The 72,089-nt window shown below is 33.2% G+C and overlaps 4 protein-coding genes across 7 annotated transcripts in view; 1 reads left to right on the forward strand and 3 right to left on the reverse strand.

Moving 5' to 3' along the window:
- The first annotated feature begins 2,228 nt into the window (after positions 1 to 2,228).
- LOC113732460 (ubiquitin carboxyl-terminal hydrolase 24-like) lies at positions 2,229 to 8,618 on the forward strand. Of its 2 annotated transcripts, none has more exons than XM_072080435.1 (7): positions 2,229 to 2,568; positions 4,008 to 4,679; positions 4,791 to 4,978; positions 5,657 to 5,901; positions 6,455 to 6,597; positions 7,336 to 7,512; positions 7,898 to 8,618. In XM_072080435.1, exons 1-7 carry the CDS (start codon positions 2,548 to 2,550, stop codon positions 8,090 to 8,092), a joined length of 1,641 nt encoding a protein of 546 aa, XP_071936536.1. In that variant the 5' UTR covers positions 2,229 to 2,547; the 3' UTR covers positions 8,093 to 8,618. The 2 variants fall into 2 exon arrangements, with proteins under 2 accessions (XP_071936536.1, XP_071936537.1); XM_072080436.1 differs by lacking the exon at positions 7,898 to 8,618 and adding an exon at positions 7,593 to 7,700.
- Positions 8,619 to 21,186: 12,568 nt separating this feature from the next.
- LOC113732461 (protein JINGUBANG-like) lies at positions 21,187 to 22,868 on the reverse strand. The gene has a single exon (XM_027258225.2). The coding sequence runs from the start codon at positions 22,795 to 22,797 to the stop codon at positions 21,544 to 21,546; it is 1,254 nt and encodes a 417-aa protein (XP_027114026.2). The 5' UTR covers positions 22,798 to 22,868; the 3' UTR covers positions 21,187 to 21,543.
- A 14,885-nt stretch (positions 22,869 to 37,753) lies between these two features.
- On the reverse strand, positions 37,754 to 50,069 carry LOC113732462 (uncharacterized). 3 transcript variants are annotated; one of them, XM_027258227.2, is made up of 17 exons: positions 49,613 to 50,069; positions 49,452 to 49,494; positions 48,378 to 48,499; positions 47,574 to 47,681; positions 45,712 to 45,856; positions 45,537 to 45,628; positions 44,831 to 44,924; positions 44,208 to 44,685; positions 43,088 to 43,230; positions 42,629 to 42,939; positions 41,840 to 42,007; positions 41,177 to 41,467; positions 40,611 to 41,015; positions 40,479 to 40,523; positions 40,308 to 40,393; positions 38,551 to 38,641; positions 37,754 to 38,347 (listed from the first exon to the last, which is right to left on the reverse strand). In XM_027258227.2, exons 1-17 carry the CDS (start codon positions 49,787 to 49,789, stop codon positions 38,270 to 38,272), a joined length of 2,877 nt encoding a protein of 958 aa, XP_027114028.1. In that variant the 5' UTR covers positions 49,790 to 50,069; the 3' UTR covers positions 37,754 to 38,269. The 3 variants fall into 3 exon arrangements, with proteins under 3 accessions (XP_027114028.1, XP_027114030.1, XP_027114029.1); XM_027258229.2 differs by lacking the exon at positions 48,378 to 48,499 and having other exon boundaries at positions 49,613 to 49,698; XM_027258228.2 differs by lacking the exons at positions 44,831 to 44,924; positions 45,537 to 45,628; positions 45,712 to 45,856 and having other exon boundaries at positions 44,208 to 44,653; positions 49,613 to 50,068.
- Positions 50,070 to 71,350: 21,281 nt separating this feature from the next.
- The window catches only part of LOC140036238 (uncharacterized), a 3,503-nt gene continuing 2,764 nt past the window's right edge, over positions 71,351 to 72,089 (reverse strand). The window contains exon 6 of the mRNA XM_072077575.1: positions 71,351 to 71,992. Within this exon, the coding sequence (XP_071933676.1) occupies positions 71,351 to 71,992 (642 nt within the window). The remainder of the gene's footprint in view (positions 71,993 to 72,089) is intronic.

Genomic DNA, 72,089 nt, shown 5'->3' on the forward strand with positions numbered 1-72,089 from the left:
TTTATCTTAACAAAATCTAGAGAAAATTTATTAGGGTTTTGAGAGGAGAAGTGGAAGAATATTTATTTGGAAAGTGAGATTTGAGAGGTTTTGTTTTGTTGCTAAATTGTGCATATAACTTTTGGCGTATACTGTTAATTAAACTTTTTTTTCATATTATAATTATTAAAATTTCATATGTTAACTTTATCCCCGCTGAATTTCCTTTCTAGCTTTGCCCTGCTTAGAAGAATCAATATTTCACTAATAATGAAATGAAGTGATTTTAAGTTAAGTTTTTTATAAGCTAGGTGATGGAGTGGAGAAATTTTTCTTTCTACCTATCACAAATTATCAAACTGAAGATTAAATCAAATTGTTAAATTGTTAAGTTTCACTAAGAGCCTAAGAGCCTGTGTATAAAGGGAGCTAGGTGATGGAGTTAAATTGTTAATTTTCATTGAGAGCCTAAGGGGCCAAAGAGACTGTGTATAAGGGGCAAGTATAAGAACTTGACTAGATCAAAGAGGTGTTCCGACACCTCCTTTGCATTTTTTTCATTGCAGGTGGGGTTCAAACCCGGGATCTACAACCCAAAGAGGGACTTAGTCTCTTTTTGGTGACCACTGAGCCAAAGTTTCACTAATTCTGATTGGGTTAACTTTGCTCATAGGTCATATAATATGATGGCAACATAATACATAGTCGGAGAACTTAATAAATGCAAGTTGGGAAACAACTATGCTTTACTTATTGCACTCTAATTTTTTTCAACAAATATTTCAAAATCTCACTCGATGTTTAGTTTACTTTCAAATCCTGATCAACATTTATGTTTGGTTCTAAAAAAGAAGAAATTTTGTATTTTTTTTACTAAAAGAAAAATCCCATTACTCCAAATTAACGTGTTCCCAATTATCACAAAATTTAATGAGTAAAAAGTCATTAATAAGTGGCCAAATTGCCCTTCTTTGTATGAATATCAACAGTTGCTTTCTTTTCTTCACACAATCTCAAAATTTCTCTCTCTCTCTCTCTCTCTCTCTCTCTCTCATAGGTGGAATTTTGTTTTGGTTTTGGGGTGGAGGGGGGCTGGTTGAAAAATTAATTTTTTTTGCTCTTAAAACGTTGAAATTTAAAAAAAAATAACTTTTGTATAAATTTAAACTTTTGCCTTCACCAAAAAAAAAATTAAAAATATTTCAAGTTATATACATAAATTTTAATTAAATTAGAGTTCGTCACCCCAAAATTTGTTTTTAATTCCGTCTATGCTCTCTCAACAAGTGTAATAAGAACAAAATGCCCAAATACATGCATGTACAACTTAGTTGTTGAAGTAAAGGAGGACATTTTGACCATTTAACTAGATTAAGTAATATGAACGACTTTTGACTCATTAAATTCCCTACCTGCGGATTGATAGGAATACATTACAAAAAAAAAGTTGTGTAGTTTGAGGATGTATGGTGCTAAAATTGTCTGTTTGGATTAATTACTTTTAGAAGTGTTTTGAAAATATTTTACTGTAGTAATATATATAAAAAACTTTTACTATAGATATTTTTGGAAGGATTATTGGAATATACTTTGGAGTATCTTTTAAAATTAAAATACTTTTTAAAAATTAATACTACCACCCATAACCCCACTCCCTCTTTCTCCTCCCTTTCCCTTCTCCTCCACCCCCAGTCTTCCCTTCTCCCCCTCGATTTGGTTGCGGCTGAATTGCAACCAAAAAGTACCAAATCTTCTAGTCGCGATCTGCCTACGAGAGGGGGAGGGAAGGGCCGGAGGGTCGCGGGGAAGGGAGGCGATAAGAGGAAGGGTAGGAGGGGAAGGAGAAAGAAGAAGACAGGGGGTGGTGACGGTGGTGGATGGTGGTGAGGGAAGGGTGGCAGCAGTAATGGGTAAGGATAGTGGCAGTGGTGGTGGGTGGTGGGTGGTCGTGATAGGTGAAAATTGTTGTAAAATTTATTTTTAAAATTTTTTTTGTGTGTATTTGTGAGTTATTTTTGATATATTATATGAATGAGATATTTTTTAAGTTATTTTTATTTATATATTACTGTAATATTATATTTAAAATACTTGTTTTTAAAAAATAGGAGAATCCAAACGGAGCGGATAATTTTTAGCACTTTGCAACCCAAAGATAGTCCAAGGGGGTATTTAGAAATTCTCCAGAACTACAGGAAATTCTTACTTCCCTAAAACCTAGATTAGACCCCAAAAGAGCAAAATCCCCCGCCCCACTTGAACATTCCTCTCTAAAAAAGACGTTTTCCTTTGCAGATTACGATTGATAGTCGATGCTTGTTGATGAGAATCCCAATCGGATCTTCAATTAAGCTTCAAAGGGCCAAAAGGGTTCTTCCTAAATGCTCTGTTTCTCTCTTTCCAACCCCTGTTATTTCATGTCTTCAATCCTATGTCCCCTCTTCTCCAAAAAAACTGGGCCTAATCACCAGATTTTAGCTTTCCATAAATTCTCTATACACTTGTTTTGTTCTAATTCTCATACCAAGAACCCTCTTCCTAGTTGAATACCTCTGTTTTCTGCACAAGATGAGTGACTCCAAGTCCAAGGTTTGTGTCGTCTTTTGTAATTTTTGCCATTTTTAAAGTTGTTTGATTTTTATATTATATTATTTATCGTATTGGAAAGATTTACCCTTTACCTTTGTGATGGTTTTGTACGTTAGTGAGAATTATTAGGTTTTTCAGTTCTTTGTTTCTGCTATATTTGTGAAAGTACTGAGAAGAAGCTCAGATTTTTGTGTGTTTGAAGTTGTGTATGAGTCTTATTTCTGGAATTTAGTATACTTGCTTGAAATATTTGGTGAATATAAGTTGAATTTGCAAAAAATTTAGTCCTTTGACTGAAGAATCAACAAAAAATTTAAACTTTGAATGTGATTATGGAGCATTGTTTTTAATTGTGCTATGCGTATGATTATAAGAAGTTGTTCTTTCACCCCATTTTACTTGTTTTTAGTAGTACGGGATTGTTTCTGTAATGTTGGGTTGCTATTCCAGAGAATAAGATAAGTATTGCAATTAGTAAGTATTTTTTTTTAGTAGTATTTTTTTTTTGGGTGTTAAGTATGTATCAATTGCTTTCCAGTTGAAAATTGTTTATTTTGATTGGTCAATGTGAAATTAGTCCAAAAGAAAGGCATGTTGGAGGATGTGTAAATATTTAGTTGGTGCATCTCTAATTAGTTGCTGTCAGTATTCGTTCTCAAATTACTGGGTGCTAATGTTGCAATGCTTTTCTGGGTGACTTTATGATGTTGCTGCCTCGTTACAAGTCATTGATTAATGAGTGGCCATCCAGTGATTACTGTTAATTTTTTGGTGAGTTTGTGATTTTGCTGACTCGCTATGAGTCATTGACTGATTTATTGCCACCCATTGATCAATGTTACCAGTTCAAGGAAGTCTTTAGGTGGACTTGCCTGTCTTGCATTTTGAACTTACTTTTGTGAAGCTGTTTTTTGAAAAAACTAGATGGTTTTCGCCTTCTGTTTAGTTTTGTGGTTGCAACTTAGCAGTTAACTGGAGAATTTTTTAGTCATTGGAGACCATAGTCTCTTCCAATTGGGGGATTGCTTAAAGTAATATTTTTTTGAAATAACAGTACTGGGAGTGTTTGGATACCAAAATTATTCCAAATAATATTTCGCTTGCATCACAAACACATTTTTTAACCTACCTTTTTATATTCCCAATCACCTTTTTATCTCACATACATCATATCACAAAAAGTGCTACAGTAATTATTCCAAATAATATTTCAAATAATACACTATCCAAACAAACCCTAGTTTCTTTCAAACAAATAAGAATCCAATGCAATAGAAAAATATTTTTTTAATGATTTTTCTTCTCCCTTGGTGGTGTTTGGGGAGAGGAGAGGGGGGAAGTTGGTTTTTCTATTGATATCCTCATATGGTGAGTACTTTGATGCTTTTGCTTTTCTTACCTATGGTTTGCTCAATGTTGCTTTTCTTTTCGTATTGCAGGTGTTGCTTTTTGGTTCATTTACGCAGGATGAAACACAAACTATGCTCAACCAATCATTTAGCAACAGTACCAGGATTAGTAAAAAGAAAGAGTTGCAAGTTGATTCTGCTAGCCCTGTTCAGGAGTTATCTTTTGGTAGTTTTGGCAATGACCCTGGAATACAATTTGGTTCAGTGAAAGCACCTGTAGATTCAATTTTGTCTGACTTGCAAAGGGGCAATGAAGGGCATGGTGTAAATTCAGTTCATAAGCCCATGGGAGGTGATCTGAAAGAAAATGGAAGTGTTGACCAATCTATTCACTTCTATAGCAATGGGAATAATGAGTCCAATAAAATTGATGTTTTGGACTTGTCTGTATCATGTGTATCTGGAAATGAAGATGAAGCTTTTAATAAATCCCCTACCTTGAAAGCACAAGTTCTTGATGGCGTGGATTCAAAGGGAGCATTTTCAAATGGAACAATTAGCGATTCCTTGGATATGAAGCAATTCAGAGAAGCCCATCAGAGGTTACCTGATGGTCCTTTTGTTGCTTCTGCTGACCTTCTGCCTCGAGGTCTGATCAACTCAGGGAACCTGTGCTTCCTTAACGCAACATTACAGGCTCTCTTGTCATGTTCCCCATTTGTTCAGCTTTTTCAGGAGTTAAGAATATGTGATGTTACTAAGGTGTTCACGTCAAGCCCTTAATTCGATCTTTCTCTGTAGCCTCTACTGTTATATTATCTTTTAATCTGTTATGTGTAGACCATTATTCTTAATTTTTTTTCCAATGTTTAGGTTGGCTTTCCAACACTGGCATCATTTGGTTTGTTCATTAATGAGTTTAGCTTGCCAAGTGGTGTGAATGCAAAGAGAAAAGATGTTTCTGTTATTGAAACTGGTCGGGCTTTTCGTCCTGCCATGTTTGAAGTGGTTCTGAAAAATTTCACTCCTGATGTGCCCACTAGCACAGTTGTTAGGCCAAGGTATGTCTGCATTGCACCGTGTATCTCCTTCCAACTTATCCTGATACTTGCTGTCATAATGATCTTTTTCCCTCTCTGGTTTAGATGATCATTTTTTTAGGTTAGTCTGTTAAGGCTGATAAATTAAGCGTTGCTTTAGAGGCCTTTTTTTCTATAGCTTTGATGATTGAGTGAAAATTTTTGTCTTTTTGTTGAAGGGATTGCATTAACTACTTGAGTAAATCATGTACTAGAAATTCTCAATGCATAAATGTTAATATAGGTAAACTTCTGTAGTTCTTGAGTAGCTTGAGGTTAACAGACAAGCTGAAGACTACTATCTTGAAGTTGATGATTAGTACAGGAGTTAGATGGAAATGACATTGTTGATGGTGTAATTGAGTTCATTGTGCAGAATGTGTTGTTAAGGCATTAGATTTTATTATTCGCTTTTGGTGTTGTAGCATGTGAAAAATTAGGTTCTGCTAGAGAAAAAGTTACCGCATAAGTCCATTTTATAGTTCCTTTATTCCCCCCTCATCTCGTTCAACATCATTATACATGCGTATCTGAAAGCTACACCTGTGTGTATGTTGTACTTTGAGGGCAGATGTCCTGAAAAGTTTGCTCTTTTGTATATTTAGTAAATTGTATTATGATTGACTACATCATTTAGGAAGCCACTATTATCCTTTACAGGCAAGAAGATGCTCAGGAGTTCCTTAGTTTTGTCATGCACCAACTGCATGAAGAATTACTCAAGCTTGAAGGTCAGTCAAGCTTGAATGGAGGAAAATCATATGTTGTTTCTTCAGCTGAAGACGAGGAGTGGGAGACTGTGGGCCGAAAGAATAAGTCTGCTGTCACAAGAACACAGAACTTTGTTCCTTCAAAGCTAAGTTCAATATTCGGGGGACAATTGCAAAGTGTTGTGAGGGCAAGAGGTAATTGTATTTTGGATGGTTCTTTGTTGCAGTTGAAAATATGGTGGCTTAATGTGGTGCAGTTAAGTGGAAATATATTATGATACAAAATTTTGTTTAAGTTATTCTACCTTTTATGTATCTATTCAACATGAAACAAGTCCTTGGTGGTACATGATATGACAAACATAAACGCATTGATGATTGGTTCATTAATTGTTCACCTAGATCTGGTACCTCTTTGGCCTGTATATTTTGGTTTTACTACTTTACATATTTTTGGTGCAATTCATTTCTGAAAAAAGGGTGGGAGAGTGGAGTTGGTTCAAATATGATAGTGATTCAATACTGTGGTTGCTTAGCATTGATATTTTCTGTTTCCTGCTTTTATGCCTTGTGTGCAGTTGACACCTTTTCTTGATTGTGTGATCAGTTAGTTTTGGATCTTTCTTTACATATGTCCTTTACGTTTCTATCTTTGCAATGTGAATAAGTTCTCTATGTAGCATAATACCTGAATTATTTTATTTTTAAAGGTTTATGATTTTTTTTATCCTATTCTTATGTGAAATAGGAAATAAAGCTTCTGCTACTGTTCAGCCTTTTCTTCTGCTCCATCTTGATATCTCTCATGAAGTTGTCACGATTGAAGATGCTCTTCATTTATTTTCTGCAACTGAGACACTCGAGGAGTATCGAACATCAGCAAGTGGAAAGGTAATCTGTCTTTATTACATAATGTTGTATTTTTAGTGTATTTGAAGATCAGTAAGCATGAAAAACTTGGAAAAGGAGGTTGGATCGAAGGTTGTCTTTTGCTTTTCAGAGAGCTTGAGTAGATAGGTGGGAGTTTATAGTTCTCAATAATTGTCAGGCTCCAGTCTGCTTCTTATTTATGATTGCCCTTTTGTGTTGTTCAGATTAGATGAAATATGGTAATTTTAGACCTTTAGGCCTCTTTATTGTCCACCATGAAAACATTTGATTGCATGATAATTGCTTTGCTTATTAGACCTGACATTATGCAGTGTGGTTTTTTCTTCTTAAAATACTGTTTTTCAGTTGCTGGACTTCTTTCTGCTTGAAACAGACATGCAAGTGTTGAATGGATGGTTTGGACACGTTTTTATTTCTGTTTTTAATTTTTTGCCCTTGTTTATTTATTCTTTTGGTAGTTAGATACTTGGTGGCTTACATAATCATAGTTGGATCGAAGTAAAAACTTTCTCTATAGATAATGAAAATGGATGAGTGAATTAGGACCAATTCCTTTAGCTGGGGTTTGTGGGAGGAAGGGGAGCAAAATATGTCTCAATGTGTGCTTTCTGGTAACCATGGAAGATTTATGTATTGTCTCTTGTGTGTGCTTTTATATTGGAATTGCGAGTATAATTGAAGAATCTTGGAATAGCATAATGGGCTTTAGTTTTGATTTAAATGTTCATGATCTGTCAGGCTGGATTTGCTACTGCAAGGAAATCTGTTAGCATACTGACACTTCCCAAGATAATGATTTTACATCTGAAGCGGTTTGGATATGGAACCCGTGGAAGTACCAAACTACGTAAACCAGTGCGATTCCCTTTGGAACTGGTCCTTAGTCGTGATTTGCTCGTTTCTCCAACTACTGAGGTAGGGATCTTCCAGTGCATAATATTTTCTTATGTAACTACAAGTTTTTGCATAATAAAATAAATACTTTCATGTTTCAGAGTGTTTATTGTTGAATCAGATGCTTCCTGTAGGATGGAATCTCTATTCCTAATTCTCAGAACAACAACAAACAGGTTCTTTTTTCCCATGATGTCAGTCAGCAATGACAAATTGGGAAAGCAGAAGTGTACTGAGAACCTAGGTGGTTGCTTTTGAGTTTTGTGTAATTGGGAAAGGTTTTAGAAACATGGAGAATTTGTGGCAATGTGTAGCTAGCACCTAGCAGTACTTTCAGCCACTTTGGCAATTTTTTGAAAATTGTAAATGAGATTTAGTTCAATTCTTTTGTCTTGCAATTGTGCAGGGACGAAGATACCAACTTGTTTCAACAATAACCCACCATGGAAGAGAAGCATCAAAGGGGCATTATACCGCTGATGCATGGTATCCCAATGGTCAGTGGTTGCGGTTTGATGATGAATCTGTCACTGCCATTGATACTGGCAAGGTACTCCATGATCAGGCCTATATTCTCTTTTATAAACAAGTGCCACGGTGAGAAATAATCTGTCAGTTAAAAGGCCTTTTCTCTGGGGAAGATGAACCTCTTGGTACTTGCAGAACTGCTGAAGCAACTGTGGAAGCAAATCTTGAACACCCAGATGACGGTTGAGGATAACAAGAAATTTTGTAATTCCTGTATTTTTTTAGAGCTTAACCGGATTATATTGGTCCATTCATTTTTATCATAACTTCATTGTGAGGGGCAGAGAGAGCGACGACAAAATAAAAAGGATTAAAGGCTTTAATGTGTTGAAAGAGGGTTGGTAAAGCTGCAAGTACTAGTAACCAATGTTCTGGACATCAGAGGCTCGTTTTAAGGGATCAGCAGTATGCAGAATTAGCACTTATGTTGCCTATTCTTCTATGCCTTTTTTCCCTAATATTGGAAATGGGTTTGCGGATTTCATGATTCATGTTTCTGTAATCATCCATTCGTAGCCTAATTTGTATTGAACAATTACCTATGGTTGCTATTAGTTTTAGTTTATCATGAGTAATGTATATGTTAATTAGTATTGTCATCAGTAAAGTGTAAGTTAATTACAAAATAACAATTTTTAGAAAAAAAAAACAAATAGCTTAGTTGACCTGTATAGTGTTGAGTGCAGGGCATGCACATAAAATTGAGCTCAATCCACAATTAAATTTTATATTTCTAAATTTCTAAATATTCTATGGGTTATTTTTTGCAAGTATATAGGTCGTAATTGAATATAGGATATTAAGAGTCAAATTCACAGAAAAGAATTAAGGGTTGAATTCACATAGAAGAATAGACAATCACCGGTACTATTAAAATTTCTCTATTATTTAAACAATCAACAAATTGAAGAAAATAAAAGTATACTAAAATGTACAAGAAAATAGTAAATAAAAGCTTCTTAGATTACGATATTCCTAATTACTCATGTAAATGCAAATTTTTAAATCATTAGCACTGCTATCTTAGTTAATTATGTTGAAATTTCATTATGTTTTTGAGAGCCCTAGTGGTGAATCATCACTGTTTATTATCAATCTATATCTACTCTTATGGTTATTAAATTAGTTACAAATTTATTACTTCTATGAAATTACACGAAACAAATCACTAAAACCATAAAAGTGCACATTTACTCTCATGAGTTCACTTCTAAATTTAGCACTTCGTTGAACTAGTGTTAAATTTCAATTCTCATTGCAAATCTAACACCTTAAGGTTATCACAATTGATGGGCACTTAATCATGATTAGATAAGCAAAAATGCTAAATAACTTACTCAAAATAATAGCATCAAATAGCCAAGGAATCAAAACAATACAATCATAGGAAGTTCAACCAAAATCCAAGGCATAAACTTTAAAAATACATAATAAACATAAATCCAAAACTTGTATTTTAACTAAACTTAAGAATCCAATACAAAAGATAATGAGTTGGAGAAGAGAGAACCCTTGTCACATAAGTTTGATCCCTTCCTTCTTCATCTCTATTTTCATTCTAGTCTAGCCAATATACAAGAGTTGATGACACACTCTACTGCCTAAACGATACTATGATATCCTAAAATTATATACATATATATATATATCTATAAGAGTTACATTTTTGTAGTGTGCTCTTGCACTCTTCAAACTCTCCTCTAAATAAGAAGACACAAGCTTCTATTTATGGAGAAATATTCAAGCCTTTTTGTATCTTCTTTCAAGTGCAAACATTGGCTTCAAATGTCAATTTTTGTGCCTTCAAAGCTAAAGCACATCATTATTGAAAAATAAGGTAAAGAATTGTTGTTAGAATCTCCACTTTATAGCTACAAATCTTTCATAAAATGTTCCTCAAAGATGTGAAATAATAGAGTTGAAATCAAGTTACGCAAATTGTAGCCACAATGTTTGACCAAAATCCCTCCTGCAATTCATCCGGATTTTTGGTTGGATTCTTGGAGGGATTACTCCATTGTTTCACCAAAATTTTCTCCATTGAATTCCTCCAGCAATCCCTATAAGGATTCTCAGAGGGATTCGAATCGACTTTCCTTTTCAACAAATTTCATCATTTTCTTGCTTTTGTGACTTGAACCCCTCGCCATCCTTGTGAACTTTAGGATTTCAATCAATATAATACAAAACTATTTCTTATCCAAAATAAAGTCCATTTTCACCTCTTACAAAAATAACCAAAGTTATACAAGTAAAAGGGACAAAAATCTTATTTAAACATTAAGTAGCATTTAGAACCAATTCTAATTAAATGAACCATTTTTTTCTTATAATACTACAAAAGGAATTAAAATTAACATAAAATATGATTCCAATATAGCACAAAATAGTCACTTACCATGTAGCTTCCTTTTGAACATGAAATAAGTGATATGCTACCATGATATCTTCAAGTATAATAAAGACTGGTCATCATCGAATATCCCACAGTGATTGGGTCACAATGGAAACATATACCAGTTCTATATGCATGCTTGAGAAACATTTGCTGGTTTTTTGAGAAGAAACAATTTTTTTCCGCAGCTGAGTTGAAATTATTTCATGTACTAATCAAATGGAATACCTTGCCATTTTATTTTTTTTTTGTTGTTTTTTGTGGTGGGGGGGGGGGGGGGGGGGGGGGGGGGGGGTTGTTCAGGTCATCTTTTTACTCTTTTTTGGAGTTGGGCCTTTTGGCTAGATCTGTTAAAAGTAATCAATTATTGGGTCTGCAAATAGATTAAGCCCAAAAATTTGTCTCATTTAAGGTCCATTTAGAGTTGTGGTGGTTATGATTTAAAAAAAAAAAACATTTTTAAGTGCTAAAAGTATTTTTGAGGCTTTTGTGAATATCATTTCGTAAAATTAGAAGTGGAACTTTTGATATTAAAAATACTTTTAGCAAAAAACTAAAATTTAATGATTTTAGAATAGATTTTGTGTTGTACAAAATAAAATATTAAATTTAATTATTTTATTCTATATTATGAACTAAATAAAGAGATAAATGAATTTAAAAATTTTTAAATTACATATTATCGAATACAATAAGTACTTATTAAATTATATGCCCAAACAATATACTTAAAAGTACTTAAGCACTTAACAAGTGCTTTTATTAAAAACTCTATTAGATGAAATACTTTTTAATAAACTATTGCAATTTCAAACGGGCCCTTAATTACATTACATTCAAATTTATAATCAATGAGTCCAAGTTAAAATTCGCCGTTGAAATTGGAAAATACATAAGAGCGAGAAGTTAGAGATGCCATCTGGTGTTGTCCACCTTATCTGCTCTTAGTGTTGGGATCGTTTCTCCTTTCCATAAATTAGTTTTGAGGAAGGTTCTGTACAGATCGAGCTATTGAAAGCAAAGAGAAAAGGAACATAAAATGGGATCAAAGAAACTAGCGAATTTAGCACTAACTAGATAGAAATAGGTCCAAAGTGCATCCAACGATTAATTGACATCCAATACATTGAGTTATAACACATTCAAACCTGAAATGAATGTACTCTTAAGTACATTCACTTTCTAAATGCTTGCCTCAAATTCTCTCATAATATTCAAGATTTGTATTTGTCTTGCTTTGTCATTGTCTTGGAAAGTTTCTTTAAGAGCATCTCAAGCTTCTTTTGCCGTTTTACAAGCCATGATTTTTGTGAATATTGGATCTAAAATTGCAAGTGGGTATCTATCATGGCTTTCGATCTCTTTTTGACAGTATCTCTATGAGATCTTATCTTTATAATCGTTGATTATTTAGCAATATTGGAACAAGGTGTGTCGCCTCCATCTGTACTCTATATAAAAGTATCATGAGTCTTGATATTTCGGAGTACAAGTGTAAGCACGGTTGTGATCTTAATTTTTTATATTTCAATTATGCCTTTCTTAATTTGTGGTTAAAGTTTCATATAATCTTAATTGTGGATGGTTTAGAAGAAAATAATGTTTGATTGTTAAGGTTATTATATTGCATTAGACCATATTGATTTAGATAGAAACAGCTCCTTAAGGTTATAAATAGTGAAATGATTTGAGAAATATAATCATTTGAGAAGCATTTCTTGAATGAATTATATAAGTTGTACATATCCAATTCAGAAGGAGAAGAATTTTTCATATGGCATCCAATGGAATTTCAATATACAAAAATTTATGACACCTTTATAATTGAAATAGCAATATTACATTGGAAAAAAGAAAATATGAAAAACCACCATACAAAACCATTATTATCATTAATAGCAATTCCTCAAAATAAAAAAAACTGAAAACCTTTCATAAAATGACATAAGTTGAATAACAAATGAATTAAAATGCTAGAAATACAATTCAAATATTACTAAAGGCAACATCCAAATCACTTATATCTAGGGAAAGACAAACGTTGTTATTGGCAACAATATAGTAATGCTTTATTTGTATTGGTTTGATCAAACAAAATCTATCTATCAATCCCTGTCGAAGTCATTTCCAGTGATAAAATAAGAATTACAATAAGAGTAAACTTAAAATGAAGAATGATATCCAAATTACTTTCAATGATGCCCAAAATACCCTTATTTTTCTAATGATGACATATATTTATTGTATTGCAATATTAGTGAATAATGATAGTGGTTATGAAGTGAAAAGCTTTAAAATTAAGTAAATTTTATTTATTTTGACAATTTAATTAGACAGATTTAGTGCATTCCAATAATTGACAATAATGGTAGCCATTATGGATTAAAAATTGGCAATTGAAAAGATAAGACACTGCAATTTACTAAAAATTGATATTAAAATTGTTAATTAACCGCAATTCTCATTCCAATTCCATGATCATCAACAACACTGATACTGAAACCAAAAATATCGTGCTCATATGAAAAAAGTAGACTTTCTTTGCATTGGATTGTGCTAAAAAATATGATTAAAAGAAAAGAAAAATGGAAAACACCCAACTATCTCTATATATGAAATTTCAAGTGTTAGAATGCACAAGCCAAAAAAAAAAAAAAAAACTCTACATGGTGGATCATTTATACTCCATCATTGATAAAAATAGCATTAAAAAGAATACAGAGAATTCAAAATACATGTATGTTTATTTTTCTAGCTTAATTATATTCTTTGTTTATAAAAAAATATTGTAACAATTATGGTTTATGTAATAAAATCATGAATATACGATAATTTTGGTAAAACATGATATTATCAATATTTGATATGTTAGAGTTCAAGCTATAAATCAAAAAATGTTTGATTCATGATTCCAAATTTAATCCTAAGAGACATGTTAACTACATTGGAATGCTTTTGCCTCTTTCCATTTAATAAAATTTTTAAAAGTAACTGGCTAAGGAAAATAAATAACATAAAAATACTATATTATGATATTGATGATCAAAATTTCACAAAAAACTTTTAGTATCTAAAAAATAATACATTTTAGAATATTATAATCACGTGCAAAGCATGTGAACTATTACTAGTATCCTAAAGATCACTAGCCACCAAATAGAATCTCATCTTGACAATACAAATTTGGTAGTTGCCACTTGTAAAATTTGGAGGGTGGGACAAAGTTATTTTCGAGCATTTTGGATATGAAGGTTCAAGTGTTTAGATTTAAACTGAGAAGAGATCCTTATTAGATTCACTCACTCTCAAAAAAGACACAGGGCTTTAAGACTTAGCTCTTTGAATACCACTTTGTTAGAAAAAAGAGTATAAACAAGTATATTAAAACTTGTATTAAGGGCTGGAAAATGAGTTTGCATTTGTCATTGAACAAGTCTCTATTTATTGAGAGTGCAAGAAACATGTCTGCATAAATTTTTCCTAACAAATCTCAAAATACTACACAAATTTCTCGTGACAAATCTCAATATGATATTTAGAACTCAAATAAGCTTGAATTTGTCAAAGACAACAAATGTGGAACTGCTTTAACAACTAGATTTATTCAAGAACTACTTTCATTTGTTCTAGTGCTAAAAAATCTGCAGCCAAGTTGCGTATCTCTACAATGTTCATGAACCATGACTTAAGTATTCATGTCACATGAGTAGGAACATATTATAGCATATTGTAATGAAATGAAACTTAATCCTTCATCCAAAACCAAAAGTACTCTTCTTCAAAGAGGTTTAAATTCATGATGATCCCTTCTGAGTTGGCAAAAAGAATTGTGAGATATAAGATGAAACTATCCCTTTTATGTGCTGCATTTATAGTCCCTTTTTCTTTTTCCAAGTACCTTGGAATTGAATTCAATTTTTAAATGATGGTTGATTTATTCTCTTGAAAGAACAGAAGCAGGATCTTGGTTAGACGCGCATACAACCCGTAGTTAGGCTATTCTCCACTGTATTATTCTAACAATTACTGAATGGTTTGGTTAAAAGCAACTTTTTTTCATACCTAAATCTGTTTCTTCTTTTTGTGAACTTTGCTTTCTTCTAGATGAATCAAGGAACAACTTCTTATTATATATGTGTGTGTGTGTTTGTCAAAGGGCGGTGCAGATCATCAGGAATAAGAAACTAAGGTTGCATAGGGGAAGTTCCAAGTGTTGAAGGAACTGGTCTTCTTATGCTGCAACAGGAAGCAGTAAAAAGCAAAAATTATTACCAATGGATTTGCTTTTATCTATAATACCTGCAGCTTCTCTGAACATTGTCCTAGTTTATCTAAACAACTGCAATCTAGTAAAGATCACGGGACTAGCTCTTAGGCTAGAATATCTATTTTAAACTGAAAACAAAGAAGCTTCCACTTTAGGCTCCTTGTTACTGCCACAAAAGAAGTCTTTCTTCCACATGAATAGCTATTTCTTTGCACAGAGAAACGAATTTTAGACAGGAGACTTGTATTTCTTTAGGCAAAAGTTTTTATGAGTGGAAATCAAGTTGGCTTACCAAATGCTATAAAGCGAGAATGGAGCCAGAGACAGCCTCGATTGGCCAGTTTGAAAGAGGGATATTTTTTTCCCATAAAAGATTGAATCTTGAAGCCCTGGGGCACAAGGCATACTGTGTAACATTTATATAATGAGTTGGGTTCAGCAGCAACCCTTTTTTTCTGCATATGTTTGTCAATAGCTATTGTTTTGATATAATTGAACTAAGTTAATATGTATAGTACTAGTTTAAGGATGGCCTCTCATGCAGACATCATTAGAATAGGTGAAACCACTGACTAGAAACATAAATTATTTGTAGGACATATTATTCAAGAGTTAAAGAACATCAAATTCTAGTTGCTTAATAATGGTGCATCATGCTTTCCATTTGTTAATTCCCATATGTGCTGTAACTCCCCCTTACAAATAACACTATGTATCTCTTTCCAGCAGCAAGGAAAACCTTGCACTAGTTTGTTAATATTGCCCAAAGTGAAATAGAGACTTGATGATAATGTTATCATTTTAGATCAGTAATTTTTGACATTAAGTTATGTACTTTTTTTTAATTGGTTGCCTTCAAAGTAAATTTTCTACAGAAAGATGGAACACCTTTGGTCAATTTATGGGCTGCCTCATTTGTCAAACAACCAGAAAAGAATATTGAAATTTCCAAATCAATAAAAGTCCTAATCACGACCAAGGCTATGATTTGTCAAAATTACAACTTGAACATAGGAATAAATGTTAATGCATCAGTGATTAGACCATATGATACCTAGTGAAATTTTAACATACTTTATTCATATGTTCTTATCAGTTAGACTGGTAAACTCGATTTCTAATTCCTAATGGTCCCGCAAAGTTTGTGAGAGAATTTTGACAATATTGAATATCCTGAATGGCGGCATCCTTTCTTATGTTTCCATACTGTGGATTGTCCCTCTCCCTCCCTCCAAAAGCTTCGGGTCAAAGGCAAAGAGTGGTTGATTTCTTTTTAACTTGAAAACTGACACAAAGGCAGAATTAAAAAAAAAATGTCACGAAGGAACACACACACATACACTTAAATTCACACATATTTGGTACATGTTAGACATGGTTTTCAATACAAGCATTCCATCCTTTGAGATGAATTCAGGAACTATACCTCCACTTTAAGGTCTTCTGGTCCACTCTCGTGCTAGAAAAGAATGGATTGGGAGGCTTATCCCTTTTGTTTCTGTTGGGGGGAGGGGGGCTGGTAGAGTTTGTAAGTTGGATGTAATTGTCCAAAAAAATTTCTTCTGGTATGAAGAAACAAAATCTTCTCTTTTCCCATAACATTTATAAAAAATTAGAAGGACCTCAAGCTCAAAGTTTTACTTAAACTTGCTATATAACTGCATTAAGAACAAGAAGGGCCAAGGTTCATATCAGCTCCAACGTTATTTTCCTGAACTATAATCAAATCTAGACAAAGTAGTGAACTAGTGATTACATTATGTTGCCAACAGTAGTGAAACTCAGAAGGTCTATTTTAAGAAATGAAGGTAGTGACTGCATTATATTGCCAAAACTATGCTGAATGTGGCCTAATGTACTTGATGTAAGACACCCCTGACATTGTTATGGATATGCAGAAGAAGATGAGTCGTTTTCTTCCAACTGATTTTGCATATGGCTTTGTCTTAAAGTTGACTGCTTTCAACTTAGCCAGGTCTGTTGCAGTTTGCATTGTTTGACCAGTATCATGGCAGCTATGCTATTTGTGAACATAAAAAATTCTTATGAATCCAATGAAAGTGGAATAGAATTTTTCATGATTCTTTACTTAATCGCTTTTATATATGGGGATTGGCTTTAGGTCAGTTTGCCACTTGTTAATTTGAATAGCAGTGTGTTAACTTATGCAATTGGAATGATCTTCGGGGAAACAGACATTTTAGTGAAAAAAAAAAAAGAGGAAAACCTTAGAAACCAACGTAGCAATATGTCCACTGAATAGAGTTACAATAATCATCCCCTTGTTTTATTCTTTGGAAATGAAAGTGCTTAGACATTTTGAGGGTATTAAAATGAGCTGATCATAAATTTTGTCATCCTACACTATATACTTCTCTTCTGTAGCAGTGAAATGCTAATCAAGAGTATCCTCAGTTTTATCTTATATGGGCTATAAAGAATATTTTAATTTCATGCATAAGCTGCAGGGTGCGTTGTGTCAGAGTTAGGGCTGCAAACGAATCGAGTCGAGTCGAGTTTTGGTCTAATGGAGCCGAGCCTTGACTTAGTTTTATTGAACTCGAATTCGAGCTCGAGTTCGACGAGCTGACAATTTAAAACTTAAACTCGAGTTCGAAAAAATAAAAATAATTATTTTATTTTAAAAAAATAAATAAAATAATATTTTTTTCTTAATAAATAATAAATATTAAGGCTATATATGTAATTTTACTATTAAAATAATATATATATATATATATATATATATATATATATATATATATATATACCCTCGCGAGCTAACGAGCTTAATAACTCGAGCTCGGCTCGCTAGCGGTTCGATTCATTTGCAGCTTTGGTCAAAGCCAGTTTTAACCTTTTAGGTCCTTGACACTAGAGTGGTCTTCTAATTTTATTTTTTCCAAATTTTGTATAGCAATTGAAGTCCATTTTTTATGATCCTTCGGATTTTATGATGAATGGTCTAAACTATACGGGATACAGGAAAAGCAAGAAGCGTACATTTTGACTACCTTCTCCTACAAAAGCCTTTAAGTTCAGCAGTTCTATAACAGAGCGGTAAATTAGAATTAAAAAAAAAAAAATCAAACAAGGACAGTTTATAATTCTGGAAACTTCTTGGACCACATTAAAGTCAACAAGAACCAAATCTGAGTACCCCTATTGTAGTCAATAATTGATCTATTTTTTTAGACATGATGTTGGCATAAAGCATGGTTTAATGATCAACATGAAGTGAGTTTAATGTTTAAGATCATTAGCCTATAATCCTTCTCTGTTGTCCATGAATGCATATCGTGCATTAGTCTCTTTTTTCCATGTGCAAGATCAGTTTCCAGCCGACAGACAGCAACAAACTCAATTTGGATAAAATAGTATAGTGTAAACCTTCATTCTTTTTGGCAAGCATTAATAATTGCAGCCACTAAGTACATGAAATTCTATCTTACGTTTTGATATAGGGCCTAAAAGTACATATGCCATACTTACCAAGGATGGTCAAGTAAGCTACTTTTGGAACTTCTATCATTTCATTTCCTTGCTTATATGCTTCAGTGGTCCTCACTTAAAAATGATGCTGGAAATGCTAAATGGTTATCTTCTTCCCATATTTCAAGATCATGAGGTGATTGAACCATCAGAGACTGGACGAAGATTTCTGTATGGGCAGAGATTGATGCAGTTGTTAATTGCTTCAGAGTGAAAACTTGCAAAAAACTTGCAAAATATTTCAGAAAGGCTTACAGCACCTTTTGGTAACAGAACTTTGTACAAACGAGAGTATGAATTCAAAAGAACCATTATATAGATAGAAAAAAACATATTCGCATTCCTTCTAAAACAGAAAAGAACTCGATCAAGCTGCAAAATTCGTTCCTTCTTTACCACAGATACTGTGAACCTGCATCAGAAACAGAAAAATCTTATTTCGTTGGACTTTTGTGAAAACTGTATAAAACTAGATCAACAAGCGCAAAATTATGGAATTTTATTGAATCTTGCTATATTAAACAATAGGGAAAATGACCTATTTCATCCCTCACATTTCGCAAAAATATTCTTTTCGTCCCTCACTTTTAAAATGAAGCAAATTCATCCCTGACATTTAAAAATTAAATCTATTACATCCTTGAACCTAATTTTCAATATGAATCAAACCATTCAATAACCCAGTAATAAATTTTGAAAATAGAATTGATAGATCATTCGGTCAACTTCATCATATTCACATGACATTTATTAAACCAAAAAAATAAAAATTATAACATAAAAGGCCATTTTTTGTCTTGAAATAGTAGAGTTTTTTTTTTGATAAATCTTTTCATGCACCGTTAGTATATCCGCTTGCGAATCTACATGTGTATCATAAATATAAAATTTGGTGTTTAAATTAAAATTAAAATGATATGGCAGTACATAAAACTGTCAGTGTATACAATGATAATGTAGAAAAGATTAATCTTTCTTTTTAATGTTATAATTTTTTCTTTTTTCTTTTTAGGTTCATTAAATTTCACATAAATATCAAGTTGAGTTAACCAAGTGATCTACCAATTACACCCCCAAAATTTGTAATCAGGTTGATTGGTAGTTTGATTCAAATTGAAATTTGGGTTCAAGGATGTAATAATTTCAGTTTTTAAATGTCAAGGATGAAATTGCTTCATTTTAAAAGTGAGGGACGAAAAGAAAATTTTTGTGAAATGTAAAGGATGAAACCGATCATTTTCCCTAAACAATAATGTTCTTAAAGCATTTTTCCTCGCAAGTCAAACAGATGGAGCTATTTGTTGTTTATTTGTGTCTTTTTCCTTTTCTCCTGACATGTTTAGGCAGATATTGGCTGAATCTATTGTTTGTTTCCACTCTTGTCATTGTAATATTTAACCTCATCAAGCGCACACTTAGGATGACTTAAGATGTATTATTACACACTAAAGAGGACTGTCACAAATTATTTAATGAAAGCAATGTTTCCCTTCCCAACCTAAAGTGCTTTTCCATGGTAGTTTTGAATTCATAGTGGTACCCTCAAAGTTGTTAAAAAGTATTGAGAGAAATGTTGAATGAAATTGCCATTTCTTTTTTCCAAGTTCCTTGGCATTGAATTCAATTTGGAATGGTGGTTGGCGTTTTTCAGACAGAAAACTTGCTCACACTGGTGCAAACAAGCAAACAATCTCTAGTTAGGCTAATCTCCAGAAATGCAGTATGAATTGGTCAAAGACTACACCCTTTTCATACTTATACATGTTTCTTTTCTCATAAGTTATTCTTTCTTCTAGATGAATCAAAGAACAGTACCCTTTTTCCAAAGGACGGTGGTAAGATTTTCTCATTAGAAAAAGAAACTTCGGTGGCAGAGCAGATGGTCCAGGGAAGGAGGCAGCTGGTTTTCTAATGCTCCAACAGGAAGCAATATCATGGAAATTTTGGTTTGATTAGCGGTTTGATGTTCTTCTTAAGCAAGCAGCTTCTGGAACATTATCCAAGTAAAACTGGAATAGCTTTAATGTTAGGCTAAATTGCAGGAAGAGATAGCAGCCTCATGCCTGACTAACATGTTACCTTCTGAGCTTTCCACTGCAAGAAGTTCTTCTATAACCCGAATTTGAAGAATAACTTACTTAATGAGAAGCATCCAATTTTGACAAGCAAAAACTTCAGGCAACTGCTAGATTGGTTGTCAAACAGTGAAAGTCGAAATAGCCAAGAAACTGAAAGCACAAATTGCTTCATCTGCTTCTACTACTCATTTTCTTTGCAAAATGGTATGCAGATATTTTGTGAAAAATCTTTAATTCAGACGTGGAAACCAAGTTGGCTTTTTAAGAAGTGCAAATCTAGATTGAAGCCACAGGCATACTCCATTGGCTAAGTTAAAAAGAAAACTTTATCATAGATATACAATATCTTGAACCACTAGGGCTCAAGCATTTGTATTGATCAGTAACCCCATTTTCTTCATATCTTTTGTCCATAACTGCTATCTTCTATACTTCAGCTAATTTGGCTTTTATATTATAAGTCTAAAGATGGACCCTTGTTAAGAACAATAACTAGAAATAAAGGAGATAAACTCTGTTTTAGATCAATAATCAAGAATTAAGAATATCTAACTCGAAATGCCTAACAATGGTGGGGCGCCACTTGCTTTGCACTAGCTCATTTCCATCTTTTCTTGAGTTCGTCCAAGAACTGGACAAGTTTATCTTTAACTTTTGCCCCAAAAAGGCATAGAGATGTCATTTGCAACATAGTGGAATTGTCACAATAATGTACAGCATATTAGCTGTGATTTTCAAGAAATCCGTACAGTACTTCGTCAAGATTGTTCCCCAACTTTATGCAGAAGCTCATAAAATCCTACCAATCTTGACTTATCAATTGAGTTTTTTTTTTTTAACGACTGTATGTAAAGTAGATCCACTATAGAAAGAAAAAGCAAGTACAGATGATTTTTTAGATGAGTTTAGTTTGCAGAATTTCCAGAAAAGACTACTGAATCAAGAAATTTCAAATCACTTGGAGACCTACTAGTTACAACCAGATTACACTTTTAACCTGTATGACAAGAATCTCAAGAAAACCACAATCTACCCTCACATATCTCCCGTGTCCTATGTTTTAGTACAGAAAACCATTGAGCACTAAACAAAGTAATCCGCAAAACCAGAATTCCAAAATGTCGAAAACAAACTTCAGAAGTATAGAGGCTTCTATTTTTCCTCTCTTCTATGCACACCCGAAAAAAACTTTAACTATACATGATATAAATATTGACGAAACAGAAAACAAAACTGAACACTGAAACAAAAAGAGTTCAGTGCCTCTTCAATACTGAGACCTCAGATACTTTTTAAAACGAGAATGGAGAGATGTTTCCTGCTCTTTGAATAGGAGATGTGTCCTCTGTTCCACCAGAGGACTTGGGAATCCACCAAACTCTGAGACTTTTGTCAAGGCTTCCGCTATAGAGCATGAATCCACCTCCCACACATCTTGGTGATGCCTGCAAACACTTGACTGGACCTTCATGGCCTTTAATGACCCCAAATCTGAATAATCCTCCATTAATCTCTCTTTTCCAAATGCTAATACTTCTATCTGCTGATCCACAACACAGAAATTCTCCCATTAAACACATACACAAAACAGCCATCTCATGTGCTTTCACCTCACAAATGACCCTCCAACTATCAAAAAGTTTGTTTCCCAACCACCCTAATACATATCCATCCGAGCCACCTCCATAAACCAAGCTTCCATCTTCAGATACAGCCACAGAATTCACTGAAACATCTTTATGGCCCTCCAAAATCCCTTTAAGTGAATGTGTGCTCTTTCCTTCCTTTTCCCAAGCCTTGATTTTCCCATCTGCAGATGCTGAATATATGATTCTCTTGCTCGAAACCAATCCGTTTATCGCATCGTCATGAGCTTTAATTGATTCCAAACACTTGAAATCTGATATCCTCCAAACTTTAAGAGTCTTATCCCATGAACCAGAATATATTAGCCCATTATGCACTGCCAAGCAAGAAATACTATCGGCATGCTCAATCCATAATCGCTTGTGATGCCGCCTAATTTGAACATAATTACTCTGCTTCATGAACTTCCCCAAGTAGTCCTTAGTAGTAGGAAGAGTATCAACAAGCCTAAATATATTCTCAGAGCTTCTTGAAACTTTCCAAACTCTAATTCTACTATCTTGATGCGCAGTAAAGACCTTGTTCCCAATACTAGCAAGGGCCTTAACTGACCCATCGCCTTGTCCAAACTTCGTAAATTGCCTTAAATCAGGCTGTTGCCAGACTATAATATCCTTGCCTTGTGAACCACTGAGGATGAATTCTCCACACAAGGCTAAGCAAGAGACTGATCCAATGTGGCCTGAAAGAACAGCCAATGATTTATACGAATAAAAACCAGCGGTGGGATTGCTAGGAATCTTGAACTTAAGATTTTGAAACTCAAACCTGTCTGATGTCGCGGGGCTTTCATCAGTTTCACTACTGGTGCAACTGCTGCTTGTGGCAGCATATAACAATGGGGTTGATGGTTTTGTCTGCAATATAGAAGGATCCATGGAATTAAACAGCGCTTTCATGCTAAATCGAATAAAGGGTTGTGTCTAAAATCTTGAAAAAAGAGACGAAAAGACAGGCAGACAAAGAAGGCTGTATCAGAAGAATTGGGTGAACAGAGAGAGAGAGAGAGAGAGAGAAAGCAATGCATATAAAGAGAGACGTTGGAGCAAGGTTTTGCTTTAAAAAATTGAAAAGTTTTGGTGGTATAACAAACCCGAACCTATCACATTTAGGTATTTCCAAATTCAACTTGAAGTTTTTAACAAGAGTCAAGATTTGGTAATTTATCCGTTATGCAATATTATTTTAATTGATTAATATTTTATAATATACTACTTTTCTCAGACATATATTTGTGTGTTAAAATATTGTTTTACAAATATATTTGAGTGTTAATCTGGTCAATTTTAGGATACCATAGTGGGGTATTAAAGAATTTAGTGCTGAAAAAACTTATTCTCAAGATTGTTATTAATTGTGTGCTAATGTTATTAACATTGACTAAACATGAATGATATAATGGCAGACCAAGAGACCTAGAGAAATTTTTAAGGATTTTTTTAATCATTAATTAACCAGAAAGAAGGAAATTGTTATTCACACTCCCATTTTAGGATACGTTTGAAAAACTGAAGTCTGAAATCTAAAGTTTGAATCCATTAAATTATTGAATTGTTAAGTACTAAATTTAATACATTTGAATGCATATCACATTGATTGATAAGTGAATAGCTTATCATTTAATTTTGGGAGACAAATTTTGTCTAGAAAATTCAGTACCACTTAATTAATTCAAATGTTTAATTTTTTTTATTAAATAGTCTGAACATGTTAAGATTTGAATCTATTAAATTTCAGCAATGAATTAGATTATCAACAGAGCTTTAGTCTCTTATACTCCAATTCACTCACTAAATAATATGCGTTCAAGGAATACAAGAAAATAATTTGCGAGTGCAAATATCACTTCCTAGAAAGAATTGTCTAAGATTTAAAATATGAGAGGTGGAGCCAATGTATATATCTTCTAAGAGTGGTAATGCACCATCATTCTACATTTTTGCGTACAGAAGTGTATATGCTAGAATGTTTTCTTTATTACGCGCCATTATACAAGATAAAAAACTTAAAAAAAAAAAAAGAAGAGAAGTTAAACTACTGAGATGTTAAAATTACCACACACCACATAAATGTAATTTAATTGTATGAAAAAAAGTTATACAAGTAGAAAGAAATACCAACGTCCTACTTTATATCTTGTGCTTGAGATCATAGAATAAACGAGACAAATTAACATGGTTTTTTTTTTTTACTTTGTCTCCTAAATAAACACAACAAAAATGAGAGATGAATTCACTATAAAATTTTTTACATTATTATTCATCCTCAAATTGTAGAAAATTTTAAATTTTTATAGACAAAATAACACGAAATTCACCTTGTAAGCTGTGTCTAGAATAAAAAAAACCATATTAATATACTAAAGAGATTGATAGAGACTGAAAGCAGAGAGCCAGAGACACAGGAGCGGAGTTGGGAAAAAGAGAGCTGCTGAGGGCATTCTAACACGGATTTCTTGCTGGAAAGATTTTTGGCATAATTAAATGTTGGGAGGTGGGGTGGGGGAGGTGCAACGGCTACTTTTGACGGGTTCACAAAATGAACTTAACTGCTCATTCATACGAAAAAAGTGAAGGCTTCCGAGGGACCCATCTCCCTAACCTCTAAGGCCAAGGAGATTACTTGTCTTAATTTACATGGTTTAAGTTGATAAACCCTAAAAATGTTTGAAGTTAGTATTGGCATTTTTGTTTCTTTCTATTTCAATATAAAAAGTGCCTAGCCAATAAAAAAAAATAACCAATTTGTTTGAACAAAAAAATGGAACAAACGAACAAACTTTGGATTTTAAACCACTAGCTGTGGGGATCATTAATTTAGAGGTGTCAAAATGGGTGACTTGGGCGGGTTTGGGTTGGGTAAAATGGGTAATGGATATAAGTGAGTCAACTCATTTATACCCATTTAATTAGATTGGTATAAATGGGTAAGTCAAAAAATGAATTGGGTAACCCAATTACCCATTTATAACCCATTTATTTTAACTTTTTGTAAACTCATTTAAATTCATTTTTGCAAACTAAGTTATCAATTTATACCACTCTTTGCACCCATCATTAGTTTTAAATATTTATTTATAATGTTCAATAAACTTAATTACCAATTTTTTTTCATTTATACTCTATGTCACAAAATTACCTATTATTTAATAATTGAATAATAAGAATATAAAAATTTGAACTAAGTACTATAAAAATTAATATAAAAACTTAATCCAAAAATTTTGAACCCCTAACATTTTTTCATATATAAATTTAAAATTTCATTTTAGAAAGATAAGAAAATAGGCTAAAATTTATCATAAATGAGTAATGCTGAAAAATGAGCAAGTTAACAAACTAAGAGAAAATAAAATAATAAGATAAAACCAACAAATAATAATAATAATAATAATGAAAAAAAAGTAGTTAACATCATGACAAAATGAAAAATTTGAAAAAAAAATGGGTGGGGGAAAAGAAGAGACTTGGGGGGAAGAGAATTCTAAATGGGTTAATTGGGTTTGATGGGTTACCCAATAATACCCATTTAATAAATGGGTATTATTGGGTAACCCATTTATACCCATATACAAAAATTTAAGATACCCATATCCATCTATTCATGGGCGGGTATGGGTAAATTTAATTAAGTGGGTTGATTTGCCACCTCTAATCATTATCAATTAATTGAACTCCCGCCTAGCAGACTAGGGATTGACCTTGGCTACCACGTTTGGAGTTGGGATGGACTAGGGGAGGGGAAGGGGTTTTAGAGAAAAATAAAATATATTAAAAAAAAAAGCTTTGGACTTTAAGGCAAAGCCAATCTTAAATTGAGACCTAGTTTTATATCAACCAATTATACATATATATACGTATATATATATATAGAAAAAAGAGACAAGTTTCTCACACACACACACACAATAAAAAAGAAAAAAGAAAAGAGGACAAGCATCAAGTTCCAATGCAAAAAAAAAAGATAATTATAGAAAATGTTTTTTTTTTTCCCTTTTGAAGTGGCAGCCAAACTATTGCCTAACAGTGTAAACTAGTGTAGTACTTATTCTGTCTAGAAAATATGCAGTAAAACAAACTGAAAACTGACTTGGAGGGTCAGAGGTGGGAGGATAATTTAAAATCTCTCACTTACAAAAAAAAATACTGATTATTTGTTTTTATTATTGACATTATACAATTTGTTCACATTCTCTTCACAAAACTAGGGCCAAATAGTACAATCAAATATTCTCAAATTAATAATATTATTTTGAAGTTACATATCAAGTTATGTCAATAGCAGGATAAATTTTTAATTCTCGAGTCTAATTCATAAATTAGTCAAATGAAATCATGTTCGCTATAAATTTTTTGCCATCAATAGAACTATAGAAGATTTCAAAAATCCTAACGAAGTGAGTTATCAAATCCATAATATTAGACAGAACAAAATACTTATTATTGAAATTCATATCCTAGTACTTCTTAAGTATTTTATTTTAGTTTAAAAAATACCTTTTTATTTACAAATGGGCATCACATGTGTCATGTATCTATATAATAGAAATACTTACAACTATTTGAGCCAATAAATAGTAAATAGTCATTGTTCCCATCGTAAATAGAAACCCATAGTCTTTTTTTTTTCAGTTGGGGGTGTCCGGACCTACACCCGACTAGTCTCCCAACCCCGAGGAAAGCGGGCCCCACCGATCCGATCCTCAGGAAATTATGCCGGGTTGCTGAGAGCTCGGGATAGAAACCCATAGTCAACGAGGGCTTTTTGTAAAGTTGACCATATAGCTTTTATATGATGGAAACTACGTACGAATATGCAGGGGTTTCTCCAGAAATGAATATTTACTCAGGCAGTGATAGTAACCTTCCTTAGATGAGCATAATTTACCTCCAAAATGAACTAATGAAGACATTACTTGATAGTTGAGGGTTTAGAGGTTTAGAGTTCAAATCTCCCCTCGCTTCGTTTCTTATTTCCCACTTTTTCACTGCCAAAAAAATTTTAAAAACAGAGAGCTGAGACTAATAGTAGAACTTTGAAAAGTTTATGTTTTGGCTCCGGGAGACAAGGGTGATTAATCCTTAATCAATATTAGAGGTGGCAAAATGGGCGGGATGGGCGGGATTTGCTTGGGTTTGAGATGGAACCGAGTCATATGGGTTTGGGCCCAACCTTACCCATATGTGTTTTGGGACTAACTTGGGCGGGATCATTTTGGGATGGGTTTAGATTGATCCCGCCCAATACCCAAATCCATTTTCTACATATTTTTTTTCCTTTAATTCATTTTTTATTTTTATATAATTTTAATATTTTTGATTTATTAAATTTCTTTTAGTTTTATTAAATAAACATGCAAGTGCTTTATACTCAAGATTCCCACCAAAAATTGGATTAACAAATAAAGGAAAAGATAGATATACAACCATATTCCAACATATATCAAGATGGCCAAGGTCCTTAGGATGTTGAATATTTATCCTTATCATTGTCCAAGGATGACAGGTCTAAACTAACTGAAATGCTGGAAATTCTTGTGGATAATGACTAGGAAGACTACTAGATTATATTCGCTGGTATGACTATAAAAATTGTTAAAGATAATTTTTGAATCTAAGATTCCGTTTGGATTGACTTTTTTTTCAAAAAATAAGTTTTTCAAATACAATGTTACAGTAATATACAATAACTCAAGAAACATCCCATCCATATTAATATATCAAATATTTCAAAAAAATTTTATAGTAAAAATTTTTCATATACACTGCTACAATAAAATATTTCAAAAACACCTACCAAAAACAGCTAATCCAAACGGAGCCCTTGCCATTTGAGCCCAATGGGTACCCAAGTATTTCCCATCCTTTCCCATTTATTAATGGGTATAGTTGGGATGTGTCCCAACTTAAACCCAATACCAAATTATAATACCCATCCCGCCCAAAGTTCATTTGGGCATGGGTAGCCCATTGGGACTTGGGACAAATTGCCAGCTCTAATCAATATATATACCCTTTTTTAATCAATAGATACACCTTTTTGTCCTAGAGGTTTGATGGGTTATATATAGGCATGTCTTGCCTGGATTTGGAAAGAAGACGGATTTCCATTGGCATAATCGTTTTAACCTTCCTCATTTCAGCCTGCCACGAGAAACCATACAAAAATTGAGATGAGTTTGGCAATTTCTTTTCAATTAGACTTTTAACATGAGCAAAAGCAGATTAAAAATGATCTATCACTTCCATTTTCAATGATCTATTTATAAAATTTTGCCTATATTAAACAGTTTATCATGGAAAAACTGAAATGTCCTAAGTATGATTTATGTACTCCATCAATTTCATTTTTATTGGGTTAAAATTTCTGTCCAAGAGTAAAATTTGATTTCCATTAGGCAAAAGTTATAGACAAGCGTGACCGAATGATTATCCTTGCAATCAGCACAAATCAAGAGGAGAGCAATGTGCCCATACAAAAAAGTTAAGTACCAGTACCATTTTTTTTTTCTTTTGGGTTGGAAAAGATTGAAAATTAGACAGGAAATAAAGATGAATTATTCTATTTTTCCAAGGATGTAACCTTTAATAATTAGGTATTATATTCCACAAAAGAAAAAGTTACCAAAAGTTACAATATTTATGTCATAATCTGCCCCCACACTGCCCGTGGCAGGTGGAAGGAAAGAGTGGCATTAACAATTTCTTAATCAAGTGTGATACGAATTGACCAAAATTTGGGTAGACGCGATTCAATGGCTCAAATTGTATCACACCATCAATCAAGTGATGTGGCATAATCTAGATTATTGGTTCTTTGAGTACCGGATTTATCCAAATACGAGCCTATGAATTTAGACCACCTTGGTCATAATGAATTTTTCCTAGTCAAATATTGGAAGAGCCTGGCTGTGTAGGCCCAATGAAATTCTAGTCTTCTTAGACTCAAAAAAAAAAAGATATTCATTGATAATGCTTTCTATGGAGAACATTTTAGATGGTTGACTAATTAAAAAGCTAGAATTTTTCCTATGTGTTATAGTCATGAATCATTAGGTAGAGCTTCTAAGCATATGTGTTTTGAAATAGTATTTATGGCAAGAGTACTGTGCTAAAAATATAATGAGTCAGAACAATTCTGAAATTAGTTTGCAAAAAAAATTCTGAAATTAAAAAAGGGGGTAACAAATTAAAAAAAAATAAAGTATGGCACAATATTAATATTATCAATTTCTTTTTTTGTTTGGGTCGGAATATCACCAATTTCTAATAATGCTACTCAATGCGAAACGGAAAAGGTGAGTCCAATATGCACATATCCAACGTCCTCAAAAAGCAGATATACACACACCAAGTTAAGAAAAAATAAAAAAATGCCAGTCCACTTGCTCCAGCGTAAATGGCATAGGCCCACGGTAATACTAGTCATGTCTAGGTAACCAATTTGGGCTTAAAAGTGGAGGGCCAACCGTGAGAGCCACTTACTTTGTATCAACCTCTTTCTTTAGACAAATCACTGTAGCAACACGTATTTGGACGCGAAAGAGCCCAATCGAAAACAAAAGTAGTTTGGCTAAAGCACCAGGAGGCAAACGTAGTTACCCCTAGTTTCAATAGGCAAGTGATATTTGCACTTAGAAATAGCTCATGTTAGAAAAAAATAGCTCATGGTTGGTCAAAATTGGTCAGATTTGAAGGTTCATATCCCCCACAAGCAGCTTCTGTCATTGTTGATGTCACGGAAAGTTTCACGGAAACCTTTGTAAAGTTTCTTGGGACCGTTGCTCTACAAGTGTATAGTTATGTTTTGATTAATATATTCCTATCGTTTCAGAAAAAAAAAACTTAGAAATAGTTTATGGCGTTCTTAAATTGTCTATCACAGTTTTAGAAGGTGAAAGTATTGGTTTGATTCTTCCACGATATACACCCTTTAAGAAAGGATCGTACATTTTAGCAAAATATTCATTTTTAGTATTGTCATTCATTACACAATCTAGTTCTTGTTTCGAGTATATCCCAAAAAAGAAATTCCTCGTCTAGGACTTGAATTCAATTTCTAAACTCATTGTTTAGATTCTTTCTTTTTTGCTGATTAATGTAAACCCAACGTTTCTCAAATTCATTAGAGGAAGACTTTTCTGATCTAACATATTATTATGTGAAGAAAAATGGAGTGCCACACAATTATTTTAGAGTACAAATTCATTTTGGAATATCTTACTCTAGTTCGCCTAAACTAAAGAATGAAGATATGAGGGATTCTAAACGATAATAATGGATTGCTAGCATAAGCTGCAGTTTCACCAGCTTTGTTCTACTAATAATTACATGATGCTCAAGAGTTGACTATGAGACGGTTATCTAAAGCTGTCATATTATGAAAACTTATTGCAAGAGATTGTAAAATGTTTTTGCGTTGTAATTAAAAATCACCATCTCATCAATTAATTAGGTTATGCCACATGATTCGGCTTTAGATTCAACTTGGTCTACACAAAGATTTAACCTCAGATCTTTGGACATGCAATTTGTTGGTCCTTTGATTTTCTTTTTTCAAGTCTTATATTGTACAATTCAAGCCTCATTTTTATTTTATGTTACATATTTTATCTATACATTTTTAAGTCTTGTTTATACATCTATATATTTCATTACTAATTATTCCAACAATTCCTTACTAAGTTTGTAATGAAATATCAAACTAACACTATCAATTATTATGCATATATATAGTAAATTATACTTCAATCTAAACTTTTCTATTAGTGTAAATATGTTACTAAGTCTAACCAAATCAAGGAGGCTAATGGCCGTCAAATATGATTTGCAAATTAGACCCGATATATCATACATATGGTATTCTAATATTGATCAATTCACAAAGAACTTTAGCACTTTTACCAGTCATATGCTATATTACAGATTCATGATCATGTACAAAAGTAAATGCAAACTTTTATTTGAAACAATACAACTTTTATGCTCATATAGGTGAAATTACTCAAAAATTTTATAATGCAAAGCACCATGAAAGAATTTACACTTTATTAAGAGTAAACATTAAATATATACTCAACCTCTTAATAACTATATACACTAGTAGGATGGACTAGTACATATAAGTAATAGCACTCACAATCACTTATTAACAATTTGTTGTTACTTCTTAAACCTATTTAATCTAGTAGTAGTACTAGAAGAAAGATAGAATTCCTATGAGAAAGTATTAAGTGGTTATTGACTACCATATCATTTTTGACGTGGTGGTTAAATAAGTAATATTTGGATGTCACGTGTCTATGTTTGATTACTCAAATCTCTACTTTGAATAGTCTTTTTTTTTTTTATTTCTTTTTGTCTTCTTTAATCAATGCAATCTATACCTCTATATCTATCCAGATTGATAAAAATTTAAAATTATAATTTTGATCTCTATCTCTTCGTTGTCTAGCAAAAGTTTAGAGTCACAAGTTGATGAAATGATGGAAAAAAATAATATTTCAAATCATTCTCTGAATAAGAACTAGGTTTAGGCTTTGGGAAAAAACTCCAAAGTTGTAGTGATAGTTACAATACAAAATGAGATGAGAAAAAAGAAAGGGACAAAGGAGAAAATGAATATATCTGCAAATAAGGAGGAGAGACTTACAAAACAAATGATGGATGGTATTCATTAGTTGGGGTGCCACTCATAACCTAGTAAACTTCTAATTGCGTTTGAAATTTGCAATATACTGATTGTTTTAGTTGAATTTTGAAACTAAAATGGAGGTTTGCTTGATAATTTGTGTAGATATATGTTTGAATCTCAAAAGAGTGGCTCATGACATTGCTAGTTGGTGATGTCCATTGTCTTTGCTCACTAAACTAGATAGATGAGGACTCGGCGTTCATGATTTACATTTGGGGAAGAAGAAAAAACGGAAAAAGTTAGAAAAAATAGACACTTGACTCTCCACCTTAGTTATTAACCGCCACATCAAAAATAATGTGGGGGTTAAAGATCACCCAATATTCTCTTGGATTCCTACTGCTAGAGATTCTAAGTGAAGGGTTTCAATCCCATCCCTTATTTCACTAAATTCTTTGGTAAAGATTTAGTTAATTGATCTGCATAATTATTGTATATTATTACAAATACAATAGTAATGACATTATCTTTCAAAAGTTGTCTAAGATACTCATTCTTAAATTAGTAAGTGTAGATTTACCATTCTATAACTTATTCAACTATAGAAATAGTGATTTCAGCATCACACTATAAAGAGACCAACGACATAGGTTTAGGCCACAACTTAACATCAAGTAATAAATCTCTAAACCATGCTGCCTATGTACATGTTGTAGCTAAAGTAATAAATTTAGCTTTCATAATAGAATTGACAATAACTATTTACTTCTTAGATGTCCATGATATTGCATTACCACCAAAAATGAATATCTACACAATGTAGAATTATCATTCACAATAATGAACTAAGTAACATCCAAGTAACCTTCAAGGACGACTGAAAATCTATTACAAAGGAGTTCTAAATTCTGAGTCATATTAAAATAACCAAGAACTTTCCCAATGGACTTCTAATGGCCCAATCCCAAATTCTTTATGTATCTTACAAGTTATAAACTGCATACAAAATATCTTGTTTTTCATATGCATTGTATTATATTAAATTTCCAATTACAATAGCATTTTTAAGTTGAGCAATGGAATTACTAGAACTTTCATATAATTTCGAGTTAGGATTAAAAGTGTTACTTATTTCTTTAATTTTTAAATTTGATATCTGTTCAGGATCTTATCAACATAATGGAATTAACACAAGGAATGATCCCTATTATTTCTTAATTTTAATACCCAAAATAGTATTCATCTTTCCAAAGTTCTTTATTTCAAACTTTAAATAAAGATACTTCTTTGTTTCTTCTACACCTTTTATATTAGTTCAACAATGAGCATATTTTGTAAATGACTATATCATGTGAATTTAAAATAAATACACTTATCAAAATTATTGTATCTAAATCTACTTGTAAGTAGTACAGATTCTAATTTCTCAGCCATTGTTTCGATACTTGTTTTAAGCTATATAATGCGTTAACTAGTTTATAGACTTTCTTTTTATATTCAAGAAAAACAAAATATTTTGGTTGTCCTTCCTATATAAGTATTCTTATCTAAGATACTATCTAAGAATTTCATATTCACATCCACATGGCGCACAAGCTAATTGTACATTAAATGTAATGACAACAGTACTGTTATGGATGTAAGTGTAGCAACCGGTGCATATGTATCAAAATAGTCTATTTTTTTCCCTTTGTTCAGAAGTTTTAGCCACTAATCCAATTTTGAATGTTAAAATAAATCCATTTGTTGCATGTTTTTTCTAAATACCCACTTAAAACTAATTAATTTTAAACCTTGTGGTTAATCAACTAGAACCTATGTATTGTTAGATAATAATGAGCCTATTTTATTATTGCTTCTCTTTGAAATTAGGCCCGTCAATGGGTCGAGCCAGTTCGAGCTCGGCCCGTTTGACCCAAGAAAAAGACCGATGAGTCTAACCTTTCAGTGAGCCAGACTAAGATTTTTTTAAACCCAAATTAAATATGAGTCGAGATTGGACATCATTAGGCTCAAACCTGATATAGATCCAACCCTTTAATTACCTATATATATAATGATATATGTATTTATATTTTGATATTATATATAATTATATATCCAAATATATTATTACTAAATACTAAATATATACAAATATGTTTAGGGTTCTTTTTTTTTGGTACTTTTTTATCCTTTTTCTTGAAAACATCTACATATAATTATGAGGAAAATGTAAATGAAAAGGAGAAAACTAAGTTTTAATTGAATTGGGTTGGGTATCCAATTAGTTGTTTTACTTTAAATTAAACTTGCTCATTGATTTTTTTTTTCATTTCTTAAGTCAATTTGTTTACTTTAAGTTGAATCAATTTGTTTACTTCATTTGGATTCAAGGCACAAGGTTATGAAGACGTTCCAACCTTTGAAGATATATTGGTTGATGACCGCATATTTTATTACAATTTTTCATGTACTTTGAACGAATTAGATGTAAATATTGTTGAAAAATTCTTGGTTTATGTACTTTTTTAAAAACTATTACTTGTTCATGTATAATTTTAATATTGTAGTCCCGTAAATGTTAAATTAGTTTTACAACATAATAATTATAGTAATTATATTAAGAAAATTGAAGAGTAATAAGTGAACTTGGACTAACCTTGAATAAAGCTCAAAACCCAATTATTTTGTGAGTCAAGCATAAGTTTCACATTTTTCAATCAGAAACTCACAACCTGAAATCCGAAAGTGTTACAAATTAAATGAGCTAAACCCGAATTTATGAAAACCCAACTCAAATTGCTCGATTGACAAGCCTATTTGAAATGCAAAATCTCTTATTACCACAGCTAAACTAAATGTCTTGGGATCATTTTCCAAATTCAATAAGGTTGATATCTTATTTTGTAAAATTCTTTGTAACCTTCAACCAAAAATACAATTGCTTGTGAAGATATGAAATTAGAAAAAAGATATTTTTCTTTTCTTTATCTTTGACTTCTCGTGGATTTAATAGAAGTGTCAACCACCTTACTCTTATCATTTAAGAAGGATCAACATTTTGGAGTGGTTATTGTTCATTATTTGGATCCACATTGGGCATAGAATCTTTGAAAAACTTATTTTTAAAGAATTGCACATTGCTTGACTATTCAATTATATTAGGATCAATATTGAGTAGTCTATAGGATTTAGAATTTTCAATGTAATTTATTGATACACTTTTATGTGCCCTTGGCCCCAATTTAGTTCCTTTGTTATCCTAAACCTTATAGTAAGTTATGCACCTTCAAACTCTAAAATAACTTGAGTTTGACTTTTTCCTTTTCCGTACCTCATATGGAGAGACATTTATTTTCAGTGAAAGAGTTCTACTATGAACGTACATGCAGCCTCGCCCCAAATTTTTTTGGTAAAGCAAAACATAATAACATAGAATTAACCACGTTTTTCAAAATTCTATTATTTCTACTTGAAATACTTCTTATTACCTCTTGTTAGAAAACCATTTACTTCATACACATCAAAATGCACAAGTTTAAGTAAACTAGTATTTCTTTCAGCCTTAGAAAAAGATAATCTTGCCACTTTGGTTTATATGCATGTTTCACATTTCTTTTCTTCATTACCATCATAGGCAATTACTCTATATTAGATATACAATGTAGTCTCTTATTATTAACATGTCTAAATTTACTATGCCATACGGAACGAGAAGATTCAACAATATAAGCAGAATTAATATTTTTCTTAATACTCATTTTAAACATCCCATTACAAGAGAAACCTTGTCCTATAAATGTATTGATTGGACAAGATTATTTTATTAGAGTCTAATACAACCCTAAAACCATTCTTATTGAACGTATTAGCTGATATAAGATTTTTCCATATATCAACAACATGAAGTACATTAGTGTGTACTAGCTTTTTGCCAAATATGAATTGCAAGTCTGCTATCCTTTTACCATAAATCTTGGCAGTGTCATGATTGCTTATTATCATTTTAAAACTATCAAGAACATCTTCATGGATCTTGAATATAGAAATGCCATTGTAAATATACACCATTGCACCAAACTCATATGACCAACCCCTCAAATTGAATCTAGATGTCATGTACTATTGCAACAATTTTAGCAACATCTTTGTATTTCACAAGATTTGTTTCAGCATTATCCTTCTTTTGCTCCTTCTTAGATGTATACTAACTTTGTTTAGAAGATTTCTCTTCTCAGGCTCTCCACCAATGTTGTTGTTCCTCTTCTTCTCATCCACATAGTTCACCTTAGGACCAACATCAATTTCTCTTTTTTGAAAAATTCAAACATCCTTTTGGGTAATATGGAGCAATTTCTTTTGATAGTCATTTTAACTGGTGGCAACTTTACTATAATTGGCTCCACTCCACTTGCAATGCCTCAAAAATCTACACACCAAGATCTTTAAATTTAGAAACCAAAACTTGTAGATCATGCATTGATCAAGGACAGAAGAATCTTCATTAATAAGAAAATCAAAATATTTCTTAATAAATTTGGCCATACCTTGTTTTTGAGTAGGATATTTATACTCCAACGCAACATAAATTTCTCTTGGTGATTTGATAGAAGCATACATGTCATAGAGCCCATCCAAGAGCGTGTCCAAAATGTGGCTTCTACACAAGACTTCATCCTCTTCATGCTTCCTTCGTTCAGCCTTTAATGTTTAAAGTCTTGATATCATGATCCTTAAGAGGAGAAATTGATGACAATATCGAACCAAGTACATAGCGCTACCTTTATCATTTCACCTCTTGAAGTTTGTCCTCTTTGTATCAAGCTGATCATGTTTAATAACCCTTTGGCTTACGATCTTGAGAGGATTTTCAGTTAAAGAATCCATTTTACAGGATAAAATCCTTAAGACTGTTGAAGAATAATGCATGCTAGAATGCATAAATTTGTAACAATAAATTTCACAAAGCCAATGGGATTTGTTTGATGATCTTGAGGTGTGTAGAAAATAATCTCCTTAAAGTTTTTATTGTACAATTAATAGTTTGCTTTTGGATTATGACAAAATACTTTTAGAATACAATAAGATGGAGAGAACGTTGACGGTAACCCACTAAAATGATCAAATGCAAAAAGTTAATTTAATTGTAAAGAGAGCTATCAATTTCTAGGAAAAAGTGTTCATACTTATTTCTAATGTTCATAAATCATGTCTGATGAAAACAAACCTTCTAGATGAAATTAAAAAAAAAAACTAAAAAATCTCTGCCTGTTGGTGAAGATCCTGTCGTGGGTCCAAATGAACTTGTAACGGGATCCAAAGTCAAATCTGGTTCACATTCTTGTCAACAAAAACCCGGCACCGAATCATCAGTAATCTGGATTGGAGCAGGATATAGAAAGGACCTCTTCGATCATGAGCCCGCTTTGGATCAGGCTTGGTATACACCAAAATTTTGATTAAGTTTTTGGTAATTTGATTTTGTTTTCAAGTCTCACATTGTACAATTCGAGTCTTATTTGTATATTCTATGTTTCATTTGTACATTTTGTGTCTCATTTGCACATTTCTACATTTCACTATAAATTATTCCAGCAATTTCTTATTGCACTTAATGCAGTACAAGGGATGGTCCTCATGAGAATCATTGTGTCCAAAATCTGAATTTCAACGTTTCAACCAAATCCCAGTAAGCAACTAAGTAAAACGATTAACTTCTACACAATTTTTGCAAGACTAAGCCTAGTTGATGACTGCTTGAGGAATAGAGAAAGAAGGCTTGCAGGGAGAAAAGGTATTGATGAAAGTCTTCTCTCTCCTATGCATGTTTTACCATGGAGTATCTGGTGATCTCAATTGTTTTTTCAAGCATGATTTTGACTTCTTAGCCACCAGATACAAGCAGCTAAGCATTGCAAAAGTTCTCAATTAAGGATAGTCATCACAATAAATTGGCGAATTTGGCAAAGTTGTATTCTTCAACCTCTAACAATCTCTGCTTAACACTCCAGATGCCATTTACAGTAACCCAAGACCAGAACTCGCAACCAGATACGTCAAATTTAAAACACTATGCCTGAGTAATAAAGTTAAATTGACTCGGATAATTCGATTCAAAGACAGAAGAGATACAAAAACATTTGAACAAGTCATTTTGTTATGCAGAGTTGCAGTCTCAGAGAACGGTAAACATGTCCATGGCGATCATGCTTCTCAATGAAATTTAAAGGGCTTGAAAGATGAGTGGAAAAGAAGCAGAAAACTAATTTAATTACAGAATTTGCCGTATTGGGAGCTGATTAGAATTCACATACACGCTACAAAACCAAAAGACTAGTCTTTGGCAACCAATTCAATTCCAAGTGGGCTCAAATTATAGTGTAAACGGTTTTCTTCGTACAGTAACACAACAAATACTTGCCTAAATCAATTCCATCTTCGACCTGTAAAACAACTAAATCCACACTCCTGCATCGTAGCTGAGCTAGTTTACGAACCACAAGTAAGCGCTTCAAAACCAAGACAATTACTTGTACTATGGTGGAGTTATCATCATTCAGCTCATATAATGCCTGTGGATCCAGATAGTGAAAAGCTTTTTCTGTTTCCATTTCCTTCTATTCTTGCAGCTTTGATAACACCCTTGCTCTCTATCCCATCAGCATCTTAAGAGCATGATAGTCTCCAGTCTACAAGTTCATTCTGCTTGCAGCGCAGTGCAAATGGTCCAAAGTTTATCATTCAGTGCCCCAAAGCTTAAGTCATGCTATTCCTTGTTCGAACTCTATCAATTATCATTTGCCTGCCAGATAGATCATCGGCATACCCAACAACCTGCAATTGAACATTGCAGAAGATAAGCAACTGATCAATATGAACACAAGGCAGGATCATCAGCTTGAAGTGCACAAAGCGATAGTTTTCCAACATCTTTGAGGTCGTGATGCACATATGTATACAGACTTATTATAGAAATATGTTCGTTGCAATGCCACTTGACAATTTCAATCAAACAAAAGCAAGTGAAAAACACAAACCTGAGACTCTGTTGGTGTTTCAGTAAAGCCATCGTAATCGTTTGTTCTGGCATCTTCCTGGGGATTATGGGAATCATCCTTTTCATCAAACCTGAAACACAAGAAGATTGATGAATTTAGTTGCACATTCATACTCGCCTATCCGTAAACAACATTCCAAGCACAGACAAGTCAAATTGAGTTCCTGAGTCAACTATCCACCAACTTAAGTTAAATACTAACACATACTATATTCAAGACAAAGAAGGCATAGCTTGTAGTGCAGACTAAGATACCATGCAAAACTTTGAATTTTGAAAGCAAAATCCTAATTAAAGGACAGTTAAAGCAAAGACACAGATATTCTCAACGGTTCTCATCTCTTACTAGCTCTCAATGCGGTCCAATTCACAGATCACAACAACAACCACTTGAATTCTATTATTCTAGTTAATCCACCTCAGTTTGAAAACATTACAAGTCAATAACAATACCTATTGAGGAAACTTTATTTGTTAACAATCTAGACAACCAAGTCCAAACTCTAAGATAGATGCCAAGAATAATTCTATCACTGAAGGTGGATACTGCATTTGATTAAGCTGAATTTCATGAGGATAAAAATGCAAGCCAGTAATAATAATGCAAACGAAGGTGGAATCAATTTTAAAAGAATCCGAAGAAAACGTCGACATGTAAAGTTTTGACCAAGCATGTCTACATACAGACTTTCTATCGAGCATACCTGTCAGATCTCGATGCTGAAGATGCCATAATAAAAAAACCCAAAGTTTTAGAAGAACGTTAAAGATGGTAACTCTTTTCCTCTTTGCTATTTGAGAAAACAGGAATTAGACAAACATATGTTCTAGAATATATAGATTAGGTGAACATAAAATCAACACAAGGTTATGACCATATTAATGATTGTAATGCCAGGTAAAGGAATTCAAGACACTTGAATCTTCCTGAAGAGCTCATGTTGCCTAAAACTTCAACCAGTATTAAAAGAAGTTAAATGATAAACCATAGTCATCTCACGTATGCCATCTAAGACTATATTAATCAGACAAGCCATAAACATATTGACCAAAACAAAGAAATTTCTTGTAGTGACACAAGCACAAAAAAGGAATTCACTTATCAGGATAAATAACTAGCTCCACAAGTAGTACTTCAAGGGAAAAAAATAAACATGAAGTTAAAGTTTATAGAAAGTAATTTCACAATAAAGAAACAGTCAACTGGTTGAAGTTTAATAGCAAACAGATCATTTGCCTATGCCTCTTTATCAGGTGCTGCAAATAAATGTGCTTAAACCTGAGTGGGCAAAGACACCATTTACATCCATATACACACGCAGACACACAAATAGAGAGACAGAGAGACAGACAGAGATCATGGCTTGCAGGAGTCTTCTGTCATGGAAAGTACTTTTACTGAGTGCTTTCCCCAGTTTTCTCAGAGAAAGTATCTCTCAAGACCTTTACAAATTATCAGCAAAAAATTAAAATAAAAAAAAAAGTACCTTCATCATCTTCTAAAGTTTCTTGTCCAATTTTTCTCCTCAAAACTTACACACATGGAAATGCCTCCTCTGGTATCTATTTCTCATCCTTAATAAAGTGTAAATCCCAGATAGAAATAAAATTGTGCAAAATGCATACAGGAGAAATATGAAGGAAAGCAACTTGAATTCTTCTTAAGGCAGAAAATATAATTAAGATGCAAGAAAAGAAACATATATAATTATAAGAAATGCTAAATAAGAAGGTCACCTATTTTTCCAGTGCTTGGGCAATCCAAGAGCGGACTGAGGCTCTCCACGATCTTGACCAAGAACAGTACAATCAGATGTAAAAAGCTGATCTAAAATTAAGAAATAAACTTTGCTAATTCACTCATTATAGTTTTAGTAGTGAACCTAAAAAAGAAGAATATAAGGATACACTTGTACCACACGCACTTCTAGCAGGAGATTTCTGATCATGGATCTAATATCAGAGACAAGGCAAAAGATTAGATGGCAATCCAATAAAAAGATCATCTCCTTTGATGAAGAATATACAGAATAATGTTACCTTACTCGTTTGCTCCAACAAATCCTCAATAGCAGCAGCTACATCAGGAACCATAGTGGTGACTTTGCTTGCATTTTCTGTCACGTCTTCTTCCATTGGACTTACCCGGCAGATGCTATGGGTTAAGTTTGCCTCAGAAAATGAGCATTTTGTTTTGTCAGCCTCAAAAGTCCTTGCCTTTTTTAAACAACCAATTGGGTAATTTATCTCCTCGCTTTTTTTGGTAAAAGCTTCAGTTTCTACACTTTTGGACTCTTGGGAATGCCTTGGAAGTTGGGATGCATCATCCCCAGATATTATCCCAATGCCTTGGGTAGGATACTGTGTCATAGTACAGACTCCTGTTTCTCGGTCTTGAGAAGTTGCTTCTTTTGGATAAAATGGACCTGGAGAAACAACCTTGTTCTGTCCAATCCAAAGATGCAAAATATGCAGACTGGATTAACAACAATTTCAACATATAGCTGGGAGAAACATGAATGAAGAAAATGAGATTACCAAATGTGTTTTTGTGCATATGCATGTGAGAGAGAGCAAGGAAGGGGCAGGAGGGAGGACAGACAAACCTGCTTGACACACTCATAAATCCATTCAGAATTAACTGGCTGTATCCCCCACTTACAAGCAGCCTCGTATTTTGGTCCACTGGCAAATTTACATAACAAATGCGTGACTTTCTTAGTCAGTTTTTCAACAAATCGGACTCCAAGAATAAAGCACAAATTTCTCAGCAGCAGTCTTTCTTTCTCATCATATTGCGAAACACAGAAGCGGAAGCACTTAAAACTCATGAATGGTACTTGGCATGGAAGGGGAGAATAGAGGATATGACTGCTGACATCCAGTAAGTGCCCATCCTTCAACAGAATAAGTTCACACTGTTAGCATGTATCCAAGAATGACTTGAAAACAAAAGAATCTTGTGGTCCCACGGATGGTTTTTTAATAAAGGTCACAGGCAGAGTGGAGGAATCTCCTGTGTTTCTATATAATCTTAAATTTCAATCATTAGGATGGAATAGATGCAAATGGTAAATGAAAGTTACCAAAGAACCACCTCCAAGCAGCTTTTAAATCCCCTCAAATACAACCAAGCTAATTTCAATTGAATTAGGTTCCTCATAGTACAGCTAGCAACTTAGCACCTTTAAAGTATTTAATAAAACATCATGCTGCAGGCTTCTAGACAAAGCAAATTAAAATCATTAAATCAATACTACTCTGCGTACCATTAAAGAAGAACGGATCCAGTGACTTGACACGTATTTACAGGCGGAAAAATCAGTCTCAGAAGGAACCACACCATGACACTCAACAATGAAGTGTGTATTTCCTTCAACCAGATTTTCCACAACTTCTCCTCCCCCTTGATTAACCCATTCAACGATTTCAGCCCTCTGGACCACAGAAATCAAAACTGAGAATCAAAGAAAGTCCCAAGATAACTGGAACGAAAAAGCACATTATGAGACAAAAAGATTAAAATGTTAATACAAGGAGCCAAAAAAGAAATGTTTCCTTGACCTTCTAGACTTTCTGACTCCACTTAACACTTCAACCTAACTATACATTTTGATCTCAAAATATACCTTATAGACCTGCCCAGCCGATATTGCTCAAAACCATCCAATTTACAAACCAGTTTAAGGAGTCCTTGAATTCATTTTTTTATTCCCAGAATGGGTAATACCAGCTTAAGTGTATTAATCTCCGACATGTTTAGTGCCCAGCAGCAAGACTTCAACTTTAGCAAGAAGAGATATAATATTTGCTGCCATTGTGGTATAAAAGTTCTCAAGTTTTACAAGGAGTCAATCTCCACCACTTACAAGTCAATAATTTTAAATTCTAGAACCTAGCAAGACATCCCCATTCCAAAAACCAACTTATTAGATCGCAGAGACCCAAATAATTTACTCAAACATTCTTTTGTATCAAAAGAACCAATAGTAAAAGAAATTTTCCCACGCATGAAAGCTTAGGGTGGTCTGCACACATTTAAAAGCAGAACAGACAACCTGATCAACGGGAAATGATCCAGAAAAGCAAAACAGTTTCCCAGCAAATACATTGGATGATATTCTGTTGTCTCTGTCATGGCTGGCACTCTTCTCTGTAGACTGCTGTTGTTTAGCAAGGTTTCCTGTATTCACCCAGGACATTTCCTCATTTCTGATACTGTCCACTTCTTTTCTCTTCTCAAATGACACACCAGACTGAGAATTTTTATATTTTACAATGTGATCATCAGGCAGGATAGGTTGAACAGAGGATCCCTGTCTCATTTCATTCATGGCCATGAACGATCTTTTGTTGGAGTTAGTGGTATCTATGAATAAGAAGAGAAATAATAATCAATCAACAGAACGTTCAGAGACACTAAGATAACAAATCAAGCCTCAGAGATCAGAACTAGCACTTAATGAAGCAAAACAACAAAAAACGATAGAGTAAGTTTCAGAAAATTAGTATCAGACCTCTTGGGAGAATTAAATCATAAGCCATGTGCCTCTTAAGCACAGGAACTTCTTTCTTTTGATGATCACAATCTTCAAGCCATTCACTTTTAACAACATAGATCACGCCTAAAGCTGCAAGGTTTCTTACTTCTTTGATCTCACTGCAAAATTGTTGAGCATGTGAGAGCACAGTGATTCCTAACATCTAGACATCCTGAAAGTAACAAAAACGAAAAATCACAAATCATCTGACGGAATTATATAGTACTTTTGCCAAGAACAGGGTTGCTACTAATTGAATTGTCCAAAGGCCATATAATAAACATTTCAAAGCACCATTCTATATAACCATAGCAACAAATATCCGCATCCTACTCAAATTATTAAAAAAAATGGATAAGACAATGCAAAGAGAAACTGAAAAAAGGGGAGAGATGGAGAGGCAAACATCAACAAGTAATAATTGATTACAAAGCAATAAGAGTAGACAATAAAATCAGGGAGGATAAATTTCTATTTGCTTCCACTTTGCATGATTTCCAGCGATACTTAAGTGATACAAACAGCAATTCCAGAAGTTATAATCTTGGTGTAGGGCTATTGATGGCATAAGAATTGTTTCACAAATTAAGAGCCAGGATGGAGTACCTGAACTTATCAAATATTATGGTCACAAGAAACAATTATACTTTTGCTGTGACATTTGTTTAAAATTTTCCAACTTCGAATAGATTGCTTTGTGCCAAATATCAACAAAAAAAGGATCAACTTAAGACAGAGGTACATATAAATGCAAACACCAAGAGTACTTTCAAGTCCATATTAGAATGTCACTAAACAAATTGAATTAGCTCAAAAACCTTGCAATGTCTACACAACAGACCACACAAACATCAATTTCAGCATTAACACCCACGGAATAGTCAAAAATGAACAAGCTCACAAGTACAGAAACGACAAAGTAATCCAATATATTTAAACTTTCTACTGATACCAGGGAATTATCACTGCCATAGAAGTTCCTGAGTTTCAAGAATTCAAAATAATAACATTCGAAAAAGCTAGATACTGTCTCATTTGCAATCATGATAGTAGATGAAAAGAATTCAATAATTTGAATCAACTCACAGCATCTTACCTCTCTGATGGAGTACCAACAATTATGTGTGTCAATTTTTCATTGAAGGACATATAACGAGAACCACCACCTCTATGAACCATGCTGACCAATTTACGCATATTGTCAGCATTAAAACCAACAAGCATAATTCTGCAAACCGACAAGTACAAGTCATCCTCGGTTTGAGAGTCATCAGCAACACACCCATCAAAGTTGGAATTGTTTTTTAGCTGTTCAGCAGATTGTCCATTGTCCTCTTCTCTTGTAAAGGTAGGAGCATCACAAAATGCAGAAGACATGTCATGTGAGATATTAGCTTCTGAATTTGGTTCTGCTTTCTGAGCATACAGCCTGACTTGTGGGTCTGAAGCAGTGCCTGCAGATGATGCCTCACATTGGGAATTTCCAAGACTCTTATCTTGACTAGGCATTGCCATCTTTCTTACAGTTTTCATAGAACTACCCTGAACAGGATAGGACTCCTCATTAAGGCATGCTATTCACCCCGAAAAGAAAAGGAGAAAAACAGAAAAATTAATGTCAGCACCAAAGAGGGGAAAAAATTACTATATAAACTCATACTAATGTGCCGAAAAGCATGCCACCAACTGCAGATTGCTGCATAAGACATTAAGCATTACCTCTTCTAGCAACAGATTGATCAAACCATTTCCTTGATATGATATGTATGTGACCCCATCTTTTAGCAACCTTATACTTGTCACCTTCAGGAGCGTATGAATAGTCAAGGAACATCTAATTCCCCTAAGAAACAAATATATCTACTGTATAAACCAGTGAGGCATGAATAGCATGAATTGGACTCCTCATTAAGGCATTGCCATCTTTCTTACAGTTAACCCATACTTACTCTTTCGAGATAATACAACTCATACCATGGGGGGCAGAGAAGAAAAAGAGAATAAACAACCAGAACATTAGCACTGCAAAATATCCATCCACAAGAACAAAGTTAACAATGAACTTTGCAGAAATTGAACGAATTAAAGGTATGCATTGCTTCAAAACCAGAAGAATGTAAAATGGCATAAGTTACAAAAGATTAGACAATATGCAGAGAACCAAGCTATGTTCATATCCCAGAGCCGTGCCAATCAGGACAAGGAAAGACCGATTTAAATGTACCACAATCCACCCCGGGGAGGGGGGGGGGGGAAGGAAGGATGAAGAATGGATTATATATTAGCATATGACATCAAAGCTACAAATGGTAAATTTGCTAGTGCAAAGAGAATCTTTTAGGAAAACCTACTATTTCTTATTTGAAAGTTATATCACAAGCTTGTGTCCAATAAAACTCTATGAAAGATATTGTATAAAGGATATGTCAGAGACTAAATGTGTGCACTTTCTAGTCAGTTCAGCAGAATATTTGCCACCATTTTGTAAGATGAGCTGTTCCATCTGCTTCCGCTCATCTGAAAAAGGCAAGCATATTAACTACTAAACTAGAAATATTCACCGCAGAATATGATCTATTTATGTTGTTCAAATTTCCAACCCGCTGGAATCCTGCTGACACATACTGTCAACCCAGAGAAAGGAGGAACTCGAAATGAATCTTGAGGGACAACTCTGTGCTCTCTCCAGCACTGATGCAGCCAATTGATGGTAACAATTGGTTTCTTTAGAACATTTAAAGCCCACTAAAAAGCAAAAGATGGTAAAAGAGAAAGACTCCAGTTAGTAAAATAAATGCAAGAAACTGCAGAGTAAACTATAAGACAGAAGAATATGAATCAAACTGTTGATTTTGGTCATGCAGGCTCTTTCAATTAGGAAATTTGCACACAGGCCACCTTGGTCAAAAGCAGTGAAATGAAGAAAAAGAATGAGCATCCAAATTTCTATGCCATGAAAAATAACAGAACAAAAGCAAGAAAAGAAGCAATAAGTTGCAAGCAAAACATTTAGTATTAACTGGAAAAGCTGCAGCACAAGTGTTGACCAGTAAGCCAAGTAGAAAAACAAACAGCAAAACTTTAAAGATCAGTACCCATCTCATCACAGTTTCGCGAAAATTTGCTGGTTAAAACTCCACTACAAACTTAGTTTCTGATTCTCCTCAGCACATTTTTCCAAGAGGCTATATAGCTCCTATTCTCCTTAATCACTAGCTTAGTGAGTACTCCTCTTTTGTTCCTTCAAAATCTGATTTTCCAACTCCCAATACCAACCTTCTGGTCAGGTTGCAAAAAGACTCCCCCCTCCGATTTGATCAAACCATACCAGTTCCTGCTTCCGGCATAAGTCCTCTCTACACCAAACAACAAGCTTGAATTCTGGACCAAGATCTAAAGTAGGACACTCAAAAAACAATTGATGACTAGATTCAGCTTCAACCACATCCTATTTATCACCCCCCCCCCCCTTTCCCCAAAAAAAAAAACAAGAAGAAGAAGAAGAAGAATCATCAACCGACCTTCAGAACTCGATTTATTCCTATACAGAAGCAACATAATGAACAATGTGCAGGAATACAACTCTTGGGCCATACTAGATAATGCCATGAACAATGGCCAAATAAGGTCTTGGCTTTATAGCTGATTTAACAGAGAAAACACCAGCACTGTCAGCTAACCATCTTAGGAGATCTTGATTTGAAGAATCTAAGTAGTCAGAATGAGTAAGGTCTTGCATTATCTCTTCCACAACTGCAGATCGTTTTCTTTTGCCATTTCTAATTCAAATCACAGATAACAGAAGCTACCTGAGCTTGCAGATTACTGAAAAACTGTCTTAAACTACCAGCTCCATGGTATCTCAAAAGAGGACCTAACGAGTGTTAATTACTACAGACGAAAAATATAAACAGAAATAGATACACAAACCAATCATAAATATTGCATGTCTCTGTATAAAGATTAGTATGACATGCTACAGTTATTGGAAGGTCAATTTGAAACTTAAGTGCATCAAATATAGAACATTTCAGAAATTTCTAAGCATAAACAAAGAAAAATGCATTGGTTGATGAAGCAAATTAAAGAATAACAACCTCGACCTCAATCTTTCCATAAACATAAAAGTTTTACAATTCATAGAATCATGAATTGTGCTTACTTGTGTATATTCCACAATGAATATACCAGCAAACAAGTAAGCACAAACCAAATAAACTTTGCAGGATATAACTCTGCATAATAAATCACCAGTGAACCCAGGATAGCGAGTAACAAAAGATCTGAACATTGGAACATCTACAATCCCAAAATCATGTTTCAGAGGAGATAAATAACTGAATGCATGCACCAAAAAATTTAATAATAAATAAATGCACATGACCTCATATCCACTTCACATCCTGCAAGCCGAATGCTTCTTAGTAAGGACAATAAATAAATATAAACTGAAAAGACCAACCTTGTATTTTGCAGCCAAAACATTCTTTACAATAACAAAGCTGACATCCATTGATGCTTTGGTTTGCAAAACTCCTCCCATAGAAGTGACCAATTTAGCAATTTCAGCCTACAAGACATACAATCACAAAGGGGCTAAAAAGCTTACAGAGTAAACATCTATAGTCAATATGAAGTTACCAAAGGCAGAAGGGAGGGTTGTGGGGAAGTACATATATTATACAACTTAGTGAGAAAGGAACCCCTGACATGAAGCACTCAGCAATACAAAACAGCAATCACCTAAAAAAAATATTAATACTGCAAAACTAGTGACTTCAATCAAGCCAAACCTGAACGAAAATCATCACAAAGTTCCACTTACATCTTCAGTAACAGAATTAAACAGAATCTCAGTACAAAAAGCTTTTTATTAAACATCTATTTGACTTGAGAAGCAGATTCTTTCTTTTCCCTTTCCAGCACAATCGGACATCTATCCACTCGATATTTTGCAACAGAAAAGCAACCAGACAATGGTTCAAGGAATCTATAGACACAAAATCTCTCTAGCTGCCAGGACTTTTCGTGTATTATGTGCCAGTGCACTAAGCATGCCCAAAATGTCAGGGAAGGTAGCATATCTCCTTTAGAACAAAGCAGAAGATATTCAAACTTCTTTGTGGCATTAAAAGAGTCACCACAAGGACTAAAACAATCAGAGAAGTTTAGCAAGCATTCTGTTACATGAAGGTGTATAAGCATCCCTTAATCCTATTCTTGCTACAGAATCAATACTCATATTAGCATCTATGACGTATAATACCCTTTCATCCATCTCAAAACCAGATGTGAGCAGTTTAACCCCATCCATTGCCAGGCAACAAGTGAATCCCTGTTTAGGTAGCGGCCTATGTTCCTTTGCACAGGAAAGCACACACTGGGGACCTATATGCAAAGAGTACATCATCATAAGCAAGCAAGGTCAGAAAGGTTCAACTGTTTCCTATCAAGAAGCTTTTAGTTGCAAAATAAACAATTAGGCTTTAAATATGAAGTAAGGTAAAAGGACTGAGTCTTTTTAATGTTATAAGATCAGCTCCCTAGTCACTCCATCATAAAATCCCAATATTCAAGATGAGAAAATGTTTGAAAAGCAAAAGAGAAAAGATTTCATATCTTTTAGGTAGATAAAATGGTACAACTAGCCTACAACAGAGCTAAAACATCAAGACTATCTAAGTATATTGCCAAATTTTATCGTGTCTCTTTATTTTTCCAACTTGAAGTGCAGAAAAAGAAGAACAACAATCAACTGGATATATAGCAAAGAAGGTCGGATGAATACTAACCACCAAATCTATAACTTGCATTAGTATCAAAACCCAAAAAGACAAAAATTAGTCATCTCAAAGTTGTATTGTCTCCAACAAACACAAATACCAATTTGCTCTTTTCTCTTATTGTTTTACATTTTCGCTCTTTTTTCTTTTTTTCCCTAAATGCCACAATTTAGTACCTTCCAACCCAAATTAAAGAAAATCACAGAAAAACTACTTGCCATTTACATTTCACATCATTTTCTAGCCAAAAAGCATACAAGGTTTTTATTTTTTTCCTTATTGTTACTTGTTATACACTTTCTAGTCATCTTTTTCGGTAAATAATGACAATATAATACTTTTTAATCAAACTTGAAGGAGAGAAAATAGAGCTGCTATTCATTTCACATCTATATCATTTCCCACCCAACAAGCATATGAATTTTCTCCCCAAAACTTAATACAATACAATCAAAGTACTAACAAAATAGTCCAATTTATGCTGGGCAGAAAAGTATACATCAAATGCTGCCAAACCCGAACAAATAACAACACTTGGACTAATATAACAATCATACCCAATAAATTACATCCCTTTGCTCGAAGATCCTCAAATTTCTCCTATTAAATCAAGTAAGCAAACAAAAAATAAATAAAAATTAGCCAATCATCAAAACAATAACTCCAATCCAGCAGATAACATTGTGACAAGATTTAAGTGGAGATATCAACGAATTACATGATCGGCAGAGGAAATGACGTGGAAATCATTAGGAGCATTGCGTGATGGATCGCAACAAAGCAAAACCTGGGCTCCGTTGAGCTTGAGAGCATCGTGAAGTGAATCGAACAACTCTGGAGGAACCAAGTTCCTTGACATGAAAATATTCACACCTTTAAACACCTTCGTCGTCATATCTATTTCGATTATAACATATTCAAGTAAATTCCTACACAAGCCGATGAACTTCTTGAGGGATTTGTTTTAGGGCTTTGATTTTGAATTGGGGAAATGATAAAATCATAAAAGGAGGGAAATGTGAAATTCCGAATTATGAAGTAGTTAGCAAACCGGGAGTTCTCAAAAGGGATATGGTTGACAATCGGTCAAAACCGGCTTAATTGTGAATAGGAGGGAAAAAAAACCGGGAAAGAAAGATCAAGAAAATAACGAAAAAATGAACACGGTAAAATTTTGAAAACCTCGCCTAAAGTTTCTGTTAATATCACTTAGTCCCCTTAAAATGTTTAAAACCTCACAACCTCCTTTTTTTTTTTTTTTTTGAAATTCAGACCTATATACACTAAAACAAGCTTGTGACAAGCTTGAAGCCTTGAACCCATAATCTTTAACACTAGCTTGTGAGGAGCTTGAATCCGGACAAGGATTTAGTTAGAGGTGGCAATTTGTCCCAAATTCCAATGGGTTACCCATGCTCAAAAGGACTTTAGGCGGAATGGGTATTGTAATTTGATATTAGATTTAAAATGGGACAAATCCTAATTGTACCCATTAATTGATGGGAAATGTTGGGAAATACTTGGGTACCCATTGAGCCCAAAATTTTTTTTGTAATACAAGGTAATTTTTTTTTGGTTTTCTTCTTTTTGTTTTGATAAAATTGTAAATGATTGAGGTAGAGATTGAGAAGGAAAAGACTCCAAAAATAAGGCTAGACTTTGGACGGGAAACAATTTGTGTAGCAGATGAATGCTTATGTTCCATATGCGAATGCATGATATAGTTTAATATAAAGGTTCACATCTTCAGCCAAAGCTAATGAATGGCCTAAATGGGTTCCAATAACCAAAAACTTTGGTTTGGTTGATTATTTGATATAATTTTTTGAAAAAAAATTATATTGTAGAGTGTAAATCATTCTAGAGTGTAAAATGAATTCATGAAAATATAAATTCACAACAAGAGTAAAAGAAATTTAATAAATAAAAAATATTAAAGTTATTTTAAAAATAAAAAATGAATTAAAGGAAAAAATATGTAGAAAATAGATTTGGGTATTGGGCGGAATCAATCTAAAACCATCCTAAAGTGATCTCGTCCAAGTTAGTTTCAAAACACATATGGGTAAGGTTGAACCCAAACCCATATGATTCGGTTCTATCTCAAACCCAAGTAAATCCCGCCCGTCTTGCCCATTTTGCCACCTCTAGATTTAGTGTGTGACTGTATTTGGTGTGATTCCATTCGATTGTTCTATATATTTAAATTTTTTATATAAATATATTATATTATTATACTGAATATATGTCAAGTATTTTATTTATGTATACCACTTTTACTACAAGAATAACAATATAATGTAACTAGTTTTGTACCCATTCGTTGAATGGGAATTGTTTAAAAATAATAAATTATTTAGTGTAGTTTATAAAAATATTTGTATAAAATACAAACTTATTGTATAATCTATTATAACCTTTCTTAAATACATTACTATGTGCACATGGTTATTTAAAAATAGTCTTATGATGTAAATTTAAACATCTAATTCAGTGATTAATAATTCAAAAATGCAAAAAAAAAAAAAAAAAAAAACATTTGACGATATGATAACATTCAAAAACTTGAAAATAGGCAAGATCAATCTTGGCTGATCTTCTGTAAACAAAAGAATGGCCAACCCGTTACCAAAACATCAATTTTGGTACTTAATATAAATGGCTTAAAGATTAATGTGAAAAGAAAAGAAGCCGAATGAAGTATTAATAAAAGATCAGAATTCAGAATCAATCAAGTCATAGAAACACAGCAACCTTCTAAATCTGTTCACCGCTAATAGAAGCAAAACGAAAATATAAGATGTATTTTGTTCTTAAGTAAAAAACATAAAAAATCTAAATAGTCTGATGTATATTGCATGACGTGAACTGCTATATGACAATGAACTTGATGTCTTGCCATTTATGTAATTAGTGACACCTTCTTGTTCTTTAGAAGCTTTTTACCAAAGTCTAAAAAAAACATTGAAAACTGCACAAAATTTTTTTAACCCTAGAAACCTAGAAAATAAAAAAAAATTAGTACATTGTTGAAGACAATTAATAAATTGTCAAAGGCAATTAAAAAATCTTGTGAAAACACATAGTTTAAAAGGCCACTTTTAAATCACTAACCAAAAAGCAATATGTGTTCTACTTGAATTGAAGAGTGAATCCATAAATTGAAATAATAAATTAATTACAAAAACCTTGCCAGAAATAAAAACCAAACTGTAACTTTTGAAGACTTACTTGGAAAATTCAAATTCAATGACCTAGCTATGAAGAAGGTGTAGGAAATTGCAGACCACATACAGCGAGTATAAACAAAGTCCAAATTCGGTCCTTGCATTGAAGTTAAAAAAAAAAAAATTCCAAAAAAATTGGTGGAAAAGTGTAAACATTTTCACTACTTGATAAAGTGATGAGTAATAGATCGAGAACCATATATATGAGTAAAAAGGTAGAGTATCTGCGATAGCGATAATCTGATAAAGATAATCTAATATTTGAATTGATATTTCGAACTTTTGAGTTGAAGATGAGAGAGAGTTAAAACATAATTCAAAATTATTTATACTAATCCCCAGGAAATTTAGGCTTGATGATTAGGGTTAAGGAAAAAAAAAGGTGAAAGAATGTAAGAGATAATTATGGAAGGATTATCTAGAATTGTAAAGGCAAGAAAAAAAAGAGGGATGGAATAACGTAGGTTATTAGAGGGTTAACTCATAAAGTGCGTTACACCTACTTGCCCTGTCGTTAAGCCACGTAGAAAAGAGACAAAATAAAAAGATAAGGATAAGAATACGACTTTATTATATATATATATATATATATATATATATATATATATATATATATATATGATTGTACATCCACTAGTGTAAAAACTACAACTATCAGATTGACCCACACAGATCTTTAACCCATACTAAATCTGGCTCTGTTCGACAATTAAATCATTTTCAGAATGCAGAAAGAAAGAAAACAACTGAGAAATTAAAAGCTAAGTTAAGTTGGACGTTCAAGTATCAGCATGACTAGCATCAGCATCAATAATTATAGGCCTTCCTCACTCAAGGCATGTGGTCCCAGAAAAGCTAATGGACGAAACAACCATGACCCAAACATTTTGAAGCTGTAACTATGCACATTTTCCTCGGTTGCACATTACACAACAATTCTGTGTCCATCATGATGTATCTTGTACAACTTGAAGAAATCCCTACTTTGCCCAAACATCCTAGAGAACTCGAGAATTACAAGGCTTGCTCCCTTACTGTTGCCTCGTTCTTTAGCCTGCAGCAGACGGTCACGCTTGGCCTGGGATGTATTGCAAAGAAGACCATCCTAACATCATCTAGAGATCTCAACTTAAGGTATTCCATTTCGGTATGCTTGAAAGTCATCAACCAATTCTTGAATTCAGTCCTTAGGGATTCTTTTCTGGATGCCATTTCCGTGTATTCTCCTTGAGGCTCGTGCTTCACCAACCAATCCTGGTAATCTGTCTATAGAGCTTCTAGTTTAACTTCAGCTTCTTCCTTTATGACCACTTGCCGATCAGTAGACATTGCAGGCTTTTTTTCAAATTCATCCTTTACGACCCCTTGATCAACAAATTGATAGCTACTGTTAACCTGATCCTTTATGATCACTTGATTAACAAATGGAAAGTTATTTTCAACTTCAACCTCAACAGCTTGAATAATTTTATTGTCAGATTAATTTGAGGTTGCTGTTCTGCAACGCATTGCACTCAGCGAAATATCCTTTCGGCGTAACACCGCATCTTCTTGAATGGAGATCTTGGTATTCCTGCACCTTCCTTCTGCAAGGGAGTCCCGGCCATTGCTGGAAGGGAGTTCTTTAGTCTGCTGTTTCAGAAATATTACATATTTGAGGATTCCGTTTTCTATTGGATATCTCTTAAACCTGTTCCTTATCTCCCTCGAATTTAATTGACACTTTGTGCAATATTTTAGCCACTTTGAGGAAAAGCGAGTTTTTTGCTAAAATAACACTCTTTTCTGAAAAATATTCTCAATATGATTCACTTTCAAACGTTATTCCCATAATGATATTATTATTGCCACCTAATTATCCTGATTGCCACGTAGGATAACAAGAAAGGAAAATTTTGATCTAGTTTATAGCTTCAAACACGAACTAAAATTTTTAATTTTTTCTAATTATAGAGGCATAAGAAGATTGCATAACTTTGATAATTTTTTTATAATTATTTAAAATAAATTCTACCATTATTGACCTTACTATATTGGTCTCTACATTTTTCTTGAAATGTATCAAACCTATTGCCTATTTTTTTTCAAAAATTAAATTTGAAAAATGCAAAAATTGTAAGCAATAACAAGAAAAAGTTACAAAAACTGCAAGGTTATCATATTTATTTATATTATTCTTCCTACTCCTTGAAAAGAACTTTTACAAGATGTAATAAAACTGAAATTTTCAAGTTTTCAATTGCAAACTAAAAACTACTAGATTATTATATAAGTAATGAACTAGTATAAAAGGCAATGGCATCCTACTACTTGAAAAAAGTCATATTGTAAAGGGAAAAATGACAAAAACAAACTTTTTATTAAACTTTAAAAATGCAGTAAAATTCTCAACATCTATATCTTATGCAAAGAACTAAAAAACAAGATATTCTAAGCTAAAAAAAATCTTAGTCATAGTATGATTACAATAAATTTGTTATTAAAAATGTGTCTCATAATCATTGCCAATTGCAAGCAAATTTGAAATATTTAAGCCAACACTCTTGAAGCTTCCTTAAGTGTTCACAAAGATGGAATGAATATAAGAATGTCACTAGACAATCAACTGATCCTATGTTCAGGCATTTCAATAATGCTAAGTTCAGGCACATCATTGATCCTATCTCCAAAATGGTAAGCACTATTTGATCACTGCAAGTCACATATGGAGAATGAGAAAAACAAAAAGGTATCACAAGCTAGAAGTAAAATGATAGAAAACCAAAATCCAAAAAAACGTGTTTGGATGTATTATGCTTAAATTGCAGGCTCAGAGTCTAGAGATATGATAACTTCAAGCTTCAGCAATCAAAAGTAATCACTTCTCACCATTTTTCTTTACATTCATGGATGAGAAAATCCAAGAAAAAATAATTGATTGTTTGCCTAACTTGTGAGGCCATCATAGACACATTTAAAAAAATTCAGGGTCCAATTTCATGAAAATTAAGCAGAAGGTAGCCACTTGTATATAACTATATATTCTAGGATTAGCAAACTCAAATTTCAAAATCAAAACTTGTTTGGACAATCCTGAAAAATTATAAGATATCAAATAGCACAGGTTTAGGATTTTAGTAATCAATATTCTCTTAGACAATATGCATCAACCATTACCAACATGATTGTTTTCTTCCAAAATCAGTTCATGCGAGATTAACCACATGACCACATGAAAAAAGACATTTCAAGCATAGCATAAAAGCTATTGGTTTCCTGGAAAAAGTCAACAACAAGCTTAAATAATGCATTTAAAATATAGAATTTGTTACCAATTACTCCCAATAAGTGCAACATAGGAATTTGACCATATGATAGAACATCATGGATGCAAGTAAATTCTCATCACTTAGCCAATACTACCTCAATAATATCAGCTTATGACACTTAAAAAAAAGGAAAAAAAAAAGAGAAACTACCAAGAATTTAGGTTGCATACTTTGCAGCATCTCCGTTTATTGTGTCCCTTTTGTTTGCACAAGCTACATGTTCCTTTAGTTTGACCTTCTCTAGCGTCCATTTCATTGTGCAACCGTGTTGATTTTGGGCGACCTTTGGTAGTTCTTTTCATCACGTCACGAGGAATAAGCACTATGTCCTCTTCAGGAGGCCAATAAGATTTGCCAGGTATTGGATGAAAAAGTGGAGCCCAAGTTCTCCCATAGGTAGATAGTGAGTACCAATTCTGAACCAAAGCTTTGTAATCCAGGCTACAATATTGGCATGCAGCAATTACATGGGAATAGGGGAATCCAAATATTTGCCACTTTTGATAGGAACAATGTTTTTCATTTAACTTGACAACTTGGTGATCGACCAATTTTAATGCTGAATGAACAAGTGGCTCGATTAAATAGGACTACTTCATGTCATCCAGCCTTGATCCCATAAGAACTTATTTTTCCATCTACAAAAGGAGCGAAGGATTGGCCGCTAACACTTCTTTGAACTGCTAATTGCCGTCTAATGGCAAAATAGCTGTTGACACAATAGAAAGTAAGTTGCACCAAAGCTGTTATTGGTAAAGAGCGTGCACCCTTCAACACACTGTTAATTACCACTGATAAATTCATTGTCATTGATAGGTTGTCAGCCTGTGCAATAATAAAAACTTGCTCAACTAAAGTTAATTTCTGTAGATAGTGGTAAGTAGGATCGAATCCACAGGGATTCGGTGTAACTGTTTCTTCTCAAATTCATAGTAACAAAGGGGGTGTTTTTGTGCAGAAGGTGACAATCAAAGAAATTCAAATAAAATCTAAGAAGCTACTAAAAATTAAATAACAAATTACTAAAATCAAATGGGTGATAATTAAGGATCTAGCTAAGAAATAACTTCAGCAATGGTTCACCTAATTGATCATCGATGCACAAGCAATTTCAATTATTTATTAATAAATAGGTTATAACTGCCAAACAAGCGATGACAATCAACCCTTCCTTACTGTGTCGGTGATTAAGGTACGCCCGTTAATCACTACTCTAATTGAGAAATAATCCTAGGTACGCCCGATTTAATTCCTCAATTGTCTTACGTATTAGAGGAGCCCTATTCTAACCAAATAACGTACTACCAGGGTTATTTTAGATTAGCCCGCGTATCCCCTGACACGAATCCAATCGTGCCAGTTGTCACTAATTCAAGGCAATTAAACAATTACGGATTTAAATGCCCTAATTGATAATAGATTACCAAATTAACTAATTATCCGGATCCAAGACAATCAATTAATTAAATAACCATAAGTTTAGCAATCAAGGAATATGCGAATACCAATAAATAAAAGAAAAAGATTAAATTAAATCGATCTCACAATTCTTAGGTGAACCAAAGCCTCTATTGTTTCTTGACTAGAAAAGGAGATTTAGTTCATCCCAGACAAGAAGGACCCACGCAAAAGTGAAACAACAACTGCGGCCATCGTCCTTGCCCGTGCGAATTCAATTCGGCCGAATGAATGAAAGAAAAACGAGAAACTACAGTGAATGATTCAATTCTTCAAAAGGCTCCTGACATGCGAGGGAACAAACTACCAAGAGCCCCACTAACATATGAAGACTAGGTGGTAACACCGCGCTTTGCGCGGTGGTATACATGCCCAGTTAATGTTTAGGTAGTAATATTCGCGAGAATGAAGATTAGCGGTAGAAAATGGAAAGCAAGTTTATACAGTCATTGTACAGTCATCGTAAAAATAATTATACAGTCATTGTAAAAATGTAAAGCAAGCAAGTTTAGTTTTTATCCTGGATGGTTAGGCTGTGAAAGTTCAGTTGATTAACGCCTAATAGATCATCTAAAAACTATGAAGCCACAATGTTGAATGCAGGTGCTTGAGACAGCCTGATTGATGGAGGAAAAGGTTGAATGCAGCAAATAATTGTTCTTTCGTGTAATTTTTGTGCAACGAGGCTGATAATGTTCGTATTCTGTTTGACAGTCGAAGAAGAAAGAATAATGATAACGGTTAGAATGGAAAAGAAGGGGAAAAAATTGTTTGCTTGAATAAAGGGAATAAAAAATTACTTGGTGGTGTGCATGATAAAGTTCAGCAGCTGAATATCCAAGCAATTTCTCAGCTTCAATATCCATGGCTGTTGCATACAGCGAACCAGTTGCATCAGAAAGAGAAATTGAAATATATGCTCTACATAGGGAAAAGTGATAATTGTTATAGAAAGATGAAATTGGTTGGATCATGAGTTTGAGCATTTAAAAATAGTGCAAGAGTGTGTAAAAATCTGGGCAATAGCTGAACAGGATGTTCACAATGCTGACAGAATGTTCGTATTGCATGTGTGGAATAATGAGGCGTTTCATAATGAGGACATGTCATACGGTATATTTTATAATCTGTGAAGTCTATTTCAGCAGAGCCTCTAATCCATGCTGTGCCAAGTTCCTATTAAGCAGACATAGGAACGGTATATAATATAGTAATTGTTGAATGAAATGCGGGCACAATAGCATCGAATTTCCAGGAGTGTGAGTTCTCACAATTTGTTTTGCAGCAGTAATATCCAGGATTTGATTATCATTGGGAGGGGGAAGAAGGATGTTGGGATCAATATAACATGTGTTGGTTAGCAGCTGCGTCGATTGGGTGGAATTAGCATTAAACCTGATGAACATATAGAAAAATTAGGTAGTGATTTCAATAGTAAAAGCAGATAATAGAAAGCTGCAAGTGGAACCAGTCATGTAGGTCTACGGCCTCTTTAATGTCTGGATTTATGAGGATGACAGATGATGGCTGAGTTGACAAGGAAAGATCTGGTGGCACGCAAAAATAATATTGTCATGTGAAATGAAAGGGTATAAAAATATTTAGGAAACAGAAGAATATGCTTGCTTACAATTTTTTGTTGTGACCTTGATCCTAATAGCAATAAGAATCGGAAGGGCTTCATGTTAGGAAGCAATAATAGGTCCGTGGGTCTCTTCAATCTAATCGCAGAGAGTGAGAAGTAACGGACAGAGACTGTATAAGTATAAGAAAAAAGAATTATAATTGGTAATGTATATCAGGGTTGAAAGGAATGATGGAAATGTGGGGGAAAAAAGGGGTTGTAACCTTTGATCGGCAATTACATAATCTCTACTGATGGTCAATTTTCCTCGCACAGTTGTTTCTCTTTCAGGCAGGATATGCAGTATTTTTCCCATGATATCTGTAGCAGTCGCATGCAACAAAGAGTATTAAATAGTGGATAAAACAAGGGCTAAAATGTGTGGGGGAAAAAATAATTAAATAAAAGGAAAGTGATCCGTGTACCTATCAAATTATTTGTATTAGCAATTGTGTCCAGCATTGCAAAAGGGTGCAAGTTGAAAGAAGCTGGAAGAGAAGGGCACTGTAGTTCATGCAGTTTGTGAATGCGTGTCTTGGTGTCGGCTACCCAATAGTATGGGTAATCTCCGGGAGGGATATCGGCAAGGGATGGGTGAACAATTGCGTTTGAAACGTAATATGTTTTAAAAGGTAAAAGCAGGCTGGCAAATTGATCTAGATAGTTGGCAGGTACATGTATATTGACTCTAAGTCCCTATACCTTAGCATTGTTAGCTGTAGGTAAAAGGTAAATGAAGGAGAAAACAATAATCTGAAAAAGAAAAATCTTGAAACCTGTGGATCAGCAAGTGTATATTGTTGATAATGAGTCTGAGGTCCACCAAAACGCATGACATGGACAATTGTCGTCCAATTTTGCAGAGTTGGATCAATGGTTGAGAATGGAACGATAGTATTTTCCATGACTAGAAAACCTGTGGTAAGATGGCGTTATTAATTTGATCAGGTGCTAAAATTTGAAAATTTTTTGAAGTTATGAATATTTAGAATCAGAAAAGGTATGGAGTAGAAAGGCACAGGCAGCTGTATACTATAGAAGATAAGTGTGATAGGAGAAAACAGGAGGTAAAAGGAGCGAGTTTTAAATAGGCTGCAAAAACAAAGCAAATATAAATAGATGATATAAGAAGTCACGGGAAAAGCTGTGCAATAGTAAATTGAGGGGGAAGCAGCGTATAGAATTAGTAGGGAAGATGTAAGGGAAAATATGTATAGAGAACTTTTTTTTTTTGCTTAATTTGGATTAGTGAATTGAGCAAAGAATTATCAGCTTATTTGAGCGCCATTTAGATTTTTCTGGTAAGGACATGGAAGAAGATAACATAGAACGGAAAAAATGAAGAGATGAAAGAGGGGAAAGGAGTTTACCTTGAAAGGAAGGCCGGTACAGTGGTAGGGAGAAAGTCAGAGCTGGAGTTGTTGTGTTTGTAAAAAGCAGCCTTAGGGAGTTGGGAAGAGAAGAAATTTATGAATTGGGTTGTAAAGTGATTGACAAAGATGTAGCATGGTATAGAAGACAGCTAAGATAGAATGTGTGGTGTCAGGGTATACAAAGCAATTCATGTAGTTACATGTGTGTATATTGGCAATCCATAAAGAATAAGCTAGTGGTGTCTGAAAATTCTTGAGCGCATACACGTGAAAGCTGAAATTGCACAGCAGGGGCATTTATGCTGATGGTTATCTATTGCCTGTTGAGGAGCGGTACGTGAATAGTGGGCTAGGCTGTTGAGTTGTCCTCGTGGCATTATCAGAAAGTTCAGGAAAGGAGAGCAGGGACGAGTGGTAATTTGGTGAGTAAAAATGCAGTATTTGCCTAAAGTTGGTCTTGAAGTTAAGCTAATTCGTAGTGAATTTTATTTGTAGTAACGGTAATTGTTTGCCATAGGATAGCTTCGTCTAACAGATATAGAACATTTATAGGTGGATACAGAGAAATGATAAAAGAGATTTTTGCAAGGGGACGGATTGATAGTTGACTATTGCAGACGATGAGTCGATAGTTGAACATTGCTGTTGGGAGGAAGAATAAGAGTGCTTTTGGTGTTTCATGAATTTGTTGCAGAAAGTGCATCGAGTTTTGGATAACACAGTTGGTATTGTATTGTAGGTGAGCATGGATTGTTTGTCGATGCAAATGGATGACTAAGGTGGAGCTGTTGTGCTGATCCAGTTTGTTGATTTTAAAGGGAAGTTTGACAGTCAAAGAAGGAAAAAAGTGACTGTAAAATTTAGACCAATTAAATTATCAACCAATAAATTGGTCTGAGTCAGGCAAATGTTGATGTTGATATTTAAAAAAAGAATAGTTGATAATATGGCGTTAAAAAGTGATAGGTTCCATTTTTTTTAGATCATGCAGGATGAGTTATGCGAAAAATATTGGCTATATTGAATATGCCGGGCATTCATAAAATTAGATGCAATAAAATAAAAGATTTGTTTTGATTTGATAAGATAAAAGTGGATGTATAATTATGTGATATGAATAAGTTTAATAATCACATTGCATTGTTACACTTATGTAGTATTTTACTGTATGGTAAAATTGTATTATTTCATATAATATTTTGTTTGGATTATAAACATATTTTTCAAGACATTTTGTATATTTCTAACTAATTTTTATCTTACACACATTGTATTATAAAAAATGGCATGATAATTATTCTGAATAATACTGTATTCAAACTCAGTGGCTTGAATATAAAATTAATATACGTTGTTATGTCATTGTCATTAGCAATAATCATAAACTTTGTATTGAGCAAAATACAGATTTAGTATATCATGAAAAATGTAATTGGATTTATGTATTTGATTTCACTTAACTGAACATGATCCAATAATAGTAATAATTGTTTTGTCAAACTCTATCGTGGCCACCGTTGGTATGGTGGATTAAGCAAATAGATTTTACATGGGACTTGAGAACTGAATTAACAAAATCGACAAATATGCAAAAATAAAAGAAGAAAAAGAAGAAAAAGAAGAAAAGGGAGAATAAAAAAAAGGGGAAGAAAAAAATAAAAAGCAAGAAGTGCAGCATAGACGAGGATGTACAGTCCATTGTTAAGTGAACCAGTCAGATTGGTTTGAATTTGAAGTGTTATTGAGCTCAATTGACATAGATATGGTAAAGGTTAGTTTGGAAAAAGAGTGTAAAATTGTATTTTTAGCTGGGCTTGTATAGTTTGTAAACTGAATTAAAGCTGACAGCAGTGTCTGTGGTTTCATTGGTAAATGAAATTGACATGCTTCATTATTTAAGGCATAAAGTACAGCAGTTGGGAAGTTGGCAAGAGAACACAAACAGATTAGGAGGAGAAGGCGTGTAAGGGATCATAGTTTATTATTCATACAAACAGTAGCAGTAACATTATTATTATTGAAAATAAGGTTGAAGATCAAACTGCAAGGAGAAATTATAAATAACATTTGGATTGATATGCGAATATATTTTACAAAGCCGGATATTAAAGATAATAATGGACATAGTAGTTATGATACCAGGGGAAAATTTTTTCGGCTCCATCCGTCTTGTAGATCTGGACTGTAAATGAACTAACAGTCTCTGGTATGAAAACCAACTTTTCATTGAGCTGCAAATCATGTTGAAGAACAAAAGAAGACCAGTTGTCGGTGAAAGCCCGACCATTTATGTTTACTTGAAAAAGCCTATATCCGGCTCTGAGAGTAATCACCGGGGTTCTTGTTTCATTTATGAAAACGTTAATGAACTTTGGTATTTTCTAGAAGTGGAAGGAAAACGGCAATGGTGAAAATATGTAATAAAAGAACAAAAACAAAATATATATATATATATATAAAGAAGAATGTTACTTACAAATTTGTGGCTGTTCTTTTCATTGTAAACTTGATAAAAAGATATGGAATTCATAATGTCGTGAGTTATATCTGGCTTGATGGAAGAGGATACATGCTGATACAGAATATATGCAGGCTTAATATCACCTGAAATGAAAAATAGTGAGTAAATAAGGGAGAATAAATTTCTAGGTAGCTTGGACAGGAAACAACATAGCATCTGTATTGACCATGAGCGTTTGCAGAATACTGTAATTGGAGAATGTTAGCAAGAGGAACAGTCCAACTGAGATAAGTGTGCATTTTAAGTTCTGTGAACTGAATAACATCAAATTTTAAGTTTTCGATGTGACGTAGCAGAATATTGCTGTTTTCGTTAAGTAAATTAGTTGTTTGGAATTCTGTCCATCCAGCTGCAAATTTTTGGTCAGTAACTTCAACAGTCCAACTCTCATGCCCTTGAATGATAGTTATGCTACTTTTTTTATGCAGTTGCAGCATATAGTGAAAGCTAGGGGCTACAATCTGCAAGTGCAAAGTGGAAGCGATGAAGGCCTGGAATAGAAAGTTTTTTCCTGGGTGGTATATTTACATGTGGGAGGAAAATTGTTACCTTTTTATGCTAGCTACACCTGAAAAAAAAAAACAACCTTCAATAACGTTGCAAACATTACGTGGCTGGCCGGAGGAATTTTCGCCGTGTATGTCCGTTGCCATCGAATTTGATCCAGGGGTAACAAAAATATTGCAGAAATAGTGGCTCCGTTTGGATTAGTTGTTTTTGGGGTTATTTTTCAAAAACAGCACTGTAGCATTTTATTTTTGAAATACAAGTCCATTTGGATTAGTTGTTTTTGGGGTTGTTTTTAAAAATTATATGAAAAACTTTTACTGTAGATGTTTTTTGAATTATTTTTAGAGGAATTTTTAAAACATATTTTTGAGTATTTTTATAATTTATAATTTTTATATTTATATACATTTATGCATTTATAATACATTTATAAATATTTATAAATAAATATATTTATATATTTATATAAAAATATATAAATGTATTATATTATATATAATACATAATATAAATATTTTTATAAATAAATATTATATAAATGTATAAATTATAATTTACAATTTATAATTTATAATTTTTATATTTTTATATAAATATACATTTATGCATTTATAAGACATTTATAAATATTTATAAATAAATATATTTATATATTTATATAAAAATATATAAATGCATTATAAATGTATTATATTATATATAATACATAATATAAATATATTTATAAATGTATAAGTGTATATTATTATAAATGTATAAATTAATATATTATAAATATATATTAATATTATGTATAAATGTATTAATATAATTAATATAAATGTATAAATGTAAAATTAATATTATGTATGTTAATATAAATGTATAAATGTATTATATTATATATAATACATAATATAAATATATATTATAAATATACATTAATATATATTATGTATAAATGTACATTTATAAAAATATATAATATATAATATATATAATATATATTATATTATATAATATTTATATAAATATATAAAAATATATAAAAATATTTTTTAAATAAAATAAAATATTTATAATATGAATAAATAAATATTTAATATATATAACATTAATATTAATTATAAATATTATAATATTATAAATATGGTGTTTATATAATATTTCAATTTGTAATATTTATTGTATATTTCATTATATAAATATTTATATAATATATAATTTATAAATATATAAAATATAATTTTCAATTTGTATAATATACATAATATTGTATATATATAATATAATATACATAATATTGTATATATATAATATAATATACATAATATAATATATTAAACATAATATACATTTATACATTAATACATATTATGTATATTACATATTATACATAACATTATTATACACTATTATACACAATAATGTACATAACAATATTATACATTAATAATGTATATATTATAATATAATGTACATAATATATTATGTATAAATATTTATACATTTATGTTTACAATATTACATATTATGTATATTATATTATATTATGTATAATATTAATGTATATAAATATTTATATAATATATAATATATAAATATATAATTTTTAATTTGTATATTTCAATTTATATTAATATAATATATATAATATACATAATTGAAATATACAAATTGAAATATACATATGGAGTTGTTTTTGATATAATGTTTGAATATGGTGTTTTTTGAGTTGTTTTGAAAATACACATTTACTGTAACATTTGGAATGTGAAAAATAGTTTTTCAAAAATAGGGGCAAAAACAAGGAATCCAAACGGACCCAGTGTTATAAATAGCAAAGAGTTTACTTTGATGCTTTATTTTAGAACTGAATGAATATATGAAACAAGAGGCTTACTACTTATATGCGGTGCATTGATTGAAATGAACTCAAAAGTGTACAAAGGTGTTACTGATATGTATTAAGAAATGAATTTGGTCAATATAGAAAAATGTGTAAAATACAGGTTTCTTGAAAGACAATACAATTGAAATTTGTGCAGGCAGATAGTAATAGTAGTTGCATTCATGTATTCATAAAAGACAAATGAGTTGAAGTTTGTTCAGAATGAAACCAATGACTTGTCACATTGAACTATCTATCAGTTTTCATAAGCAAAGAGACAAAAAAGAGAGGAAAGAAACAGTGAGAGTTCCTCACCATCGCTATTTGGTTGCTTGTTGGCATCAATATCAGTTTAACTTTGTTAGCTGTTGTGAATTTTCTATTTTGCATTTGATTTAATTTCAGTACTTAAAAGATTAATCAATGTTTTAGCTGTGAATTATAACAAAAATAAGTTTAGGTTTCGAACTTTTATCAAATTATATCTGTTGTAGGTGGACTGCAATGAGTATGATAGCCTTTGCAGCAAATACGGTGTTTCTGTTTGCCCGTCTGCCCAATGGCTTTGAAAATAGAATTGTTGGCCAAAAAGTCAGTATATGCGAAATATTGGAGTTTTGAAAGGGTCTTTGTTTTCTTTTTACTTGCTATGTTGAAATGATATCTGTCATGATGTTGATCTATGTAAATATAACTTCCATGCGTTGAGTTCATAAATTTGTATTCCTCATGAATTTATTTTTATTTTCTGGTATCAAGGTGCACGATTTGCAGAAGCCTTGCTAAGTTTTGATTTTCTTCTCTTATTCTGTATGAATTTTTAATAGTTAAAGGTAAAAAGTAGCAATGAACCATGGCGGGTTCATTGTAATGTAATTTTTTTTCCTTTCTTTTTATAAAGTTATTGATTACTCTTATTTAGAAAATGGATTTTGTTGTTCAGAAAAGAGAATTGTTTTTATATTGCTTTGATATTGATGATTCATTTGGAAGCTAAATAACTCATTTTTTTTGGAAACTATTGGTTGCATTTTCTGGAACCTGTTGGAACCTTTGATATTGAAGATTTCTTTGAAAGCTAAGTAACTAAATTTATTCGGAACCTTTTTGTTGTGGTTTTTTAGCTTCAATCAACTCAAAGGAAAGACGGTTTTTTGGTCTCTTTTTTGTTTGGGTCTTTTATTTTTCTAGAAGAGTGTTATTTTGTGAAGATTAAGTTTAGAACATGATTCCAGAATCTGTCACCAATAAATATATAAGAAATTGAAATTTTTCGGGATAGTGTGGATAAAGTACAATTAAAGGAAAAGTAATTTTACTATAAGTAAGAGTAGTAGCAATGGCCTAACAATCGATTGGCCTCTTTACTTATTTGATAATTCCTTTGTCATATTTGTTTTTTATTGGAGTTTTGTCATTTTAATCTGAATCATGTGTTTTAGATAGCATCATCCTTAATTTTGATAATAAAATGTGAAGCTTTGGTTGTAACATTCGGAAGTTAATTTCATAGTTGATTTTGGCAGATATAAATGCCATGGTAACAAAGTACATTGTCATACTTGTATAAATGCAAGTTGCATGCTAATTGAGGATTGATATTGCTCGTATGTATGCATTATAGCTATTAACTCCATAAATAATGAATGCAAGACTAATTTTTAATTTAATATCACTACGGAAAATTGCATTTATGCATTGACACCTTTTTAACTCATGTGATTCGCATAATAATATCTTTTTGTTTTTGTTTTAGAAATAATAGAAACTTAGTAGACATAATTGGGCAATTGGACTTTAGTAATTGGACTGTGTTATTGAGGGACAGATTTTGCTTGTTGTGTGCGAAAGGTAAAAAAAGGTGTGCATTTTAGAGATATGGCCGGCGAAAAATCAGATGTTTTATTTAATATATATTGCAGGGTGAATAGATAATGCCTTGTCTAATTCAAAGTGAGGATGTTTGATTTATATCTATCACAATTTAAGTAAATGAAGTTCATATATTCCAAGGCAATATAACAGGATATAGCAATAGGCATGATAATGCATAGAATTACGATGAAACCAGCAGTTCACTACCAATGCATCAAATATAAGAAGGTTACTTTGAAATAGAGGTAGTAAAACAAGCTGCAACAAAAGCAGAGTCAAAAGATAGGCTGAACATGTAACGGCCTAACACAAAATAAGCAGCATTGTTGAATAGAAACAAAACAATAAGCCAGCAAGATTAATGGGCCAGTGATTATGCATGTCTAAGATAATTTGGTTCTCTTAGGTGAACTGGCAGCTTCAAGAGGTGATGCAGATGAGCAGTCACCTTCTGACTCTTCAAATCTTTTAGCAAGCCATGACTTAACTCTTGAAGAAGAACCTTCGTTTACTACAATATTAAAAAGGGAAACAGGGATCAGTGACACTATAATAAGCTGTGATATAAAAGCCAGAATGCACAAATGTAAAAATATGACCTGAAGCAATTGAAGCACTGTTTGCAGTTTCATTATAGGTCAAAACATTATGAGACATTTCTTGGATATCTAGCAACTCAGATTCCAGGCAGTCAGTAGTTTCACAATAATATATAATTGTGTAACGTTGCTTTGCATCGGCCAGTTGAGACTGAACAAGTCTAATATGAGCTAGAAAAAGCTTATGTTTCAGCTTACCATGAATTTTTTCTAAGGGAAGTTCAATGTTCGGGTAGTTAAAACACAGGCGAAAGAGAGCATGAGAATTATGAGTATAGAAAAGGCTGTGAAGGGAAATTATGTAAATATATATACTCTATTATATGTGTAGATGTTAACCTGAGTGAAGTGGTCCATTGCTTCAGATGCGGTGAAAGTAAGCAAAGTTTCAACTAATTCACCAAAAATGGAAGCAGTGACCGTGCATGTTGTATCAGTCAAATCAACGTCAAAGCGACATCTGTATATATTAACAAAAGGTAAGCGAAAGAACTACAGGCACATGAGGAAGAATGAGCAAGAAGGAATGCTAGTATCAAAAAGCGGGCGAGACAAAAAAAAAGGCAGTTAAAAGTGGTGGACTGTATGACTAAAGACCTTGGTTCAGCCGGATGCCTTTCTCTGCATGAATTACATGTAAAAATGACTCTATGCAGAGCTGCTGTAGAGCGGAAGCATTTTTTGCATCCCATGTACCAGAATTTCTGGAAGATGTGCTCAAACGAGAAGGACACTTTGACCCACGAGCTCTGCCATAAAAGTAGCAATGAAAGAGAAAGAAGAGGCAGTTTTGTTAAATGTATGTGAGAATGGCAGTAAATTGTATAATATAGAGAAGTCTTACCTTTTGTGCTGGTTTTAAAAGGATAATTTTAGTAATTTTCTGATCTGGTTTAAGAGCCACATCAGGATTGAACTTCATGTAAGCTGCGTCAGTTACAAGGTCACTAAGCACCTGAGAATTTTTGCTAGCCCTGTGTAAAAGAAGAGAAATACAGGTGGTTATGATGAGTATGTTTAAGAAAGGGACAAAGCAAAAAGAGTAATTAGTAACCATTTCTTTAGGTTTCCAGCTTCTTCTATAGGAGGATCAATAAGAATTGCAGAGTCAAACCAGGTAGATAGTGTGACTCCTGAACGAAAATATGGGCAGTTGTGAGGGAAAAGGTAAAAAGAAGAAGATATATGGAAAATAAGCACTTGAGCGTTTAAATGTAAGAGACGTACTATAGAAATGTTAAACAGCATACCATTGTAAAAGCTAACTTTTAACCTGCGACAAACAACAACAGGCTGATTCTGGATGGTATGCGTTATCTGATAACCTTCGTGAGTTACAAAATCATCCCACAATGACAAGACAACAGTCTGCAGACTAATACACGGAAAAGATAAAATTTTGGAAAATCAGGAAAAAAGAAAGGCATCACATAATAAGGAAGAAATTTGTAAGAAAAAGATTACTCTTTGTTAACAATGACAAACTTTTGAACCACTGAATCTTTTCCATTTTTGTTGATATGTTTGACATCTAGTGACTGAACAACTATACCAAGAACATCTGGTGGAGAACAATACAATAGCAATTAGAAAAAAGTAACATAACTGGTGAGTAAATGGAAAAATTACAATGCTGAAGCTGACCAACTGATTTTTCTTTGTCATCGATGAAATTCACAAGATCGCTGAATTCTGTATAGTTAAACTTCACAGGGAGAATATCATCATCATTATTGGCTGGTTCAATGACCGTTCGGCTGGTGATAACCTACTGGATTTTCAGGTCAGAAGTTTGATATTTTTCTAGAATCAGTCTTACAATGGCATCTGAAACGAGATACTTTTTATAAATCTGAAGGCGAGGGCTGATCTTAGGGATGTCATTATTGAAAATAATTCCCTCTACTTGTGATCCCTAGGAAAATACAAAAGATTCACAAAGTAAGCAGCTATGGATGCATTGAATCGCTCATAAAAACACAAGATGTTCTAATGACAAAGGAAATCTAAGGAGTAGACTAATGTGACGTCACAAAGGAAATCTAAGGACTAGATTAATGCGACTTTTTAACAGCGAAGTGTTTAGGCATGCAGTATCAAGAAGTAGATATAAATGATAGCAGAAAGAAGACCTCTGCATCCAGCAAAATAAGCTTTTGCTTTTTCGTCGGCGTCATTGTTGAGCCAGTTATCTGCTGCTTCTCTTGCACAGTTACTTTGCAGGTCCAACCCTGAGATCCAGGCAGGATGTTTTTGATTGAGATAACATCGTGCATCTTGCATTTTTTTTGGAAAAATAGAAAGAAAATGAGAAATTAGCAACAAGGTGCGAATGACTAAACGATAAACTAATAAGTAATCAATGGTATGACTGATCATACCTCATATATCATATGTTAGCGAATTTAAAGATATCTTGAAAGACAACATTCCTTGTTTTACAATCAGTTTTAATGTCATCAGAAGTACCCGGACCAATCAAAACTTTAACTGTAGAAGAATTTCTAACTCTAGAGAGAGCAACATAAAGCTGGCCGTGAGAAAAGACCGGTTCACGGAGGTAAATTCCGACATAGTCAAGAGTTTGACTCTGAGATTTATTGATTGTCATTGCGAAGCATAAACGGACAGGAAACTGTGTCCGTATGAATGGAATGCCATTTTTTTCGGTGTCAGAAGTTTGCAAAGGGATTTTTGGGATGAAAACCTTTTTGCCTCTATGAGGACCAGAGACAATTTCGGCAAAAATTGTGTGGTCAGCCAATTTTCTACAAATTAATCTGGTGCCATTGCAAAGACCATCCGTTGGATTCACATTTCTGAGAAGCATTATAGGACAGTTTTCTTTCAGCAAGAGTTCGTGAGGAGGCAGACCTTTTGGGTTCAAAGAATTTAGAAAGTCCTGATAATCCGCTTGATATCTCCTATCAACAGTTCTATCACAACTTATATATCTGTGAAGACATCCAGGGAATTTTGCAATCATCATCTCATTAATTTCATCCACTGAAGAATTTTTGGGACAAAGGACACATCTATTTATCATTTGGTAAGGATCACATGAGTATAAATTCAAATCAGGAAATATGGTCCCAAGTAACCTGTAAGATTGTACATGTAATTAGATGAAGCAATCAAAGAACCTGGACAGAAAGGACGATTAATAACACACTCAATGATTATAACCTGTCAAGTGATTCTTGTTTGTTTTGATAAGGAATAACCATATGAGGTGGCAGAGATATTTGACCATGTTCATCAACAGGTTCAACACATTCTTCAACTCTAAGCAACAAAGCTGAAAATGCTGGATCTAAAGCAGCTCTCATATTTGTTCCTAGTTGTAGTTTACACATATGAGACCATAAATACGAGCATAAAAGAGTTGATTGGACCAAATCTGGTGGAGGTAGATGTTCAATAACAGGCAGCGTTTGACGAAAATCACCGCCAAAAACAATTGTTTTTCCTCCAAAGGGAAGATCAGTTTCCATTATATCTGTAAGAAGACAATGAAACGCTTCTATTGCTTCTTTTTTTGCCATTGAAGCTTCATCCCACAAGATTAATTTAGCATCAACAATCAGTCTTGCAACACTAGTTTGTTTACTTAATTGACAAGCCTTTTGTTTTGAAAAGTCCAAAGGGATCTTAAACCTTGAATGTGCAGTTCTACCACCAGGGAGGAGCGATGCTGCAACACCAAATGTGGCAACTGCTATTGCAATATATCCCTGTGAGCGAAGAGAAGCAAGAAGCGCACGATATAAGAAAGTTTTGCCGATTCCACTTGGACCATCTACAAAGAAAGCTTGACCCTTTGAGCAGGATACTGAATCCAGAATTAAATCAAATGCATGCCTCTGACCAGAATTCAATTTTTCAGCAAGAAGCAGATCTTCTGGATCAATAGGTATGCTTGTTTCACTTTGAATTTCTTTGGTCAAACGCTCAGCATGGCAAGACGTAAAGGAATCTTCAAGGAAATGATAATCATCGAGATTTTTCCTCATGTGCTCCAATGTTACATTAATATCTTGAAGAACTTTTCTTTTAATCTCTATCGGAGTGCAATGCCGATGAGCTGAATTTCATTTATAAGCAGAAGATAGATGTTCTTCAAATGATTGCCAAAGATGTTTTGGGTTTTTCGGGCAGCAATAGAAAAGAAGCATTGCGAATAAAGACCTTAATAAATAAGGCGTCTGGAAATGAGCTGCTTCCTCTAATGCTTGTTCTATATAAGAATCAGATTCAAGCAAGCCTAACTCCAAACAGGCTTCTCTAAAAGAGGCTGTTTTATGACCTCTAACCATAAGCAAGTCATCAAATGACGTTGGGCCTGTAATATGTGTGAGTAAAAGTCTTAAATAGTATCTTTCTTCTTCCCCGGGTTCGACAGTTACCAGCCTTCCTATGACCGTTCTATGACTCCTCTCTGACCATGTCTTTGTCTTTGGTGTCCGCACAAAGTGTTGAGGAGAATCTCTATATAAACATTTCAAATTCTGAGTTGTGGCATTGGTTTTGTTCATTTTGAAAAACTCAGTCAGCATAGTCTTTGAAAAATCAATCTTCCTTAAGAGATACCACAAATCTAAACTTTTATCAAAAGAAACAAATTGTTGGTCAGGAAGGTGAACTTGGAGGGCATAAACTGCTGGATTCATTTCTCTTAGGCGAAATTCATATATGCGCCACAAAGCTTCCGAAGGTGAAACCCAACGTCCTTGCTAGAAGCAAGTAATTTCATCAATGGTACTAGAAGATTTTTGGTCAAGAAGATAAAAGCTGATAAGATCATGACCTATAAAAATATACTTATAAAGG

Source organism: Coffea arabica, chromosome 2e (assembly GCF_036785885.1).
Source record: "Coffea arabica cultivar ET-39 chromosome 2e, Coffea Arabica ET-39 HiFi, whole genome shotgun sequence".
Lineage (NCBI taxonomy): Eukaryota > Viridiplantae > Streptophyta > Magnoliopsida > Gentianales > Rubiaceae > Coffea > Coffea arabica.

What these genes read in the sequence shown, in the direction of transcription:
- LOC113732461 (XM_027258225.2), bottom strand. Translation starts at nt 22,797, where the DNA reads ATGAAAGCGCTGTTTAATTCCATGGATCCTTCTATATTGCAGACAAAA.
- LOC113732460 (XM_072080435.1), top strand. Translation starts at nt 2,548, where the DNA reads ATGAGTGACTCCAAGTCCAAG. An exon ending in GAATATGTGATGTTACTAAG is followed by an intron (nt 4,680 to 4,790) that starts GTGTTCACGTCA and finishes TCCAATGTTTAG; the next exon opens with GTTGGCTTTCCAACACTGGC. An exon ending in AGCACAGTTGTTAGGCCAAG is followed by an intron (nt 4,979 to 5,656) that starts GTATGTCTGCAT and finishes TATCCTTTACAG; the next exon opens with GCAAGAAGATGCTCAGGAGT.
- LOC113732462 (XM_027258227.2), bottom strand. Translation starts at nt 49,789, where the DNA reads ATGACGACGAAGGTGTTTAAAGGTGTGAATATTTTCATGTCAAGGAAC. An exon ending in GAAGTGCGTGTGGTACAAGT is followed by an intron (nt 40,394 to 40,478) that starts GTATCCTTATAT and finishes ATTTTAGATCAG; the next exon opens with CTTTTTACATCTGATTGTAC. An exon ending in AAACACCAACAGAGTCTCAG is followed by an intron (nt 38,348 to 38,550) that starts GTTTGTGTTTTT and finishes GTTCAATTGCAG; the next exon opens with GTTGTTGGGTATGCCGATGA.